This window comes from Gossypium hirsutum, chromosome D05, assembly GCF_007990345.1.
Source record: "Gossypium hirsutum isolate 1008001.06 chromosome D05, Gossypium_hirsutum_v2.1, whole genome shotgun sequence".
NCBI classification, from domain to species: Eukaryota; Viridiplantae; Streptophyta; class Magnoliopsida; order Malvales; family Malvaceae; genus Gossypium; species Gossypium hirsutum.
Window position 1 is genome coordinate 21,488,112 of NC_053441.1, and position 70,845 is coordinate 21,558,956.

Genomic DNA, 70,845 nt, shown 5'->3' on the forward strand with positions numbered 1-70,845 from the left:
AGGAATCAAATCCCCGGAACTCAACATAATTTTACGTAAAACAGAATCTATGTTTTCTATTTCAGTTCCGCACATTGTACGCTTCACCCACACCAGCAGCGCAAGTTAGCAATCACCAAAAATAAAAAATAAAAATAGAAACCTAAAAAGAACCAACCCTTACTTGAGGCGAAAAAGCAAGAGCTTGAAACGTAGAGGAGGCGAGTAGGGTGAGTACGGTTCCCCACCACGCACGCATTAGCAAACCATGGTTAAACTTAACCATCAATTCGCCATAACCTTCTTCGGTCTCCATTTGTACGGCACAAGGGAAGAAAAAATTAAACCTAGGGACAAAAAACAATAACATCAATCAACCATAGCACCGTTAGATCTGATACCTGTCATCTCAGCCGTCAGATCTACAGAGTTTGGTTCGAAATTATGAAAGAAAAAATACAATAAGACAAGAGATAGAGGATAGCATATTAAACAGTTAACGTTAGTTAAAAGAAAACGACCAAAAAAAAAAAAACAAGCTGCATACCTGAGAAATTCTAGGGAGCTCGGAAAAATTTTCCGGGAAATGGGAGGAAAATGTAAGAAAGAAAACAAGACAAAGTTTAGAGTGGGAAGGGGCGGTTGAAAGTATAGGAAAGGAAAAGTTTCTAAAAAGAGAAAGACAAAGGGGACGATGTTTGTTTAGATCCAACACTTGTTTTTTGCTACAAAAACATTAGTGGTTTTTGAGTCAATGTTTAAGGGTGATGAAACACATGGGAGAAAAAAGAAGAAGAAAAAAATACCTTCAAAATTCAAAACAGGAGAAATGAACAAGTTTTTGTTTATTTATTACTATTTTCTTTGGGTGGTTCGGATTTTGGAATCGGATTCCATTAATAGTCTATTATTGATGCCTTTTTCATCCTATCTGGGGCTGCTTCTTTTTTTTCTTTTTTGAGAATATTGAAGTAATAGTTAGGTTTTTCATTCATTTATTTTAAGTAATTTATGAAGAAAAGGTAAATTAATTATTATATAAATTCATTTATTTGTTTCTCATGATGGAGAATTGATTCAAGTTGTGGTGGCTGATTTGAAGAACAAGTCGAAATCCTCGTGAAGAGCTGCGGCATCCGTTTTAATTCCCCTAACACAAAATGCTGAGCTTCTCCATGTGACACACAGGCAGCGCAAAATTACGGTACTTTCATTGCGCAGTTAACATAGGCCGGTGCAGAATTGAAATGTGGTACGGGTGCCGTTGGGCTGGGCCCAATAGCTAAGTTGGCGGACCAGAATTATGATTTACGGAATGCCATCGAGGGTGCTTTCGACCATGTTTTAGTTTTTACTACTAACATTGGCCGACAAGTCTGCTCCATACTCTCTCTTTAAAACTGAAGTACCATATGAAATAAATGATCCGTATTATCATATTAAAATTTATTTTAATAAAATAAACAAGAAATAAGAAACGAAATCATACTAATTATCACCCAAAAATGGACCTTAAATCCATAAAGTTTGATCACATCAATACAGCATGAGATATTCAAAATCACTGAACATGATTACATGCAGCTTTGAACTACAATGGCCGCCCCCCTAAGCTTCCCCTAACCCTGCTGTTAGACCACCAAGTCGCAATGCTTTCCAACAATCCCATACTATCTTTTCTTCCTTATTGGCTCCAATCTATAGCTTTGCATTTGTAATTCTGCACAAGTTTTTAACTGTAAAGATCACCCTACCCCCTAAGCCAATAAAAATTATTCTCTAGCCTTTCTTTTCTTTGCTTTGCTTCCCCTCCCCCCCCCCCTTCAATGATAAAAGCTTTTAATTGTAAAGATCACCCTACCCCACTTTTCTTGGTTATTGATGGAATTTCAGCTTAGAATTCATGGCTTTACAGCCTTTGCCGGACCATGGCAGGTGGGCAATGGCACCATAACTCCCCAAACCATAAAATCTTGGACAATGGTCCCTCTCCAACTTAGACCATAATCAATATTCAGACAAGTGTTAAACCGTAATCAACATTAAATACAATAAAAAGAATCAAAACACATCCTTATAGTTTAATTAATGCCACTAATTTTTTTCCCTTCCTTTAATTGTGTGTACCTAAAACAGCTGGCGAACTTTGAAGGGGATTGTCAAGCATGAAAGAATATTCATGGAGGCCATTATCACATAACAGCTCAAGAAAAGGACAATATCCAAATAAAGATAATATAAATGAAAATGGGTGTCCATTAAAGTCAATGGGCTGTTTCAATGATCTAACCGTTCCCATTTCATGATCTGTAGAAGAATGGCTTTGCCTGACAAAGGGTTTACTTTTCCACAAAATGGACTCAGTTGAGTTGGTGAATTGCATGCATTCAACATACTTTAAACATCAAAACGAAGATTGCAGCTATACTATAGCTGTGTCTATCAATTAGTTATCTATCAATGCACATGATTCACTCCAATTGGATTAAATTTGAATCAATTTATTTAACAAAATAAACTTTCAAAATTGGTATTGTTTGAAATTAGTTCAACTTGATTCATAGTATTATTAGATTTACAACATGTGGCATGCTCCCATTTAGCACATGATGAGTAAGGTCCTTAATCAATTTGGCACTGCAAAGAAGGAAAGAAAAAGAAAAGAAATTCTACTAAATCAAAACCATAATCATGAAAAGAGAGAGTATGCCCCCTAAATAGCTTTCAATTGATTCCTTTATTTTTATTTTTATCATTCTAAAGCCTAAGGCCTACAAAGCACTAGTACTAGCATTGCATTACTATAAATGCTAAGTTGATGTGGTTTTGAGGAAGATAGTAAGTTTATTTATTTATAGAACTTTAAAATGCTCGCTCTTTTAGGGGATGAGAAGGGGCTAAAAGCCACTCTATAGTGGGAAGGAATCCCAAAGTGGAGTTTTTTATTTATTAAAATAATTAAATTTGGATAGCAATCTCTTCCCTAGTTTTTCTCACCATCAATGTTAGTCAAAGAGGGTAAGTAGGCTATAGGATCTATCTCCCTAAAGGAATTTGAGCCTCAGTTGTCCTTAAAAATAATATATATACTTCGGGTCCACGTTGATAAGGGAGAATGGGGAGGGAAGAGTGAAATCTATATATTCTCAGTTTTGAGTTGATGGAATGGTTAGATATTAATTTAAATTTAGTTACCAATATTAAATTAGGATTTTAGTGTGATTTTATTCAAGATTATTTCATTGTTAAATCTATTTAATAGCTTGGAAATTTGAATAAAGTTTTTTGGTGACCAAGGAATGGTTTAGCACTTTAGAATAAAGTGGTATTTTATTGTTTTGAGATTGCGTATCTGTAATTCCATTTCGTTTACCATATTTTTTACTTCATTTTAAGTAAAATGTTTATACATGGACCCTAATTTCCACGTTTATTAACATTAAAAAAGTTTTTTAACCACAAATCATTCTTTCTAAAAGAAAACTAATACGACCTTTCAACCTTCCAATTTAGAATATGGTAAGCAGAGATTAACTAATATTTTTTAACATTAAATTATTTTTTTCTTTTTATTTACCTCATAACTCAAAAACTAACCATGTAAAACACAATTCAATCGAAACCCCTACATGTTTACTTCGGAAACTATTTTTTTAAAACTCGTCTTTTGATTTCACCATTTCTTTTCAAAAATTTTAATTTTTGGTCGAGATTTCTCATTTTAGCTTTCACGTAAAACCAACAATAATAGTGTTAGAGAGATTTATGGTATCAACCACATTGAATATTGCAATGGTTAAATTAAAATTAATTGTAAGATATGTGTTCGAATTCAAATACAATTGTACTAATGTACAGAGGGATAATGAAAAAAATAAAACTATCACCTTGATCTAAACATAGACCGTAAAAGAAACATTTATCAAATGAATAAATAACTATAATTGTTGTAGTTATATTTATGTCAAATAGTAGTTTTATTAATAAATAATTCGTGTTCAAGCTCTGTTGATATAATTCCCTCTTAATTTATAATTCGGTTCACTAAAAAAATATTATAATATATCAAATAATATTTTATTTTTATTTATTACTCTAATAGTTATTAAAATCTTTTATTTAAATGAAAAATTAAGCCATCAATATGTTTTTCATCTATATCAATTTTCTTATAAATTTAAAAAAATTAGTTCACAACAATATTGAACCATTATGTTATTTAAAATAATTACATGAATTTACTTTTTAAATATTATTTTTATTAGAAAAATACAAATGATATAACTATAAATGAAAGGAAACGGACCCGCATACACCAGTGTAAAATTAAAGTGGTGTTACATCATTTTGTAATTTTTTATACGATTAATATTTTAACAATTTGACCGTTGAATTTATCAATATATATTCACTCTTCATGCATGTAATTTTTTTAATCGATCCAATATCTTTATCATATTAATTTAGAATATTGCCTATATTAATATATATATTAACGGTTGAAACTTTTTTACATAACACGAATAGTTAAACATTTTTATTTTTTCTTCAAACTTAACATACATGATTTACATGAATGAAGTATGAAATGTAATGAACATATTATTAAAATATTAATCGCAAAAAAAATTACAAAAGAATATAAAACTACTTTAATTTTACATCAGTATAAAAAAATTCTCCCCTAAATAAAACATATTTTTTAAATCTGCTGAAAAACATTGTATAAAAAATCATTTTAAACCTAAAAAGAATTAAGATAAAAAGCACAATCGAATATCTTTAAAAAAAAAAGTAACAGTGTTGCGGTGAGGTCACTACACATTCCCTTCTATGTGAAAAGTTTTTTACGTAGCTTTTATTACATTATATATTTTTTGAATATTAATTTTATTATAAAATTTTATCATATTTATTTTTTGATAAACTATTCATAATCGATCTGTAACCCTTAAATAGAAGGATAATGCGCTTCAGCGCACTTGAACTCACCTACACTAACAACAATCCAATTCCGATCAAACTAAAACTCAATCAATTACAATATTACATTATATATATATATATAACGCATTAGAAACAATCAGTGATCATTTTCATTAAATTGTTTAGAGGGCATTGGACCATCCAGTTGTATCCATCTAACATCATTAAGAAGAAAATGAAACATTCCCTCCCTATTTATTACGCCATTTCTTGGCTATTTTTAATACCCCTTTTATTTTCATATCTATAATTCTAAATTTAAAACACTTTTTCTATTTTCATTTCCCATTATAGGATTAGCCAATGCATGTAACAATGATAATATTTTCAATCATATTGGTTTTTGTTTATAAATTTACGTTGAATGTAATAATTAATAATTTTATTCATCCAGGTAAATAACATGGTACATGTAACAAGTACAACACAAAAAAAAGAAAAAAGAAAAGGCAACATATAATACGAAAAACGTAAATAGACCATAAAAAAGGGGGGGAAACCATGAAATATGAGAACTAAAAGAGATATAAAAAAGACCAACATCCTTCGAACAAGTGAACATGTCCCATTCCCCAAAAACCCACGACCAACCTTCCCTCAATCCCCAATTTCTTTTTATTTATTAATTAAAACATAGCCCGAATAAAAAGCAAGAGTGCTGGTCCCACCAACAAATTAAAAATTAGAAGACAACATTCATATCATTAAGAAAATTAAGTATGGATTGTAAAGAAAATTATGATAAGGGAATATGTATATATAAATATCATCCACTTCAACATTCTGTTGCCTTTGATTAACAAATAGGAAGGGTTTGATCATTAGGGATTTGCTTGGTCAAATGTAACCACAAATTTGGGTCCCAAAACATTGTATAATCCATAATCAATGTAAACAATTCCACATCCTTTTTTCCCCTTTTGTTGTTTAAGATCCGCCGTTTGATGGGTCCTTAAGCTCGTGAAAGCAACGGTTTTAATTAATTTAAGACAAATCGAATTGAAAATTGATAATGTCATCCATTTTGTATGAAAATTATTGCTGGCGGGCAAAGGAAGAGTACTGATTCAAGCATCTGGAATTCTAAAATGAAGGAAGAAATAATTACAAGTTAGCTGAATCTCAGTTGTTAATGCCTAACTTAATTAATTCTAAGCAAAGCATTTTCTTTAAAAAAATTTATTCTTTAAATTACAAAAAAAGCTAACTTGTCATCTTCTCTCTCATTCTCTTTATTTATAAATAAAAATATATAAACTTTAGCTACACAGAATCTGGGGGTGAAAACAAAGGGAAGAAATCAGAAGTTCACGAAAATTTCATTTCTTTAAGAAAGGCGTTAAGCCCCATCTTTTCTTTCTTTCTTTTTTCTTGAACTGTTTTCCAGATTGGTAATTTTCTTTTTCTTTTTTAAATATATTTTTTTTCCTTTCTGCCAATTAAACAATGAAAATGGCATATTACCAATCATCCTTTCCCCTCTATAGGAAACACCCATCATTGCTGCCAACAATCCTTTTCATTTCAACCTTAGAAACCTGAGCTTCTAAGATATTCCTTCCCCTTCCTTTCCTTTCTATTTCTTCTTCTCTCCCTCTCTTTCAACCTTCTTCTCCACTTTCCTTTGTTGCTTTTTCAACAATGGATGCATCTTCTACAAGCTCAGTCAATGGGTTCTATACCTTCTTGACTCGTGGCATAGATGATCTTGAACGTGTTTATCTCTCTAATAACTTCATGTCCATACAATTCCTTCAAAGGGTTCTTTCCCTTCTCCGATCTTTCCACTCCCAGCTACTCCTCCTCGTCCAAAAACTCCACCTTCCCGTCGGTGATAAGTGGCTCGATGAATACATGGATGAAAGTTCTAAGCTCTGGGAAGCTTGTCATGTTATTAAATCAGGCATCTCCGGCATCGAAAATTATTACTCGGCTGGCTTTAACATCATTTCTTCTTTTGATAATCATCGCCATCTTACTCACCAGCTTTCTAGACAGGTCCTTGCTTAAATTCCCAAACCTTACAACAATTTCGTTATATGTATATTCTTTTTCGAGTTTTTAGCATTGAATTCATGATCTGATATGGCTTTCTCTTTTTTTTCTAAAAAAACTATATGGAAACAGGTAATCCGGGCAATTTCGGCGTGCCGCAGGGAAGCTGTGGGATTGGAAGAAGAAAACAGGGCGTTGATGGAAACGAGAATCCAACCGCTTTCGTTAAGGTTTGACGAGAAAGTTTCGATCGAATCAAAGCTGAACGGGTTCAATGGTTTCCGAGGAGTTTTATACGCAATGAGGAATGTAAGCTCGTTGCTCCTAATGATCTTGCTGTACGGACTAGTTTATTGTCGAACGGAATCCAGTTTCCTACGAGGAGGATATGAAGGGTGTCTAATTTTCGGATCAGCTTTCATGATCTCAACAGGGAGATTGCAGCAAAGAGTGGCCGCAGAGATCAACCAAATGAATGGGAGGCCGGGGATATTGCTTTATGAGTTCAGGAGATCGAAGTTGGCAATGGAGGAGCTGAGAGGGGAGCTGGAGCGGAGGGGCGGCGGAGGGGTGGAGGAGTGGGAAACGGAGGTAGGGGGGATAAGGGAAAGGGTTGAGAACTTGAAAGGGTGGTTTGGGGTGTTGAGATCTGGTGCTGACAACATTGTTGTGCAACTTGATGATTTCTTTGATGAGATTGTTGAAGGGAGGAAGAAGCTTTTGGACTTTTGCAGTCATAGGTAGAGAAGAAAAGAAGATTAAATTATAAAAAAAATGTAGGATGGTTGAAAAAAAAAAGTTACAAAAATACTTGATAGAAGAAGGTTGTTGTTGTACCTTTTGACCCTTCTCTTCTTTTCTTTTTCTTTTTTCAAAAAAAAAAGATTCTCTTTTTATTTTTCATTTCATGCATTTGTTGTTGTTTCTACCGCAGTTGAAACATGGAAATAGTGGTTTGTTTTCCCCAAAAATCCAGAAGGAAAATATATGCAGGGGAAGGGGAAACAGAGTAATTCAGGGGTCTCAACTATCTTAACAATGTAAACAGTTAAAATAAAAAATAAAATAAAATAAAATAATGGTTAGGACTATTTTTCATGCAGGGAAGGGGATGGAATCTTCTATATATATAATAACTAGAAAGTGTCTATGTTAGAGCTATATATATAAATATTTAGTGGGTTATTAATTAATTTATATATGTGTTTTTGAAAGTGACTTCCCTCTTGACCTGTTAATTTATACATACAGTTGTCAATTTTAGAGATGAAAAGAGAGAGGAAAAATCAGGGGTAGAGGGTGCTTTAAGATGATATATTAGAGGGGGAGGGAGTGCAAGAGAGAGGTTTTCCTGGGTAGCTTTAAGTGTTTAAAGCACAAGTAATGGGTTCGTTGCTGCTGGGGGTGCGTCTGATCTAGGGTTTTTCAACTTCGGAAGCAATGGAGTTTTTAATGATGAAAGCTTCAAAGTTCTAATCACTATCACCCCCTTTCTTCCTGACATGTCCCCATCTATGGCTAGCAGAAAGTTTTTGCAGAACATTATGAAATCCGACCCTGCTCTATGCATAGGCTACCGTTGCCTGTTCACCAACAGATCCAGCTAAGCCCGCTCAATTATCAACCCAAATCATTTTCTTCATTTGCTTTATTTGTTATTTAAAAGAGAAAAAGAAATGGGGTTTCCAGCTTTTGTTTCCTCTTTACGCACTAGTTACTGAAATTAGACAACAATTATTATATATGATTCCAAGAACAGAAGCTATTGCAAGTAAAATGCAGAGACAATTTAATGGCAGGCTATAAGAACAAACATCAAAAGCAACAGGTAGGTATAATGCATGTCTGAGGTAGTATATATATACTAGAGATCAAACATCTCTCGAATATCACATATTCAAATTCGACGAAGTAGCATAAATATTAACTTAAATAAATGGAGCTCCGTAATCTACCAAGGAACATAGTAGTACTATGCTCTGTCAACTAATTCAATAGGCTGCTGCATATAAATGTAGGAGTCGTTGCCAAGGTTTCTTCACATGTGGATATATGTATAGTTCTATAAACCATGATTGTATCAAAAATATTTTAATACCGTTTTGAAAGAACTGACTATAACTTTTTACAAACAACACATGTGGAAGACAACAGATTCAGCAAAGTGATTTTGAGGAAAAAGAACCAGAAGCGTATACCTATGCTATATAATTTACAAGAGTAGAATGGGAAAAACATGGACGGCCAAAAATATACTTAAATTACCAGGAAAAAGTGAGGGTATTGCTAGAGATATAACAAAATGATGTCAAGTAATATGCAGGCCATCTTTTATAACTGTTCAATCATCGAATCCCGGCATTGCAAACTGAGCAGCAAATGCTTCAACTCGATTCCGAAGATCAATGATATCTTTGTTATTCTGAAGACCCTTGAGAAACTCTTTCTGCAATTTTCCGTGATCTCTCTGTACAGCACTTGTAATCTGAGCTGCTCTGTAAAGAAAGTCAGCCATTGTCTCAAAATCAGACTCTAAACAACCTCTTGATGTCATAGCAGGCGTACCTGAGAGAAAATTAGGGAAGTTAAAAACATTAATGGAAAAAGATGGGTTGTAAGCCAATACTTAGGTGACGAAGAAGCACAAACCAAAAACACAAGATGTGCTCTTTTTAACACCTTCGTATCCTCAAATGATCTTTGGTTGCTATAATACTCTCTAGCTATAACACGAATTAGTCACTTCTAAATATGTTATTAGTGTAACAAAACATATTAATGCACTCGAAAGAACTGATTAATAGTAGTCCATAACATTATTTTACCAGTTGGCTAATTTCAACGACTCAAAAACAATCTGCAAACAAACCTAGAAAATGTGCTTGCCTAACAATAATAAAGGCACGATCTACTTTGACCTTTAATGAAGCTCTATTTATTCCCGCAACACCCCCCCCCCAAAAAAAATGGAAAACAAGAATACTGCTTACCAATTCTAACTCCTCCAGGAGAAATAGCACCATTTTCACCAAATATAGCGGTTTTATTCAGGGTGATGTGGCACATCTCACACACTTTCTCATAACATTTACCTGGGGAACAGAATAAGAGAGTTATTTATTGAAGGAAGCGTTCAAGGAAGCATATGTTATGATATGAAGGAAATGCACTGTGTATGACTAATTGCGCATGTAGGTCATTTTTCATAGTAATAAATTTCTAGAATTATCAAACAGGTTAAACTCCAAATTCCCATCGACAAATAGATGGGCTGGGATGTAGACAGAAGAAAAACTTGTAGAGAATATAGTTTAGAAGCAATTCTTCCTTCTCTTAAGATTCTCAGGAAAATAGGCAGTGTCTAAACTGAACTATAAACGTTTATTTTCACTTCTCAGAATATTTTATTTCAGTTGTATTAGCTTTTCCAGACTGAATTTATAAAAACTAACCTATCCATACTCCTTGGAGTAAAACACGGTCATAAGCTTTCCCCTTTTAAAACATAGCCAAGAAATGGCTATCAAAAGAAAAAAAAGCCTTGAACAAGACTAGTAAGATTTATTACAATGAATTGCAAGTTGATCTTCACAAGGGGCTTATGATAAATCCAAGAATCTATGTCATGTTCTCCAACAAGGATGAAGAAAAGAACAGAAAAAATTTATTCATAAAGCCATTAAAAAGTTTTAAGTGAAAACTGGTCGCAAAAATCTACAATGCTTACATAATCAAAGGAAACTACATGGAGAAATAACTTAATTCCAACCAGAAACAAATTCAATATATTAGCATATATATGCTCAGCATGTAAATGCACCAAAAATCTATCATATTGAGCAGGCAAGATCAAAGAACCTGTCAAGCCTAGAGTAGTGAGATCCCAAAGCAACAAATGGTTGTCAGTGCCCCCAGTAACCAACTTGCATTTTCTTCTCAGCAGAGCAGATGCTAATGCCTGAGCATTTTTCTTCACCTGTTGCATATATGCTTTGTACTCTGGTGTTGCCACTTGCTTCAAGGTTATGGCAAGAGCAGCAATATGATTATTATGAGGCCCCCCTTGTAATGATGGAAAAACAGCAAAGTTTATCTTTTCCTCAAAATCATACTGGCCACTACAATCACCACTGTTACCGAGACACATGCCTTGCTTTCTTGATTTTGCACCCCTCCTATAAAAAATTATACCTCCCCTTGGGCCACGTAGACTTTTGTGAGTTGTTGAAGTAACAATATCACAGTAGTCAAATGGACTGGAACATTCCTGCAATGGAAAAAAGTGAACATGCTGGTAAGGGGAAAGAAGAACACAAATTTGCCTTGCATGAAAGGAAACACTGATTTCATCAAAATGAAGTAACATTACAAATACCGATTCCATTCAACTTTAATAAGCTATAAGTTCCAAATATTGCTAGGAATTACAGATTAAAAGGGTGATATTTGGTTTCTGCCAAATAAAGTTTAACCTTTCTCTCTAAATGGTAAGTATAGTATGGGGCATTTTTGGTCTTCCTTAAATGCAAATGTTAGCATGAATGTTTAAGTTGAGTTCAGTAGCAAGAACTGCATGCATATTCAGCAGTCAAACAGTAATTCTAATTGACAATTTACCAAGAGCAATGCTACTTGTAAGTTAACCTAAGTGATACCAAGGAAATGGACACTTTTATGGTTTAGATAACTAACTTAACTCGGGCCTATTACTATCCAAATGAATTGCAAGACACCTCAACTCAGGGCACAAAAAACTTTATAATAAAATCAGAACATCAAACCAATAATTACTCAAAACAAGAAAATTTCGAACCTTAGCTGCCACAAGACCACTAATTTGAGCCATATCACACATCAACACCGCTCCACACCTATCTGCAATCTGCCTAAACCTGGCATAGTCCCACTCTCTAGGATAGGAACTCCCGCCACAAATAAGAATCTTGGGCCGGTAATCAAGCGCCTTTTCCTCAAGCTTATCATAATCGATATACCCTGTTTGAGGATTCAACTTATAAGGAAAACTCTCAAAAAATATAGAAGCAGCAGATACTTTCTTCCCACCCGGCATATGCCATCCATGACTCATATGCCCTCCAGACGGCGGATCCAACCCCATTATCCTATCGCCTGGCAACAAAAGTCCGGTATAAACAGCGAAATTAGCGGAAGTACACGAATAAGGCTGCACGTTAACACCCCATTTCTCGGAATCAAGATTAAAAGCTGTCAATGCACGCTCGTGGCATAGGGTTTCAATTTGATCTATAAAGTGGTTGCCCGTATAGTACCTGGCGCCAGGCATCCCTTCGGAGTACTTGTTCGTTAAATGGCTGCCCAATGCTTCCATCGCAGCTCGGCACACAAAGTTTTCGGAAGCAATAAGCTCAATTCCCAAGAACTGCCTTTGTTTTTCCTTATTCATGATTTCATTCAATTCTGGATCCGCCTCTTTTAGCGGTTGGTTTCCCCATGACCGGACAGCGGCTCGTCTTTGGTCAAAACTTGGCTCGGAACATAACAGTTTACAAGGGTTCGAAACAGGTTTAGTATCCCTTTGTCTTTTCACGCACATAGATCGCCCTAGAATCCTAATTTCTTCATCTTCGTAGTTGTGGTCTTTGTGCTTGCCGTTCTCCAAACGAGGGGCACCGTCGTCTTTTTCCTCGAAGAACTGTAAAGGAACAGACCGCACCGGGTTCGACGAGCAGCGAAAGCTGGTATCGATTTGAAGCGAAATCGAATCGTCTGCAATGGAATTTTTAGCAAAACCCAAAGGCAAACCCGATTGAGCCTGAGATAAATCCATTCAAACCCTAAAAAAGGCAACTATTGAAATTAAAATAGAAAAATGAAGTGTTTGGGAGAAACTCTTTGAGGGAGTAGGGAGTAGGGGAATAACAGCTTACGGCCCTTAAGGGTAAGCGCAAAAGCAACAAAAACAATGGCTGCACTTCCTAAAGCAATTACAACGGAAATAACGAAGCATTGCCTGATTCTTTGAAGCAAAAACAGAGCAAAAATTTGAAAAAGGTGTAAATTTTTTTTTTTCAATTCATGTATCTGAGCCTTGAAAATGGAATTATTAATACATATAGATATAATGTTGAAAGGGAAAGGTTCTATTGTAGACGGAATCACGGCTAGGTTCAAGCTTGTCAGAGGGCAAAAAAATTTGAAGCCCGGCCCAGAACCAGAATAAAAGGGGGAAAAATGGAAAAGGTGTGATCTTTTTTTCTTTTCAATTCATATATTATAATGCAGTATGGGAAAAGTTAACTCATGCAGACTGAATCACCGCTAGGTTCAAGCTTGTCAGAGGCCCAAAATAATTTGAAGCCCGGCCCAGATCCAGAATAAAAGAGGGTTCGTGGATTCTAATACAATGTTTCTTTTCAACCTTTTTTGTCGTCGTCGCGTCGTCCATGGAGTCGTCTTCATCGTCGACTTCCTTGAATTTTCTTTCGTACTGGAATTATCTTAATTTTCTACTATTCCGTCCGGTTCTCGCTGTGCTTTTCGTTCTCTCCTTCATTATTCTCTGTAATTCTTATTTTTTTCCTTTCAAAACTTATCCTTTACCTTTTCGTAATTTAAGGGTTTTGCTGGCTGATAATTCTCTTCTCTTCTCTTTGTTTTTTGCTTGAACGGATTAATAAAAATTTTAAATTTATAGGGTGGCTGTTGGCGTGGAAGTTGGTTCTGGTTCATGTTCCACTGGTTCAAGAAATTTTCGGTCTGAGGAAAAAACCGGTTAAGCCAAAGCCGCCGACTCGTCGATTATCAAGATATTATAACAGCATCAACTCTCATAGTTCTACTTCTCAATAGGTAATTTATTTATTTATTTTTAATTTGTTGCATTATGTTGTGTTGGCATGAAAAAGAGATTGAATTTTTAGTTATAGCTTGGGTGTGTGCTAGTTTATTAATGAAAGCACATAATTTGATTAGAGAATGTTAATTAAGGTGAAATTGAAGTGATAAATTGCATCAATTAGCACTGAGAACCCTTAATGTAGTAGCTGCTAAGATATTGATTCAGTGATGGTGATATGCTACATCACTTGAACTGGACCTAGTGAGTGTTTAATACGAGTATGTGTCTAGACATGAGTTTACTTATTCTAAGTTTTTTGGTATATTTTGAGGATATTATTTCGTACTCATGTCCGAAGATATTTTGAATGAAGAGTCCAGAATCCAAATGACTTCTTATTCCCCGCCAAACCAAGGTCAGGTTAGCTCATGATTTGGCCTTAGACCTTGGAAGATGCAATTTGGTGAATGGGGTTTATTACTATACACTATTCACCTGCCTTTGGGATTTGCATTAGAAAAGAAATATTCTCAAAAGAAAGGGCAATTAACCAATGTTTAATTTATGAAGGGAAGAATCAGTGTTCAATATTCTTGTATGTGTTCATATGTGGATCCTTCGACGTTGGTTAGTTAAAAAAATCTTGTATAACGATTGGAATTGTGTTCCCTTGCATTAGCCATTAGGTTGTTTTTTAATGGTTTTCTTGCTGTTCGTTGGGTTGTTTTACGATTCTTAGTTTCAGTATTTCCCTTGGATACTCTCTATCCATGTTATCTGAACTTTTTATTTAACTTCAAGTATGTATTAGATACCTGTGTGGAACATATTCAGGCGTGTTGGACATTTACCCGTATTTGACACCAAATTTATGGTTATATTTGTCAAATTAACCTGCAGTTCAGTCTGTTCTTCTTTCTTATTTTATTCGCCTATAATTTAGCAGTGCCAGTGGCATATCTAAACTGTATGGTTGGTGTTGAAAACAGAAAAAAAAATGAAAGAAAAAAAGAGGCTTTATTGATAGCTTGTAAAATACAATGTTTTATACACTTTTCATCCCCAATCTGAGTGCAACTTTGTGTGGATGATAGCAGCCATAAAGCTCTGTTTCCAGATGGTGGAAACCTAAAGCAGTGCTGGCAGCTTGAAATACATTGGAGAAGATTGAGATGATTCAATTTGTTTCATACTTTTCTGGACAGAAAGTTGTCAAACAGCAAAAGGTAAACTTGTTCATTATTTGATCTAAATGAAGGAAATGACATTCGAGATGACTAGAGAATGTGGTGTTTTGTTTATCACTTCTGTAAATATATTTTCAGCAGTTGTAAAAAACTCCATTACTGAAAATATATGATGATCATTAAAAGTTTACCATTTCTTGTTCCATTAGAATTGGAGTCATGAGTACTTCCAATTATACTGTAGGTGTCATTAAAATTATCTTAACCGTGCAAGTGAATAATAAGTGATTTGGCAACCAGAAGTGGCCTTATTATGAAAGTACATTACTGATGAAAATTTTAATCCGAATTTGTAAGTGAATGTCAAATGTAAGTGGGCTTACTATGAAGAGATGACAGAAATGTAAATGTGAGTATATACTGTTGTACATTTATCCTACACAGGTGTGGATATATATACATCTCTCTCCAAATTACTGTACGAGGAGTTTATGTAAATAAATATTTTAAAATTTTTAATCATTGTTTATATATTTTTTATAATTCTTAATTTATTTTATTTTATTTTTTAGTTATTTAAGAAATAATGAACTTGGTAAACTATTTGCCCTAAATCATTCTAGATGCCTTTAGTAATTTTAAAAAACTATGCTTTTTTCTGTACTTAATAATTTTAAATAATACTCAATATTTTTATAATGTTCTAAAAAATATATGTCCGAGATGAAATGAATCAGTACAATCATTTGTCCATGTTCATTATGATGTTATTTTTTAAATAATTATAAAAAATTATTTATTTTTAAGAATTTTTAAAAATATTATCACCTTAGCATGAGGTACACATCTAATTCCTCCATCGGCTACATCAACATTCAACAGTAGAAATGGATGTAATTTAAACAAAATAATCAATTTGTTTTTTATCTAACATATAAGATTTAATTTATCTATTTTTAATTAAAAATAGATATAATTTTAAACAAAATTATCAGTTTTTTTATTAATCTTACATAGAGAATTAATTTGTCCAATTTTTGAATAAAAATGGATGTGATTTTAAATAAAATGACAAGTTTACCTTTTGATCTTACACGCAGAGATTAATTTAATCGAATGTCTGCATGTACTCTTACCTAATCTTACTCGTTCTTTAATTTCACATTTTATAAAAAAAATTGAAAAAGTCAAATTATTACTTAATAACAACACAAATAAAATTTTAACGAAAAGATTAATTTGTATATTTTTTAATAATATATATAGACTAATTTATCTATTTTCTAAATAAAAGAGGCAAAAAACTAACATATACTCTTACCAACTCCATTATTTGAAAGATCACATTCCTGATCGCATATGCTAGACATGGGTTTTAACAATGTGCTCAAATGTAGCGATGAGAACGTTACTATTAGGGACGTCCGAAGGATTATGGACGGAAGAAATATTCAGAATGGAAATTTACACAAATCTGCCGGTTGAGTTGCATGGTGAAAAACGATGGTTGCTTTTCAGCTAATAATGAGTTGATATTCACCAAAACCAAAGCCCATCCAAGCTCAGGCAGCTATCAACAAAAGAAAAGGAATGGGAAAATATGTTGCTTTGAGAAATAAATAAATCTGAATAATCTTTAGTTGTACAAGTGTTTGCCCCCTTTCCGAAAAAAGAAACATTTAATAAAATGTGGCCCATGAAAACCAAAATGTGATAATGTTACATAGGCAAAAATAGCAAATGAAATATGAAAAAGAGAAAAAGCCTTCACGTACTAATGAGATTTGTCAGAGGACCAATTGCATGTAGCAGCAATGCCCACTTAGATTTACTGATCATCTCCCGAAGATTCATGAGTAACCACAGTTGCTTTCTTACTACTACCTGGCCCTGAAGAAACTTTAACCATCGCTGGTCTTAGTAGCCGATCCCCAAGGAGGAATCCACGACAAAATTCTTGGATGATAATCCCTTCCTTGAACTCTTGCGACTCTTCGCGTGCTATTGCTTCGTGTAGCTGTAACATACAAGTTGGAACCAAGTGAATCAATAACAAAAATAACTAGGAATGTACTGATTCTTGTGACAAGTCACTCCAAAGCCTATACAATTTGTTCAACCAAATTTATGGATGGGTATATTTCTCTTTTGGGCTCAAAACAGGAATATTCAATCAGATATACCCCGAAGAATAAACTTATGTCAACCAGATGAGATGATCTAAACATGAAAACTAAACCGAACAGGTATATGCACCGAGCTTTGTAATCTTCTGTTCAAGATTTAGAATGATCCCTAATATGGACACAAGCTCTCAATCTAAAGAAGCATGGCATTCAACTTTGGAGATCAAAAGCAGATTTTCATCATACGTACCTAGCAGTAGCACAAACTTGCAATATAGTTTCTGAATGGATGTTACTCACTTAACACCCCCATAAAGTGCACACCTCGAAGATAACCAAGCTAGCACATAGAGTTTGAAACTGAAACACAAACTGAACCAAGAGAATCCCTAAACAGACTAAACTAACAATTAAACCAAAGTGTTTACCAGACTGAAGGTTTGGTTCCTACGATACATATTCTAACCTTTTGCAAAAATTTAAGCAGATAGGATACTAACTGAACCATGTGTGTGCCTGTGGGTATAAATGTATCCAAAGTATCCTACACTTGCAATATGTTCTTTAATGTGACTGAACCAAACAAAACCCTATTGAAGGCTAGCAACAAATAAAGTAACAAACAGACATTACTCGTAGCATTTAAAACTTACAGAGGGATCAAAGGGCTTTCCAACTGTAGGGACAACAGCCACTTGCAAGCTCCTCATGATCTCCACAAATTGCTTGTATATACCCTGATAACTCGTATCTATCTTCTTTTCTTTCTCTGTTTCGGGTTTAATTTGTTGCTTGGCTCTCTCAAAACTGTCAACCATGGGCAACAGACTCTCCATCACTTCTCCTTTAGCATCAGACCTTGCCGTAAGTCTCTCCTTCTCCGATCTTTTCCGATAATTATCAAAATCAGCTTGTAAACGGATATACTTCTCTTTCCCAGAGGTTATCTCTGTCGACAATTCCAAAACTTGTTTTTCCAATCCGTCCTTCTCGTTTTCTAAAATGCTAATTCTACTCTCAATTTCAGATACAATCCTATCATCTCCATTGAGAAGCGCCTCCCTGTAAACTCTAATCATGGCCTTTAAACTGGGAAAATCTTCTCCAGCTGATGCTTTTACATTTTCCTGATAAATTTCCTTAATGAAATTAATACTAGTTACAAACAATTAAACAATAATAAGCATCTCTTATCGATTGATTTGATTCAATTTTCATCTTCAGCCAGTTTTTTTCCTACTGTGATATAATAAAGGAGGGAAATTCTACAAATCCTTTTCTCAATCTAATGCTACAACTTATAATAGATACAAGAAAAGAAAATAAAGAACCCAGGAGGGAGGGAGAAAAAAATAACTTACAGTGCGAGCAGATTCCTGGGCTGAAAGAGAAGCCTTGAAAGTCCACCTTTGTGGACAGTTTTTGCTGTTCAGAGGGAAGGAAAGGTTAGATGGAGAAAACCCAGAAAAGGGTTTTGAAAAGCGAGGTCTTTGGTAAAGAAATTGGACCGGCGATGAAGCTATATGGGTGTGTTTTGAGGGTTTTAAAGAAGCAGAGAAGTGAGGAGGCAAGAGAGAGTGGTTAGAGAATGAAGCAGCCATCTAGAATGGTGAATGATGAACCTGGTATTAGTAGGTTGTGCAATAGATTGGAGTGTAAAAATTTAACCAAATTAAAGCCTGGTAAAAGAGTCCTTGGCGGCAGCCACGAGCAAGCCCGCCCTTTGGCCTTCTTGCCTTTGCCGGACACCGTGACTGAGTGAAGGATTTCTCTGGAGAAAGGAGATTGAATTGAAGCGATTTCGCTTACTAACTTACTCTTTGGGCTGTGCTTATGGGCCTGGCTTTGTTTTGGACAAAACCCCCCAAAAAACCCAATTGGAATGCCCTCTTCTCCAATATTCTCAACTTTTCTTGTTTTCTCAGAAGTGAATAATCAATAATAATATCTTCCAAAAATAATAATAACAAATATATAATACAGTTGAATAAAAGAATGAGAATGGATTTTTTATAATTTTTTATAAATAATAATTAATATTAATAATAAAATATTTTAATTTTTTTAAGACTATGAGTATAATTTTAAGATACTAAATTAATAAATTATTTTTTAATTACCACTTTAAATAATTAACAAATTTCATTCAAACATTTTTTTAGTATGATCAACATTACAATCCAACCAACAAGTGTTAAATGTAGTATCAAAACACATTGCACTCTCAAGAGAAGAACGAACAGGGTTTAAATCTTGGAGATAACATTGTGAGGAGGGACAATCATGAACCCTGAGTATGAACCGTACAATAAACATGAAAAGTAAAAAAAAAAAAATCTTACAATCAATAAAAATTTCAAAACTCCTAATAGTATACCTTACCATTCAACACTTCTTGTTGTCGATTATGCAAACACAATGTGTTATTACTTCTAACTAATTTAACCACTTTTTTGGATTTTTCAGGACTTGAAAACTTCTAAAGAAAGAAATTTCCAGTTCTCTCATGCATCTCTGGATTCTCTTTGTTTTTGTAAGAAGCAAAAGCTAGATCTCATTACCATGCCATTCATTATAGGTTCATTTACTTTTGCATTGTGTCACTTAAGCTAGTCATCTTTTTAGCTTATTATCTAGCTTTATATATACTTGCAATTCTGGCATTGGTAATCCTGAAAGCCCATAAATAAGTATTTGCATTGTTAGACAATAGGTTTTAACAAATTAGTATAAAGAGTTTTAGCATTGTTAAACAGACATATTCGGCCTCTAGCAATCAACAACGGCCCCATCAAGGGACCATGATAAGCATGTCCCACTCATCATCAAAATGAAAGAATATAGAAGTTACCTGCGCTACCAATGATGGCCACTTGTCCTCCTCTTCTTCGTGCTCTTTACTTTGCATGTGTCGGACTCGAGTCGAGAATTTACATATGTTACGAAGAAACCCGACAACGCAATTACGTCAAAACAAACCACTAATCTCCAATTCATCCGTGTGGAAAGAGATAATAAGCCCTTTTCTTGTTCTTGTTTTGCGGAATTGTGGTTGGTAAGTAGATATTTTAGTTTTGAAAAAAATTTCATTAGGCGAGTGATAATTTTTCAAAATAGTACCAACTTCAGGTTTGGAGTTAAAATTAAAAATAAAGAGAATAAATCTCAAATTTGATAAAAGAATAAAATTTTCTAAATTCATAATTTCAATAAAATCAGCCTCATAGTTGGCTAAATTTTTAACACTATTTTCGATTTAAACTATAATTAATTCCTCACATTAAGAGAACAAAAAAATTGTCAATATCAAAATTAAATTTCAAATTTGGTGATAGTCAAAAGACCAAAATCAAAATTTGACCATAATCATATTAGCAAGAAAAAAAGCCCAGAAAAGATAATGTAACACGGAAATGGCAGAGTCAACTAATTTGCTCTAACTCCAATTCCAATCTAAGCATCCGTCCACACACACAAAAAAATTTCCACTGTCGTTTAGTACCAAGAAGAAAAAGGGGAAAAAAACCGAGATTGTGTCAAATATCAACATCTTTTAACAGACTAGAATCAAAACCTAAGCACGTATTTATATGAGCAAGTAAACAACTAGAGATAAAATCATATTAGGTGTCAACCTCCTGACTGCCTGCCTGCCTGCCTAAAATTACCTGCAAAACAAAATATTTTAGCGAACAACATACCAATATATGGGTCAGACAGAAAACAATAGCACCTCAAGCCAGTATTGAAATGCTTCTGTGCGGGTAAGCATATGAAGCTATGCATCAGAATATAACAGTACGATACTATTTCACACCAAAATTATGGAGCTCATATTCAATAAATGATGTTTAGGAATTAATATATACATGTGTGTGTGTGTGTTTAACAGGTATAACTAGGCTTAGACCAAAATAGATCACCATTATGCATTTTCTTACATACCCTTTGATTTTGTTTTCTTATTATTAAGCCAACCCTATTCCAACCCCAGAAAAACACTCACAAAGCAAACTGGTTTTCTCAAAATCCTGAACGCAAGTCTTTTTGGACCAGACCCCTTGGAGACCAAGGCTTTTGGGTGTACCACAAAACCATGAGCATTTTGACAAACTGTTTTATGACTCTAAGCAAAGCCTGCTTCAAGTCTTCAACCATTTCCCGGATCAACTCTTCTATTTCCTTTTAATACTGTTGCTCAAAGAAAATTAATGGCAGGCAAATACATCCTTTGGTAATAGGGAAATTATTAGTTTGGATCCACGCTCATTCTTGACAAGCAGTCAGCTCCGGCCAGCAACAACTAAAATATTTATGTATTCCAGCGTTCTTTTTGAGAAATGTAGGTACAACTCTCTAGACGACATTGGTCACAACTTTTTCCCCAACCTTCCTAATACTAAAATACACAAGCAAGCAGATGAAAATGGAAAAGGAAAACAGATCGTTTCTAGAAGAACAGGATGAAAAATAGATAAAGCTTTATAACATCCAGGCCTCATGTAAGCATCAAATAGCAGTAGCAGCGTGATAAAATTGTAAAATCCAATAACAGAAACCATACCTAAACAGTTACTCATCTGCATGATCTGGACAACAATTCATTCACAAGGAGAAGCCTTCAAAAGTTGAGGCTCGTTGGCATTGGACATCTAGCCTGTCAAGCAGCTTCGAACAGCCATAAGTCAATGACAGATCTAAGGAGTTCTTTTCACTCACCGCTTCATCATGCCTTTTACCTCCAACATCATCCATGCAACCAACATCATCAAATCTGCTTCTGACAGGCTCTTTCAAAGCAATTATCTTGCCAAACAATCGAAACGAACCAACACGTACTTTGCTTGAGTTGCAACCCGCATGTTCGATAAGTTCCGTGCCAAAGGAAACCATGCTGCTCTGACTATCAGGTGACAAGTTGTCAGACTGTGAACTGCCAATATTGAGCTCAGTGGATATCCTAGTTGGCTTGGGTACCACATAGTTGCCAGAGAAGTTATCAGTGGACATCATTGGGGTATTCTCACTCATATCATTGGTTAAACTTTGCAAGTGAAAATGATATTGCCTGGCTCCCTGCATGCCAGCAGGAAAAGAATTGTAATTCAACAGTGATGGATTCAAATACCCCATTGTTGAATTAGTTAACCCTGATATAGGAAAGATTTCACCCTCTGCATCAGCCAGCCCTGAATCCTGAGAAAACTTCAGCCTCTTTTCCGAGGGGAACGAGGAATGAAGCGGTGAGGAGGAAGAAATTTGAACTTGCCATGGGTTCACTTTCCTTGCATTCTGGAGAACTTCAGGTTCATCCCAAGCAACCTAATGATATAAATATAATGCAATAGTGAGTCACAAAAGATAGAGGAGAAAAAAAATTCTACAAGTAGCAACATTGATGAAATTAAAAAGTTAGACTCAATTACCATCAAAAACTTAAATAAAGATTAAGCAAACACCATCCTACCACAAACCCACCCCCAAAATGCTGCCTTGGAAATATTTCAAAATATGAATAAACTTTTCTATCATCAGTACCAGTCATAGAACATGAATAAGGAAAAGAAAGAGAGAGAGAGAGAGAGAGAGAGAGAGAGAGAGAGATTAAACCAAGCCTTGATCATAGAACCAAAAGCTTACCTATTATATGTTATGAAGATAGTATGGCATATGAATATCACAAGATACATCTCACCTAAGCATCAAATTTAAAACTTAGGAAAGCATGATTTGATGGGGCTGAAGTTAACTCAACATGACTAAACTCATTTTCTTTGTTAGTCAAGTGGCTCAAAATTGAATGAATCCTTTATTCTTTTCATAAATATAAAGTTATAGAAATTCAGATTTACCTACAATCAATATCAAGTCAAATATTTAATGATTTTACAAATACCTTGCCAAAATGCAATAAACAGAAAAAATAAGAACACCCATCTTACTTTGAGTGAGAAAACACTACCTAACAAGGCACACAAAATCCAAACACAACCTAGAAGAAAAGAAAAGAAACTGGTACAAAATCATTTCTGATCTGAATGAGATTCTAAGGAAATTCTACAAGTCTAATCTGATTGGCACCACCCATCCTTGGCCAAATTCCTAAGGAGAGTAACTCTCAAATTTGTTGACGTTTTTCCACTTTCTGTTTCTTAAGTCTCATTAAAATGTTAATAATGATTCGAAGCCTAATATAGGGCACTGATTTTTATTCTTTATTTTTTTTTTGGAGGAAGGGGGGGGTGTGATGCAAAAACAGATATACAAGAAGTAAAATGTAGCCTACTCGTAAAGCTTTAGAATCTCATTCCAACCTCAATTCCTAAGTAAAACACCATAACTTACGTTATATAAGCATTTTGTACTCTTTCACTTTTAAGTGCACTTAATTTAAATACTGTTGAAAATATAGTGCATACTTCTGGATTATTACTGATTAAATTGTTCATTGAAAATAGATCAACAGTAAACCACGTTCAATTTAAACTTCATTTGGATGACCGGTCTACCACCCGCCATATAAATGAAGCTCTAATCACAATGAATAACCACAATTCAAACAATTGAGCCCGAAGCACCTTTACCTGAAGCATTCGCCAAGGCGAGCCAATCCAGGGGCCAGAATCCGGTACAGCAGCAGACATAACTGTCCCTTGAAACCAAGCCAATCGCGAGGAGTCCTCCGTCTCAACTGCCATCTTCACTCTGGTCCCCGCAGCCCAGTAAGTACTGATTCCAGCCTCCACCAACACCGCCCTTGCCACGAAATCAGTCCAACCGGCCCGAGGATAATACACAACCTCGAACGGGAACCCCCTCGCTGCCTTCTCCGCCGCTTCAGCCACTGCCTCCGCCGTCATCCTCCCCCTTCCTTCCCCTTTCATTGCTCCTCCATCACTCGGCTCTCTCCACCTCCCAGAATCCCCTCCGCCTTCTCCCGCCTTCATCGCTCGTCGGACTCCAATAAACATTTTCCAATTACAGTCCCTCATGAAAACAACAGAATCGCCGGCGATAAGCTTCTTTTGATTAACGAACTTGCTCCATCCCGTAGTGAGCAGATGCCTACGTGGCGTCCCTCGATAAATGTGACGAAACTCCCAAACACCGCCGCGAACGTCGGTGACGGAGAGAGTCTGAACTGGCGGATCAGCATTGTAGTCGAGCGGCGGGAAAACAGAATCGGCACAAAACCGCGGGACGGAGAATCCACCGCCGTTGTTGGCATCAGAGGGTGTTAAAACCTTAGCAAACGACACGATCTTATTCCTATCAGAATCCTCAACTTCACCATTCACATTTAGAAATTGATTAGGAAGCCTAGAAGTTTCAACAGGGGTGAGTAAAAGCTTAGCGAAGACCTCATCGGTTCTCGGATCGGCAAGATAATGAACGTCTGAGATAACGCAATTGATGAGAGGCCTAGACAGTACGAGAGAGGACAGTTTGGGAGTGGAACCGCAAACTTGTTCAAGGTGGCCTTGAGGGAAGTAATAAACCCTAGAATTAACGGTGGGGATCTGAACGGAAGAGCCGGCACAAGCTCGCCAGATCCTTGGATCAACATGACGTAGCTCCGGAGGACTAGACCGTGAAGGCGGCATTGGGCCGCTTAGGGTTTAATTCAAAAGGGTTAAAAAGAAAAGGGGCAGCGAGTCTAAGAGTGAGTGATGTTTGTTAGATTTTTACTTGAGAGATTTATATTTTTTAATTTTTTTTGATGTTTTTATAGTATTTTATGGTGTGTCTGACTCTGACGCAGACTCTAAGAGGTGAGGTAGGAAAGAGAGAGAGTTCCGTCTCAAGGTCGGAGAAGCGGGCAGGGACGGGCAGATGGGCAATCACGAAACCCAAATGCTGTTATGTTAGCGTTTGTTTTTTTCTTTACCTTTTCGGGGAGAAAAAAGGGCAGAATATTTGGTCGGTTAGAAATTTACATAACCGTCCCAACGTCGTCGTTGTGGACGCTCTACCTTCCAAAACGTAGAGTACAATCGCTCTGGAAATGAAGGTGAAGTTTGTTTTGGAGTAAAGTACGAAAATAACCTTTTGATGGTATGAGGAAGTCAACCAATCAAATGGTCGTGAGTACTTTACATTTGGAAAAAGGTCGACGGAGACAGATTGAGTGAATCCCTGTTTGGTTGGGGTGGGGATTGTGATTTGTGAGAGAAAAAAACCAGGGAATTTTGCAACGACCGGATTTGGATTCCCTCTCTCTGCCTAGCTGTCGCCATTCACATTCACTACCGACATTGGAATTTTTTTAATTTAATTTTCTCTTCTTTTTTGGGTCGTATTTAAACATAATAATTACTGGCAATAGCCATGACATGGTAATAATCTGGACTCTCAATTTTGTTACAAAAGAGATCAATGGTTTAATCTGACACTGAAATTTTGTTTAATGAAAAATTGAGGATAATTCCAACTTAATTTCCTTCTAATCTAACCAAAATAAATACTATTATTAAACATGAGGAAGTAGATGCTATTTATTAGTGTCCTTATCTATCATTTCATGTTTTTCTTTTATATATTAAATCCAACATTCTCCGTCTTTTCATTCCAATTGCTCCCCCTATGCCTTATAATAGAGGATGGGGTTTAGAGTACATGGTGGACCACCCTATTGGAAGAACTTTGGTTCCCAAAATATCATATTCGAAAAATGTGGGGTCAAACTTAGATTAAACCTTTAGAAGTCTAGTCCAAGGCGAATTTCTAGACATTTACTTATTTATATTTTTTAATTAAAAATTTGATTATAATTATATAGTGATTCTTTATGTATTAATAATACAAATTATAATTAAACAATTAAATAATTTTAAATTCTATAAAATATTAATTATTATAAAAATATACTTAAAATCTCTTAACAAACATTGATTCAAGAAAAATGTATTCTGCAATATCATTACTAATATAGTTAACAAGAAACCTACTATATATTCTATTGTAAAGTTTTTAACTAAAAAGGAAAACATTCAGTTGTGGTATAGTTTTATGCTTGACAAGTGGCACACCTTATTTATTAGCATGTGGACAATAGACATTAAAAAGTCATTTTTATTTGTTAATTAAGTCTTAACTCAATTGCTAGTAATATTGCTGCTAATGCAGAAATACGTAAGTTCAGGTGTGTTAAAATGAATTATTCTCCTATTTAAGAGTTGGAAAAGAGCTATAGATAGTTCTAAACTTTATGTATAAAAAAGAATAGATATAATAATAACCTATAATAAAATTAATGTTAAAAAAATTCATCAATTTATCTCCTATATTAATTATTAAACTTTTTTTTGGAAATATATACTAAATAATAATAATTCTACAAAGCATTCAATTATAATTTCTTTCCTATATTTTAACACCATATATGAAATGATTTTAGTAAAATAACAATTACCATAATTAGAATTCATAGAGAGTACAGGTGCTCATGGGCCGGGTGGCCCGGCCCGCCTAAAATATGGGAGGGTTTGGGTAAAAATATAGGTCCTAAATATGGGTTTGGACAAAAAAAAGAGGCCCGTTTAGAAAACGGGCCGGGCCTCGGGCAACACTTTTCGGCTCGAGCTTGGCCCAGCCCGGCCCGAATATAATAAATATTTTTATTTTTTATTTTTTTATTTTTAAAATAATTTTTTTTAAAAAAATTGGTGTTTATTTAAAAGATGGGCCGGGTCGGGCTCGGACTTATAATTTTTATCCCGGGCCGGGACAAAATTTTGGGCCAGGCTAGGCCCGGGCCTAGGATATGGGCCGAAAAATTTTTATGGACCCGGCCCATGAGCACCTCTAATAGAGATAGCCTATAAATAAATTGTCTGCAATAAACAACACAGAATAAATAATATTTTGAGTCATCGTTCAAGAAAATTTTGAAGGTATCATTTTAAATTTAAACTTTGATTTATATTCTATTATTTAGTTTTTGTAAATTATGTATATTATATGTTTTTATATTTTTAAAGCTTAAGAATGTAAAAAATTCTCAAACTTAAAAAAAAAATTAAGTTACTCTTTTTTTTTGCACTCAATTGAGCACTTAAACTTTCAAAATGTATAAAAAAGACCCTCAAACTTCTCAAAAAAATCAATTAAGCCTCTGCTCCCTTTTTTCACTCATTTGGGTAATTGAACTTTCAAAATGCATCAAAAAGACTCTTTAAAAAAAAGCAATTAAGCTCCTACTCTTATTAAAAATTAGAAAAAAATTATAAATAATAAATTTTAGAAAAATTATTAAATTTTAATAAAAATTTAAATTTTACTAAAAAATAGAATTTTTTTTATAAAAACGTAAAAAAATAAAAAATTGTAAAATTTTATAAAAATCATAAAAAAATTAACGACCCCTAGTTTATTTCAATTAAAGTCATCACATGTAGCAACACAACATGGCATATGGTGAAAATTGATAAAAAAATAAAAATTATAGAAAAATTATAAAATGTTTCTTTTGGTACGATAATTTTTATAATTTTTTTTACAAAATTTATATTTTTTTCTACATATTGTATAATTTTCTTACGACTCTATAAAATTTTGCAATTGTTTATATTTTTACGATTTTTATATTTTTAATGGTTGAATTTTTTATTTAAAATTTAATAATATTTATAGCTTTTATTTATTTTAATTTTTTATAATTTTTTTATAATTTTTAATAAAAACATGGGCTTTTTTTTGAAAAAGTTTAAGGGTCTTTTTGATGCATTTTAAACGTTCAAGTACTCAAATAAATGTAAAAAAAAAAAGAGTAAAAACTTAATTACTTTTTTTGAAAAAATTTGAGGACTTTTTCCACCATTAAAACTATGTGTCCTATTTTGAATCTTCTGTTTTTATCGACAATAACTCCCCTATTGTAATCAAATGTGGTGTGTTTTTATTAAGCTGACCCTGGAAGTAGACAAAAACAAATATCGATTGGTTATCAGAAAATTGCATCCCATAAAAGTCAGGTAATAGCTTTTCAATTTATCCTTTTGAATTATTTTACATTACATTCAAATTTTTATTAAGTGTTATTACAATTTTCAATATTGATTTTTTTAAAATAATAATAAATTCCAGGATCGAAGGTTCAAATTCATCAAAAAGAACTAGATTTGAATTCATACAAGAAAAATGATTATGAAGCTATTTGATTTATTTATGTAATCAATTTTCCATCTAATTTAATATGGTTTTCCTTATTCTTTATTGACATATAAATGATGCCAAATTTGTGTAAATTTGAATTTCTTTTTTCAATGACTTGATTATTTGCATTTAGGGTAAACTATACTAATGGTCTCTCAATTATGCCTATGTTTTTGCTTTGGTCACCTAACTTTAAAAAGTTTCAATATATGCATTAACATTTGAATTCGAAAAGTCTTTTTCTAATTGGTATAATAACACATCTAGTCTCCAATACTTATATATTCTATCAATTTGATCCTAATTCTAGATAATTTAATAAATTTAACCCTTCCCCATTTACAGGTTCTTTCAAATTGATCCTCAAACTTCCTAATCAAAGCTTTTAGCTTTTAAAACAGAGACATTCCACATCTATAAATTTGTAAAATCTCAAAAAAAAAAAAAACTTCTTCAACTAACAAGCCATTTTCCAAGCCAATTCCTGATACTAATGAGTTTATCTTGAATCTTTATTTCCTTTTCTTTTTATTTTTTCATTAGTTTTCTTCCAAATATAATATTTTAGAACCCTTTCATTGATAAAATGTTGGCTAAAGAAAATGAAAACAAAACACTTTAGATTTACTCTTATTGTTATCAGCATGATAATTCTTTCAAGGTACATAGAAAAAGTCTTCAAAGTTGGTCATTGAAATTAGAAATTAAATCTAGAGCTAAAAAACATGGCTTTGAAAAATCCAATCGTTCAATCAATAATTATATAAGAAAATATATATATAAACTGATTAAGACATTATTATGTGTTATATTTATTTTTAATTATTAAATCCACAATAAGTAATATGTATAACTAATAATCTAATTTAGTGTCAAATCATTCACCAAGTTAATTAAAAACTAAATTTATGTTAGTTAGAGTGAAAAAAAATATATTTATAAAAATATAAAATTATTTATATAATTTTATTATATATAATTTTTTTAATTTTTTAATTTTTCTATTATTTTTAATAGTGTTTAGTTAATTTCTACCACTAACTTATTAAAAAATAAACAAAAAGGGTTATATATACTAAATTGAATAATTTCAACCATAAATAAAACATTTAATAGGAGTAAAATGCCTCTATTTTAAAAGTTGGAAGCTCTAGTTAGGAAGTTTGAGGGTCAATTTGATAGAATTTATAAATGTGAAGGATTAAATTTATTGAATTATTTAGAATTAGGATCAAATTGACAGAATAAGTAAGTATTGAGGACTAAATATGTTATTATACCAATTAGAAAAAGGCTTTTCGTTATCAATTTAACGGTGCCTAAATTAAATTTTTTTTAAAAGTTAAGTGATCAAAACATGAACGTAAGCATAATTAGGTGACTATTTATATAGTTTACCCTTATATTTAATATGTTGTATCATTAAAAATTATTTTCCAATGCCTTGATTATTTGTACTTAATAGAAATTAATAAAAATGTTACCAGTTGAGATCAAAATAAAATAAAACTTCTGAGATAAAAGCAAATGTAAAAATACAGCAATAGGTCATATCATATTAGCATGAAACTAATGCAAATTTTATTACTATAATTCTAATTTATTAAAATGATATTACTTTGTCAAATTAATTTATTAAATAATTATTTTTAATTATTAAATTAGACATGTAATATGTTTTACGTAATTATATGTTTATTATATAAAATAAGCTAAATAAATATTTAAAAAAAAATCATATAAGTAGAAGCTTTTATTGCTTACTACGCCATCCACTATAATCTTAATTAATATATAACACTCGCTATAATGTTAATATGAGAGTCTTAATTAATATATACTACTTATTTTAATTTAAGATTGAATTTAAATATTTTTAATATTTAGAATCACTTTTAAATTGAAATTTTTTCTATTAAAAAATTATTGTGAGTTATTTTTAACGGAAAATTTATAATTTAAATTAATTCCACTTTTTTAATTAAATAAAAATATATTTATTATAATAATTTAATTTGACATATTATTTTTAAAAATTTTAAATTAAAATATCTTAAATTGAAGTAATTTAATATATTTTAATTATTAAATATAATCAATTCATGTATCGCATGGGACAAAAGCTAATTTTATCTGATTACATTAACATTCCATGTTGATTATTCCTTCTCTAACATTAAATATCAACAATTGGTCATTAATAAAGTATAAATAATTAATAATAAATATTATGTAATTTAGTTATTTTAGTATCAATAATTTATAATAAATTAGTTTACTATTTAGTAGTTCAAAATTATTAAGAAATTATATATAATTATATTTAAAAAAATATGTCCTAAAATTAAAATACCGTTTTTGTATAAAAGTGTTTAAAAAAACATAAATCGAACATTTTTGGAAAGATAATTATATTTGAATTTAATTATTTCTAATTACTTATAAGAATTTAGGAGGGTCCAATTATATTTAATTTAGTAAGATATACTAATTATTGCCGTAGTTATTCAAATACGCCACAAATGTATAATTATAAGTATTTATACATAAATCTGACTTTCTAAACATGATTAAATTTTATTATAGGTATATATATTAAATATTAAATAATTTATTAAAGAAAGCATTAAATAAAGTTTGAACCGAAATGGATATATATGAGATTAAGAGTCTTGTGAGAGATCAAGACATGGAGTTTCAAATGAGATAGAATTTCGAATCAAATAATTATTTTTAATAGAAATTATAGATAATTATTTGATATATTTTTAATAGAATTTATGGAGTTTCAAATAAGATGCATTTCGAATATAAGTTTATGTATATGTTAATTTAATTAAACATTAAATAATGAGTTTTTTTTAATTAGGTAAATAAGGTTAAAAAATTATTATGTATTTTTAATTGATAGTTAAAAAATTAAAAATAATATAAATAATATCTTTTTGGTACATCAATAATTTGAAAATAAATTATTTTTAAGAAAGTGAACACACAATTAATATTTCACAACTTAAAATTCAAATTGAGTTCCATTACTAAAATAAAATTCGTCAACTTGACTAGCTCAAAAAAATTTTACTACCCCTACAACTAGGTACCTTTCTAACAAAGCACTGATTATATCATGTTGATTTGTCCTAAAAACTACAGCAAAAAACGATTTCTCTTGTAAACTGCGATCTTGAGAATGTTTTTAGATGAGCACCGCATGTGATGTTGATATTTTCTTTTGTATATTATCAAAGCTAAAGGTTTTTATGGAGTTGTAAATCATATTTCTGAAGAATTTGATATTTTTATTTATTAAAAACAAAGATTGAGCAAAAAGCTCTAAACTTAAATTACACTTAAAAAGCAGAATGATTTCAAAAAATTATTTTGGACAGTCAATTTTCATCGAATTAAACATACCTAAATGTTGTTTTGTTCAAATTAATACTTCCCATTATACTTGTTTAATAGTCAGATAAAGCCAGGCCAACCCAAATAGGAGTTTTGCTTTAATTCGAGGAAGACAAAGGAAGCGCACAAAACAAAGTGAATTCAAATCATCGTTAAGCACAACCAGAAAAAATTTCAACTCCGGAAACCAGACTCAATACAGACAACAAAAACCATAGAAAGCACAACACAGCAGCGGGCACGTAGGGCGGGCGTAGCTCACTGTGTTTTATTTAAAGAACACGACCAAGTCCCACACACTGAACTATTAGGCCACGGTAGAGAAAATTATTGTACTATAAATAGAACGTCTGCCATAAAAGGCACAATAAACGACTATACCAAGAGCTTCAGAATCACTCCTCTTCTGTCTCAGACTCGGCATTCTGGAGCCACTCGATGAAGGGCTTGGAGTTCTTCCATATCTGAGAACTCTTATTACCACCGGCTACACCCTTCTGGTACCATTCCACGATGAACTCTTCTTCCAAGATGTCATTGTCATATAGCACTTTAAGAACCAGAGCTGCCTCCTTAGCTGCCTCAAGGTTTGCCTTGCCACAGAAAGACTCGATAGAACTGAGGAGCATCATCTGCCATCCCTCTTCTCTGGCTGCTGCTGCAAGGTAGCTCTTCTTTTTAGTTACTTCCTCCGCGAACCCCTTCCCAACATCATGAAAGAGTACAGTAAAAAGGGCGTCCATGATTTCTTGGGACGTTCCAGAGAGTGAACCCAGGAAGGATTTAAGCTGAGCTGCAGATGACCCCGTATTGAGGTATTTCTTTATCTCATCAACAAGTTTCTCATGGGCAGTGACACCATTCTCTAGTGCCTTAACCTCACGCTCTGGAGACTTCTTCACTGACTTCTTTTCTTCATCAGTAGAAAGCATTACCATATCAGCTGTAACAGCACTCAACTGTTCTTGTATACGCTGTTGAGCAGCCTCCAGTGACGTATCTGTTTGCCACTGCACATTATCATCATCATCATCAGCCACCTCTTTGTTCTCATCAGCCTGGCTTTGAGTTGGGGAGTGATCCTCATCAGAATGTTTGCTTTTCTTCTTGGTTACTGCACCTTTGGGAGCAGTAGCCTTTGAAGTAGTAGTGGTAGAGGAACCTTTCTTTTTTGCCTCTTTTTTAATCTTCTTCAGCTCTTCATCAGCGGCCTCACCCTCCTTGAGTCTTTCCTTCTCAGCCCTCCTCATTGCCTTCTTGTCTTTTGAAGACTTCTTAGCCTCAGGTGGGTTTTTAAGAATGAAAGTTGTAAGCTTATCTCTCATGTCAACATCAGAAACAAACCCACACGCAGCACATTTCAGGGTAAGCATCTGTGTCTTAGTAATAACTATCTCAGTTTCAGGGTTCCCACAGCCATAGCACTGAACATACTTCTTAATGAAGTTCTCAAGAAGCCCTGCAAGCTTAGCAGTGTCATGGGCCCCATTGACAAGAGAAGTTCCAGTCTTCTCATCAAACTTGGATTGGGCTCCGAGTTCACAACCAAAATATTTTGTGGTGTAAGAAGCAGGTCTAGCCAAGGCCTTTGCAATTTCAACCATGTTAACCACGTTAGTCTTGATGCCATTTCCTCTCCCTTCAATCTTGGTTATCATTTTAGGCATCTTATACCTATAAAAGGCATCATCACTGTTCGAAGCACCAATATTTTGCAAAGCCATCTTGATCAAACTGAGGGAGACTGTTAATCAGAAAGGAGATATCAAATACTGGTTATCAAAATCGTGGTGAGAAATCTGTTACCAGGCTGCCTCCTTGCACATGGAAGATGTTGCATAAAACGGAAACCCAAACTGTGTCTCTGATTGGCCTCAATATGCATGCAGCTAATTTCAGAATAGGAACTTCTATTCTTTTTTCTGGACGTGGGACAGTACTCTCCAAGCAATCCAATTGATGACAAAAAGAAAGAGGCCCGTTCAGACATAAAAGAAAACTCACAAGTAACAGACTCCACTTTGGCAATCTGCAGCAGAGCAGATTAATCTGCCAACTTCCTGAAAGACAAAGACGGAGTTGATTTAGGCAAAGGTCAGAGCATAGAATATCAATAACTGGCATAAAACCATAACATGAAAATTGCTACATCAGCGAAACTTGAACATTACTAGCAAAACCATAACACTACAATTTTCAAAATTGCATGTATAATTATGCATGAAGAAATACACATACTAAACATCGTCAACTTTTGTAGTCCGATAAAGCATAGCATATTCCAGTATTATAACATCAAAACTTGGGATATCTATCAAAACCAAGATTAAATTATTTCTTCGTAAGTTTCTCTATACCAATAAAAAGTTTAGATTGTAAATAAAATAAAAAATTATTTATTTAGGACTGATTAAAGCAACGAAACTAGACAGATCAAAACTTAAAAGAAAAACCTAAACCCGCAGCTCTAAATCTCCTATAATACAAAAAATATCTATTAGAAAACACTAAAAATAAGGTAATTAAAACGAAAATTTAAGTACTACGATCTTGGTATAAAAAAACCTAAGCCTTCCGTCCAACGTTAAATAATGAAATATTAAGCAAATATATATATGAAAGAATACCTGCATTGCGATAATCTAAATCAGAAAAAAAAAGGAAATAGAAAACAAACCCTCTGGTTTCGATCTGATCATCTAAAATAATACAAATACAAAGCTAAATTAAACAATAAGCTCTTACAACATAAACAGGTCAACAACGATCGAACAAAAGAAAAAAAAAATCTAGCTATCGGTCAAAAAATGAGAGATACAATGAACGATAGACAAAAAAAAAGAAAAAAAGCAAACAGATCAATAGAAAATGAAAATAATAATAAAATTGGAAACAAAAAGAATCAAACCTTTGATGAGATGAGGAAAATGATGGTAGGAGATAAATTGGGAATCTGAGGCAGGAGAATTTGGAAGGTAAATAGATATTAGGGATTTTTCTTGGGGAGAAGAATTGAGAAGCTCTCAACTTTATACACGCCAACGAAGGGAAATGTGAAAAAAAAGCAAACAGATCAATAGAAAATGAAAATAATAATAAAATTGGAAACAAAAAGAATCAAACCTTTGATGAGATGAGGAAAATGATGGTAGGAGATAAATTGGGAATCTGAGGCAGGAGAATTTGGAAGGTAAATAGATATTAGGGATTTTTCTTGGGGAGAAGAATTGAGAAGCTCTCAACTTTATACACGCCAACGAAGGGAAATGTGAAACGCTAGGGCAAACTCAGCATCTTGAATTTTCTAGTATTGATTATTCTCGAATAAACTTATTTTATTATTATTATATTGTCCTTAATTCCCTTTTCTATTGAAGATTCTTTTGGGTTTTTTTAGGTAGATAATAAAAACTTTTAATTACGAAATTAGGCCGATTATTTACGAGAATGATTTATCTTATATAATAAAATTAGGTGTAGTTAATGTTTTAAGTGGCACCAATTTAAAAAATAACCTGTCATTTGACAATCATTCCAGGTGAAAAAAATAAAACATCATTTAAAGTTCGGTTTCATAATGCATTCAAAATAAACTCATATATAAATACAATACAACTCATATATACATGTCACATAACCGAGCTCAAAACATATAAATGACTATCAAATTGAAAGCTGGATAATTAAAGCTCCAAAACGATTCGATCGACGCGTTCCGCAAAATGACTACAATTGAAACAAAAAACGAATCAGAGCAAACATTTCATAAGCTTAGTAAGCTCATATAAAATTGTTTAACTTACCTTGACATTCAAATAATTTAAGCAATGTAAAACATATTGAAACTAAGCATGAAAATCCTTTGACATCCTGTTACTTTTATATGTACATTAACAAATATTCAGAGATTAGTATGTTACTTATCATGAACTTATAACATATCCGTATAGAACATAATAGTTTGTCATATAGCATATACCAATTCAATCACACTCAACTGTAACATGTATAATTCCATTCATGTCAATCTTTCAATCATTTACAACCACATAATGTCATTTCCATTTATGTCCTTCGCTTGAAAGCTACAGTAAATTAAACTCAATTGCACGGAATTGATTTACTTACATATACAGATATATTTGGGTTGCTAACACTAACTTCGGATCAGGATTGCTAACACTAGCTTGGTTCGATGCTACTAACATTAGCTTCAGAGAATTCGCAACATATGTTGGATCTCAAGCCATCAAATTAATTCCTGATCACAACACCCATTTATTCATACAAACTGATATACTCAGGCCGCTAACATTAGCTTCAAATCAAGGTCGCCAACACTAGCTTGGTTCGATGTTGCTAACACTAGCTTTAAAGAATCCGCAACATATGTTGGATGTCAAGCCATCGAATTAATTCTTGATCATAACACCCATTTATTCATACAGACTTATATACTCGGGCCGCTAACATTAGCTTCAGATCAATGTTGCTAACACTAACTTCAAAGAATCCGCAACATATGCAGGATCTCAAGCCATCGAATGACTCTTGATCATGATTAAAGGTGCTCATGAGTCGGGTCAGGTTGGGCCTAAGCATGATATTAACATACTTTATGCTTGCCCAAGCCCGACCCAACCTGAAATATGGGCCTAAAATTTTATCGAAATCCGCCCATATTTGCAAAAGACTAATCCAAGCCCATTTTAGGTCCGCCCATATTATTTTTTAATTTTTTTAAAATATTTATAATATATTATTTTAATATTTAATAAAATTTTATATTTTTCTATCTATTAAAAGTTTTTATATAGTCATCTTAACATTATTTTAATGTTTATATTAAAGTAGTATTATATATTTAGTATAAGTTTATTTTTTAATGTGTTCTAAATTACATAATATATAAAAATAACATAATATAATGTATTATAAACTTAAAAACGGGTTAGGTTGGGCCGGGATCGGGCCTTGAATGTTCAAGCTCGAGCCCGACCCATATTTTAAATGGGCCTAGTTTTTTTGCCTAAGCCAATTTTTTGGGCCTAATATTTTTGCACAAACTTACCCAAATTTCAGGCGGGCCTTCGGGCCTGGATAGGTAACCTGACCCGTGAACAAGTCTAATCACAATGCACGTTTTCTTTTTTTTGGAATTTAATAGCTTGCTGTTTGCGTCTCAATTGTTTACTAAATTCACATGGCTTGTTGTCTAATTTGTATCATTTCTATTTTTGTAACTGTATGCACTTTTCATATTTCAAATAGCAATCCATATACCTTTTAAAAATTATAGCATAATCCTATACATATCATTCATTCATATAATAAGTTCACATCCATTCTATTTTGCATAACTATACGTATTTAGCATGTGTTTTATATCTTTCAATTTAATCCTTTAGATGCCAAAAACGTTATACTCAACAATCCAAACTAAAAAGCAATAAAATATAATACAAACATATACATATCATAAATTAATAAAGCAAATTTCATATGAACTTACCAGACAAAATCTGCAATGAGTGAAAAGTCGAAGACTAATCTGTAATTTTCCCTTTTACTCGATTTCCTATCGGTTGATCTGAATCTCAACCTATACGGTATTTCTTTTCAATTTATCAGTTCTAAATACCTTATAACATCGTATTTCATGTATATCACTTATTACTTTCACTTTTCACAATTACCCTAAAGTTTTGCATTTTATTCAATTTAGATCCTAAAACTGAAACTATAATATCTTTCACATTTAAACTCCATTTTTCAATCCTTTTTCAAATTCATCATTGAATAATCCTAAAGAAACAATATTTACAATATATATATAACAAATTTAATGTAATTATATTTTAGTCCTTATACTCAAAACTATAAATTTTCTTTTACAAACTAGTACCTATTTCATTTCTGAACTTACAAACTAACATATTAACACCAAAAACTTCAAAAATTATCAATGAAAACTTTTACAAACTTTAGCAGTTTTAAAAACGAATATACGGTTTAGCTAAATCGAGTTACAATGATCTAAAAACCATACAATTTATGAAAAAAAATAGACTTTTAATACCCTACATGCAATGGCCGATTCTTGGAAGAATTTTAAAGCTTTTTCTCCCCTCTTCAATGGTTTATATTCTGTGGAGGAAGATGAGAACGAAAATTCTCTTTCCATCCATTTATGTTTAAGTTTTATTTTACAATTCATTAATTTTAATTAAAAGAAAATTAATAAAACCAAACCAAATTCATGCACTAACAGTCTAAGCTAACTTATTATGGTCCAAATACTATTTAAATCCATTCAATAATACCATTTGACCCATTTAGCTATTAAAATTTAATAGTGATTAAACTTTTTACCTCTTTTACAAATTAGTTCTTATACCTTAATTAATCATCCAATCACTAAAATTTTCAGATCAAAATTTAATTCTATATAACATCTCTGTAAATATTTAAATATTTACAATCTTAGTTTACTAAAATGAGATCCCGGTACTTTATTTTCCAAAACTAATGACTTTAGAGTTGAATCACTTGTACTTTAACTAACTGTCTAATTAACAAATTTATCATATCAAGATTCAATATAACTTTATGATAAACTTGTAAATATTCTTAAATAATATTTACTAACTCGATCATCAAAATATAAAATTCTAAAACTCTCGTTTCTAGTGCCACTAAGAAACGAGCTATTATAATTTTCCTAAATGACAACAATTTTAATGTAAGAACTATTAAACTATACCCAAATAATGGATCAACAGTATATATATTTGAAAAGTCAACTAAATTTGTGTTATTTGTTAACCTTGTAAAATGGAGAATAAAGAAACACCCAAATTAAGGATTTTTTTTAAATTGCTTAATAAAATAAAAAGAAAAAGAAAAAGAAAAAAATTGTTTATTGATGTGTTTAGTCAAATTGGAAGGAAAATACTATTATTTGTTTAGTAGATTTGAAAATGAGATAAAAGAAGAAAAAACATTTAAAACTCTATAATTTTGAGTTATCTTAAATCTTTCTAGTTTTCTCTTTTCTTATTATTTAAAGTTGAAATAATCTGTTTTGTATAGATTAGGATGAAAAATGACAACTTCTCTTATCATCTTTATTCTAACTTTTTTCTTTTCTAACAAGCATTCTCAAAATTTATTTTACCTTCACTTTCATATTATCTCATTCCATCATTCTATGTTTTCACTCAATTAAGTACGCTCTTAATGTGTTTGATGAAATAGGCAAGGTTTTATCCATGTTACTTTGGTAGGTTATTTCCACGTTAACATATAAAGTTAAGTGGTTTTAAAAGGGGACAAATTTTAAATTATACGTAAACTTTGATTTAATGTGTAATTTGGTACATTAACTTTAGTTTTGTGTAATTATATGCATGAAACTTTAATTGTGAATCAACTATACACATTTAAAGAAATAAATACATTATTTTCTTTTTATATTAGATAAATATAATTATTTGTATATGCAATATGTAAATGTAAAATAGTGCTATACCGATAATTATTTTAATAATTTCATAAAAATTGAATCAAATCAAAATCTCATTTATAAAATTATATAAAATTGTAATTGATGTATAATATTGCACATTTAACTAAAAATCATATACAATTTTGAGATTTATCTCTTTAGAAATATTAATATTTCAATTAAAATCAAGAGTTTTCATAAAAAAAAATTCATAAAATGGGGTCTTATATGTGAGGGCTTATTTAAGGGTTATTTTTTTAGTATATTATCCTACAATAATATAAAGGTCAAATTTTGGTATTTGTCCTTTTACAATGTTCAAATTTAACATTTAGTTTGTACACTTTAATTTAGCATAATTTGATCATCTACTTTTATAATCTATTTTTATAATATTATTAGTTAGTTCAAATAATTACATCGGTAATTATTTTGATTAAAATGGAGATGTTGGCCTTTTGGTTAAAGTTTACTACAAGTTCCTGTACCAAAATATAAAGTTCATTTGAGTACCTCTACTATTAAAATGAATATTTTAATCCTTATATGATTGAAAAGCTAACATTCTAGTCCTTGCAGACTATAAAAATAAAAGTATCACATTAGAAGAGGTATCAAAATTAGAATTTGATCCAAAATAAAAGAAGAACTAAGCCGGGTAACCAAACGGCCGTATAAGGTGTTTGGTTCATGGTACGAGTCACGACATGACATGCGGCGTAAATGGCGAGGGCGTGAGAGCGAGCCCAAATCAGGACAGAAAAACTCCAAACATTTACACCATGTTTGGTTTGGTGTATTGGCTATGCCAATACACCCCTAATCGGTGGGCCCCACCTAATCCCCCTTTAATCCGCCGTTTGGTTCAATGTATTGCTAATCCCCCTCTAATCCGTTACTTTCCTAATCGGTGAAAACCACCGATTTCTATTCCCCCTCTTTTCCCCAGATTAGGTGACGCTTCAGCAAAGCCTCCCTGTTTTACCCTCCCCGATCCCCTTTGTTTCTCTTCTGTTCCTTCTAGCTTCATCCGATTTGCTTCCTTGTTTCTTTGCTTTTCATTTCTGCCGATTTACCCTCCCAGTTTCTTTTCATCCGATTTTCTTTTCTTTTCTTTTCTGCCGATTTGCTCCCCCCGTTTCTTTTCTTTTCTTTTTCGGCCGATTTGCTCAGTTTCTGTCGATTTGCGTCATCGGTTAGTTTTCCTAACCCGATAGAATAATATCCGTTTCTCAAGTTTGATTGCTATTTTTGCTTGTAGCATTTTTTATTTTTTATTTTTTTTAGTTCTGACCTTTTCTTTAGATAAAATTGCTTTTGTGTTTGATACGTGTGATTTTTTTTTGTTAATTAGCTTGGAGAAGAGCTTGGAGATATTTATGATATAGAATTGCTTCGTGTTTTCCTCCAAGGTTTATCTTGCTACAGACCTGCTTCTTTTTCTGAGTTCATTTGGTTTGATGTTGAGCAATTAGACTATGTATTCCCCTTATTCTAGACTTCGTGTTTACATTTTTGATGAGATATTTTCTTTGATATCCATTTTGCAATTGCATTATGCTCTTGATGGAACAATTTGGTCTTTTGCCTTGAGTTTGCTTTATTGTCATCCCATTATCTTCATATGTAAATATGACCTGCTTTGTATGTTTGAAAACTTGACCCTTTGACTGAGGTCTGGTAAATCCACAGTTTTTTTTTTTGGATGGAGCATATGGGATTGTCTAAGTTCTAATCCTCAATAATTGATTAGTGACCCAGAAAACTTTAGTTCAAGAAAATATACAATGGAGGGTTGAAGCTTTGTCCTCCTAGGCTTGGTTATTCTATTATAAGTTCTGGTTTCATTTTTGTCTGTTTCCTTTAACAAGTTGGCAACTCATGGACAAGATAAAAGGGAAACTGGGCGAAATTTGCAATATAACCAATGTAGAAAAATAGTTTTGATCATATAGCTACCTATTATACAAATTCTTTGAATGAAAGTTTTATAATTTTCAAAGAAGCATACTAAACAGATTAGCTTTGTTTTAGACTTTTAAAGAATATTGTCAACTTTGCTACGGTCACAGTGTGTGGGTAAAGACCATTATATTGAATCTGCATTTCTAACTAGTTTCCTCCGACACACTAGATTTGCTGGAGTGGATTATTAATGATCAAAAACTTTACAGGTTGCCGTAAGCTTGTGGGTTGCTGCTGTTATTGGAAGTCGGTGCAACTTTTTGACTGTTTTGTACATTGGTAAGAAATTTTATTAAATTATCTTGCATTAATAGCATGGTAGTTCCATAGAAGGGGAAAAAAAGCATGGTAATACTCTAATGTTTGGTTGTCTACTATGTTACTCGGACTTCGGTGTGAGTGGCAGATTTGGGTATGTATCTAACACAGATATGTTCAATTCTTTCTTAGTTTTTCCATATATTTGGAGGGTCCTTGGAGGGGGGTATATCCTTGTACCCTTGTCCAAAAATGTGCTGGACACGGGTGGTTCAAGAAAAACGAAAAGTCAGAACAACATAGGTTGTCTGTACCATACTGTCTTATGCCGAAAATATTCTGTTTATGGAACCCACCTTTGGTTCATTAGTCCAATAAATTTAGTATTGCTCAATGCCTGCGAAATGATTATCTAGTTGTATTTACTTATTTATCTTGGTTGACTTGAGCATAGCCATGTTTGTTAGCTTTATGCATTGAACAAACACTTGCCCTTTCTCTTTTTGCATTCGAAATTTTTACCTAAGATAATTGTTGCCTTACGGACATAGGCCATGGCCCCCAACTAAACAAGTAAACCCATTGCAAAAATGATTTTGTTCTGTCAAGTTGGAACCGAGGTTTCCAAGATTTATCAAGTGTAATTGGTGACTGATTTTTCCAAAGTGGGAATCTAGCATTGAACTTTTATTTATTTCAGTCAAGTAATTGGGTGGATTTACCATTAAAGGGACAGCTAGAATAAATTGAACTAGGTATAAGCATGTTGAAGTTCGGTGTTAAACATTTTATTTGCTGATTTTTGGAACTTGGCTTGTTCTCTGTTTTAACTAATGGGATTCTTGCTGCTTGCATAAATTGTTATTTGCTATTTCTGAATTAGGGGATGTTGAGTCAGTTTTAAAATTGCACTATTTGATCTGCACTAACTCCTAAGTGATAAAGGAAGTTGAAATTTAAGCTTATGCTTTGTGCCTCTATGCACTTATTCTGTGGTGGTTATATAGACTTCTTAACAAATAGGCAATTATTGTGGTGTTTTTAAAGTCCCAAAATGGCAATTAGCCTAATTGCAATTATACTATGTAAACCTAGAATCTAATTTTAAAAAATAAAAATAAACATGCAAGTTTCTTAACAAAAATATGATAAGCCGACAATTGTAGAAACCCCTTATATCATAGGCTTAGTATGATTTGATTTTCCTAAAAGAAGTAATAATTCCTCGTTGCAACTACTTAAATCATTATATCATATAGATTGGGATAAGAGTATGATTTCAAGAGCATGTGTTTTGAACAAAGGCCATGATAATACAAAGGAAAAAGTCAGCCATTAAAATCAAACAAGTAATTAATTTCATCAAAGAGCATTCAAAAAAAGCATTCAAATTGGCTTTCAAAAAAATTGTAAAAGCATTCGAGAAAACTTGTAAAAGCAAGTAATTAATTTCATTAAAATACCTTTCCTTTAATTAATTTTCATGCCCTTCATGATGTTTTAGGGTGAAAGAGTTTGTAATCTATTTCTAAAGCTAAATTATCATTATATTTTTCTTTATATGACATTTCACCGACCAAAGTAAGCCAATTGACTGATATATATATATATATCTAAATCTAGATCAAAATAAATCATATATAATAAAACTAAATTAAAATAAGACCTAAATGAATGAAAGTCAAAAAAAATAATGTTGCTTAGACAATCTTTGATTAAACTAATCATAAATAAATATTTATTAATCAATGTTCAAACTTTGAACATGCTTTATTAAACTAATCAATGCTAAAACTTTGAACATGCTTTAATGAACTAATCAATATATTTATACTTAACAAAATGTTATAAAAGTTTTAAAACTTGAATTATACATATACCAACAATTAATTTTAGGTCAATTATACATACACCAACAATTAATTTTAGGTCAATTATACATGCTTTATAATTTCTTTATTGTTTGGATGATTCATAAAGAAATGAAATTAAAGTTGCAACGATATCATTTAGTATCAACTATTTTGCTTCGTGTGTTCTAAATTTGTATTGTTTATTTTTATTTTATAATGTGTAATTGCAACTTCAATTCATTGATAGTGTGTGTTATAATTTTAATATGTTGCAGTAATGGCTCGTCTGCCTTTAATTGCACAAAGTGTGAGGCGTAAAAGAATTGGTCTTGCTTTGACATTATGGTTGGAAATCTGTAGAATTGCGATTTGGTTCTTGTTTAGAATGGGTGCCAGCCTTAGCCTACAGACTTATCAACCAAGGATTAGGTCCTACACCTTAGATTTTTATGCAAAACGGGATTATGTGAAGAGGCTTGTCTATGCTAGTGACGAGACTTGTATTGAACAAGTTAGGATGAATAGAACTGCCTTTTGTAAACTATGTGAGATGTTAGAATCGATAGGGGGATTGAAGTCGTCAAGGTTCATGCTTGTTGATGAGCAAGTAGCAATGTTTTTACATATCATCTCCCATCACCTGAAAAATCGAGTTATCAAGCATCACTTTAGAAGGTCCGGGGAAACTGTAAGCAGAGCATTTCATAGTGTTTTAGATGCTGTCATACGCTTACAAGATGTCTTATTTAAAAAGCCAGAGCCAATTACAGCCGACTCTTCTGACACAAGGTGGAAATGGTTTAAGGTAGTAGACTGAGTTTTAGATATAGCTTGTACAACATTTTTAGTTGACTTAGATTTAAATTAGTATTCTAACACAAGGTTTTATATCATGTGATATAGAATTGCTTAGGTGCTCTTGATGGAACCCACATAAAGATTAGGGTGCCAACAGCTGATAAACCTAGATATCGAACTCGAAAAGGTGACATAGCAACAAATATGCTAGGTGTTTGTACACCTGATATGCAATTTGTTTATGTTCTTCCTGGTTGGGAAGGTTCAGTTGCCGATGGACGGGTGCTCCGAGATGCCATCAGTAGAAGACATGGACTTAAAGTTCCTCATGGTACAGTGTATACTTAGAGGAATTTGAATTACTCATTAAGATCAAACTTTTTTTGCTGAATTAATCATTTTTTAGCAAATTTATTTTATAGGTTGTTATTATCTAGTTGATGCTGGATACACAAATTGTGAGGGATTTCTTGCACCATTTAGAGGACAGCGATATCATCTGAACGAGTGGCGTCAGGGTTATCAGCCAAGTTCTCCGCAAGAGTTTTTTAATATGAAACATGCCTCAGCACGTAATGTCATTGAAAGATGCTTTGGCTTATTAAAACTTAGATGGGGAATACTTAGGAGTCCATCGTTTTATCCTGTAAAGGTGCACAATAGAATTATTATTGCATGTTGTTTGCTCCATAATTTTATTCGAACCCATATGAGTATTGATCCCATTGAAGCGGAGGTGGGAGAAGGATTACCTACTAATGTGGTGGATGACGATGAACCGAATATCACAAATATTCATCCATCGGATGCTTGGGCAACTTAGAGGATGGAACTAGCCAACCAAATGTTCGATGAATGGCAAGCATCTAGAAATTAGTTAGGTTTAGGGACAAATTCAGTTTGAATTGATTTGTTGATGTTTTTTTATGTATAAACTTTGTGAAACTTTGGTGGTCTTTATGAAACTTTATGAAACTTTGTTGAATTATAATGTAATTATCTTTTCATTAAGCATGTGTTATAAATTTAAATTTAGTATTGAACTACCGATATAATATTATAAACTGTTCACCCAACAATTAAATGATATTCAAAATAGTAAATAATGTTAATTTGTTTTTTTTTTAAGAACAATATGTCAGGTGTTCCACCAACGGGTGCTTCTTCTCAAGCTTCTCGAGGAAGCAAAAGAAAATGGGTTCCAGAGGAGGATGCAGCCTTGGTTTCTTGCATGGTGGATTTGCACAATGTAGGAACATTTAATGCTGATACCGGGTTCAAAGTCGGTTATTTGAACGAGCTAGAGAAAATGCTAGAAAAGGCTTTACCAAGAGCAATGTTGAAGGCGAAACCAAATATTGAATCTCGGATTAGGTGCCTAAAAAGGGAATGGTCAGTCGTCTACGACATGCTTAATGGCCAAAACAACAGTGGTTTTGGTTGGGACGAGCATAGGCAGCTCGTTGTTGCTGAAGATGGAGTTTGGGAATCCTATGTAAAGGTAAAATGTATTTCAAGTATTTATTTGTTTTTTTACAAAACTTATAACTAATATGATTTCCTCATTTTTTTTAGAGTCACAAAGAAGCCTCTCAGTTCAGACATCGTTCTTTCCCTTACTACAACCAGCTTACTGCCATATACGCAAGAGATCGGGCGACTGGGAAAGACGCTCAAACAGCTGCTGATGTTCTTGAAGAAATACATGCTGAGGATGATCGTACTACAGATATGAATGAAGAGAGAAACACATTCTATGACTGCGAAGCTGACGTCTCTTTAGACGACATGGATGTTTCCGGTATGGATCCGCGAGGAGATAGAGATCAAGGGGGTTCCTCATCTTCAAACAAGAGAAAAAAGAAATATGATCCTCGTGATAATGTGTATGCTTCATTTGAGGAGGCTGCCACCTTGTTGGGGGAAAAAATCCAGGCCGTTGGCGATCAAATCAGTAGGACTATGGCCTCCGAGGTGGTAGTTCAGCAGAAGTCTGAAGAAAAGATGGAAGAGAAAGCTTCAAATTTATATTCAGCCTTATGGTCAATTGAAGGTTTAACCGACGATCAGCGGTATGATGCTTTGAGTAAAATTCCCGATCATCCAACTCAAATGATCGTTTTCTTCAGTTTACCTTCTGTTGCCCGATTGGAATGGGTCAGAAGATTTCTTTCTCACCATTAAATATCAATGTTCAAACTTTTTGATGTTGTAAAACTTTTGAACATATTGATTATGATGTACAATTTCATTTTCATCTAACTTTTTCTTAGTATAAGTTAATTAAGTTTATGCAGAATATAATTTTCAAGTTATATATTTAATAATAATTATGTTAATTTATATTTTACAGTATCATATATTATGATTTGAGTAAATTAATATAAGAATATTAATTATTAAGAATTTTTTTAAATTATATAGTTTAATTAAAATATATTTAATAATAATTATGTTAATTTATATTTTACAGTATCATATATTATGATTTGAGTAAATTAATATAAGAATATTAATTATTAAGAATTTTTTTAAATTATATAGTTTAATTAAAATATATTTAATAATAATTATGTTAATTTATATTTTACAGTATCATATATTATGATTTCAGTAAATTAATATAAGAATATTATCCAATTAAGAATTTCATTAAATTATATATTTTAATTAAAATATATTTAATAATAATTATGTTAATTTATATTTTACAGTATCATATATTATGATTTCAGTAAATTAATATAAGAATATTATCCAATTAAGAATTTCATTAAATTATATATTTTAATTAAAATATATTTAATAATAATTATGTTAATTTATATTTTACAGTATCATATATTATGATTTGAGTAAATTAATATAAAAATATTAATTATTAAGAATTTTTTTAAATTATATAGTTTAATTAAAATATATTTAATAATAATTATGTTAATTTATATTTTACAGTATCATATATTATGATTTCAGTAAATTAATATAAGAATATTAATTATTAAGAATTTTATTAAATTATATATTTTAATTAAAATATATTTAATAATAATTATGTTAATTTATATTTTACAGTATCATATATTATGATTTCAGTAAATTAATATAAGAATATTATCCAATTAAGAATTTTATTAAATTATATAGTTTAATTAAAATATATTTAATAATAATTATGTTAATTTATATTTTACAGTATCATATATTATGATTTCAGTAAATTAATATAAGAATATTAATTATTAAGAATTTTATTAAATTATATATTTTAATTAAAATATATTTAATAATAATTATGTTAATTTATATTTTACAGTATCATATATTATGATTTCAGTAAATTAATATAAGAATATTATCCAATTAAGAATTTCATTAAATTATATATTTTAATTAAAATATATTTAATAATAATTATGTTAATTTATATTTTACAGTATCATATATTATGATTTCAGTAAATTAATATAAGAATATTAATTATTAAGAGTTTTATTAAATTATATATTTTAATTAAAATATATTCAATAATAATTATGTTTAAATATGATTAAATTATTTATTATTGATAATAAAAATATTATTATAATTTAAATAACAATAACAATAATCATTTACCAAAACAAATTTATGCTAAGGGTATTCTAGTCATTTTAGTTTTTTTTTCTATTATGCTATTACACCTCTATTCCATTCAACCAAACACAAGATTACTATTACGCCTCTATTCCATTACATTCAACCAAACAGTGGATTAGCTATTACACCTCTAATCCAATACACCTCTAATTCCAATACGCCTCTAATCCAATACAGCGAACCAAAGGTGCCCCTAATGCGGCAATCCCTTTGTTGCGTAACTGTTCTCATTTTCTGTTATTTCGTCGCTCCCGCTCCTGCGCGCCTAATGTTTCATCCAAAATTACCACAACAATTCCAATACTCTTTGTTCACAATCTCCACCTCCGCCTCGCTCCTCCTCTTCTCTCGCCCATGAAGCAACGTAGTTCGACGAAAATCTCCCTTAAATGGATCCCATTTCTCTGCATCTCCTTCTTCGTCCTCGGAACTGTCTTCTCTAACAGGTCTCCCTTTCTATTTGTTCTTTCTTTATTTAATTTATGAAATGGTGTCAATGCCTTTCCTTTTCCTTTTTCTTTTTTTTTTTGGGTTCGGGTCTTTAATTGTTGGGGTGGAGTTTTTTTTTTTTTGATAGATATTGGATTTTGGTTACAGGCTATGGATTCCAACTATATTCAACGATTGTGACACTAAGAAAGTATGTTCCTATTATGTTCACAATGACAGTTTTTTTAACTTTAGTTTTTGGTTTTCTTCAGCTTTTTCTTTTAAAAACAAAGCTTTATTGTGTTTTTGCAGAAGCCTGCAACAGATAATTATGAAAAGGGCGAAGTTTTGAAAACCCACGAAGCAATTGAGTGAGTGCGAAACTGGGTTCTTATTCTTTTAGGTGAAGTTCATGTTTTTGCTTTGGGAAGTCTTCACTCTTCACTATTAATTTCTTTGCAATTTTTTATTTTTGGTGAGGGCCTAACTAGATCTCTAGACAAGTCATTTGCAACGCTCCAGATTAAGTGGCTCCCCCAGGTAGTTCTCAGAAAATGAAGAACTCGGATGCCACCGGTGCTGTCTCGACCTTGGCTGGTATCGACTCGCCGAGGAAGAAAGCATTCATGGTCATTGGGATTAACACTGCTTTTAGTAGTAGGAGACGGCGTGATTCCATCAGAGAAACTTGGATGCCACAAGGTATTTTATAGAGCATTTGAGTCGTTTCTTCTTTGTATTTCATTATCCGAAATGATTTCTTATGTTTATGTTTGAGCAGGGGAAAAGCTTGTTCGGTTGGAGCGTGAAAAGGGGATTATTATCCGTTTCATAATCGGCCATAGGTAAAATCGTTTTTCAGTTCCTTTTTCAAGTGCAGGCATATGGAGATCAAATCTTGAGCGTGAATGGTAATGTTTAAAGTGTGATGAATATGGGAGAAATGTACTTGCTTCAGTATGAAATTCAAACTGACTTACGTTTATATCTGCATTATTAACTCCAGTGCAACATCCGACAGCATTTTAGATAGAGCCATTGATTCAGAGGATGCTCAACATAAGGACTTCCTTAGACTGGTTAGACAAGTGTTTCCGTGATAATGTTGAAAACTCTTACTGACATATTATCCCCATTTCATACCTTTAAACTGTTACCAACCTTCTAATACAGGAGCATGTTGAAGGATATCATGAATTATCTGCAAAAACAAAAACTTATATTTGTACTGCCGTTGCAAATTGGGATGCCGAGTTCTACGTCAAGGTGGACGATGATGTCCATGTTAATCTTGGTGGGTTTGCCATCTCTAATGTTAGAAACATATAGTAGAACTTAACAAAAGCTTTTGATTGTTTCATTAGTGAATTTGTTTATGCATATTTTTTTCTGATAGGTAAGCTAGCCGCACTTCTTGGCCGTCACCGTTCCAAGCCCATGGCCTATATAGGGTGCATGAAATCCGGACCGGTTCTTTCTAAAAAGTAATTAGTTCTGGTATTTTTTTGTCAATGATAATACTAATCTCCAATTTGCTTTGCTCTGTCCTGCAAAGTTTGTTATATACCTTTTCTTGAATTCCTCTATGTACTTAAGGTCTGTCAAGTACCATGAACCGGAGTACTGGAAATTTGGAGAAGAGGGGAATAAGTACTTTCGACATGCAACTGGTCAGATATATGCAATTTCAAAGGATCTCGCAAGCTACATTGCCGCAAACCAGTGAGATCATTGATTTTTATATGAAAGTCACTTTTTTTTTTGGCTTTGCCTAATTGAGGATCTTGGTTTCATCTTTATTATGTGTGTGCATTTGGCAGTGTGACCTTCATCCCGTTCCTTCCCCTTGGTTTTCGCTTTTTTTACCAGTTAGATCATGTAGCAGTTTCTTTTTACATAAAGCATGTCCTCAAAACATTGAAGATCGGTTATTACCCTGCATAAATTCTGTTATATTTTATGTCGTTGAGCTAAATGGCTGTCTCAGACTGTTGAATTTGCATATTGTTTTGATGTAGTGACTTTGCACCTTTGATCCTCTGCACTGATAATATTCTGCCTTAAAAAGACAGGCATGGTTGACAACATTCAGAGTGATTCTGACTGAATTGCAGGCATATATTGCACAAGTATGCTAACGAAGATGTGTCCCTCGGTTCATGGTTTCTCGGCCTTGAGGTTCAGCACTTGAATATTAAGAGCATGTGCTGTGGTACTCCACCAGGTAAAGTTCTTCAAGAACACAAGTAGTTTGATCAAAGGAAGGTTGAAACAAGGATGGATTCATGTGAAACGCACGCAAACCATAACCATAGGCATTCTAAATTAGAATGAGGCGGGTAAACTAGTGTTTGCTTAATGGAGATTCTGTTTTGGAAATGCATGGTGCAGATTGTGAGCTGAAGGCAAAAGCAGGTAATGCGTGTGCCGCATCATTTGATTGGAGCTGCAGTGGAATCTGCAGATCAGTGGAGAAGATCAAAATCGTTCATCAAAGGTGCGGGGAAGGGGATGCTGTAGTTTGGAGTGCCTTATTCTAAACCGATATAAGGTTTTTTTTTTTGGGGGGGGGGTGGGGTTCGTGGTTGATCAATGGTGGAGGAAACTTCTGCTTTCAATGCATATCCTCGACCGTTTACTTTCAGAAATGGAAGGCAAAAGAAAGGCGGCGTTGAGTTGTTAGATAGTATGTACTTATACACACAAAATTTTGTTTTTTTTTCTCATAGAAATTATATTTTCATTCAAGAATGAGCGGAATTTTAATTGGTTCTCAAAAGTATAATACTCAACTCAAATTACAAGCTATATTCAGTCTGAGCCCAGAAAATTGTCAAATAATCTGTTGGTTATTAGCCAAAATGGATAATCCCGACGTTTTCTTAAGATTGCAAGATTTTCTAGAACGTAATGCGCCAGCCTTCCTCTACTGATTTCGTTAAATCCATCAAAAGTTCCCTCTATCTTCAATTATTTACCTCTTTTTTCTTTTCATTATAGTTCTCATGTTTAAGTGTATATAAAAGCTTAAGATAGAACGTGATTTGTGCTTAACCAGAATTGATTAATGATTGTTTATTTGGTAATAATCAACAATTTCTTTTTGGTAATGAGGCTGCTAAAATTCAAAATTTTGGAGGAACTAGGTTTTAATTGTTTATTGCTTCGAATTCAAGTAAAATTCTCGACACGCGAGCTCTTCTGTTTGTAAATCCATTGCCAAACAGAACTTAATTTCACTATGAGAAGGATCGGGATGTTTCATTCTAGAAAATCATTTCTGGGTTTTTGACCGTCGCTATATTGCAGCTTCGTAGTTTTGTTCTCCAACAATGCTCCTCATCCCGCGCAGGCGTTCTTCGCCAACATGGAAGCTGCTGTTCGAGCTCATCCGCTTTGGGGCGGATGCCCAGAGGAGGACCTCCACAGTGCTGGTGAAGTAAGCCATCGATACTTACATATGTCATGGGATTTGGGTCTACATTACTTGCTTTTATTATTTTTAAGCAATTTGGATATTAAGTCGACCTTTCAAAATGAGACATCATGGCTAGTAAGTGGTTGGATTTTTGTTTCTGGTGATTTCCTTTTTGCTATATGCAGTAAAATTAAAGAGATTGCTGCATCAATCTTTTCGCATAAGGCCACTGATCTGTTTTATGCTCTATTGAACATATTCTGATTTAGATTTTAGATATTTTACAGAAACAATAGCATGACCATTGATGCATATATGTAGCCATTTTGCTTCATGCCATTTAATATATTCCCTTTTGGCGGGCTTGATGCCTCATTAATTTTCAGTTCTATAAGCTCTATATCTGATGAAGGATAGTCTTAATGACAGTAAACCTATTTGATCATGTAGCTTACTTTGAGACAGTACGGAGCTCCGGCAGGTTGTTATGGCTAATATTTTGTTGTACCGAGAAGTTACTGAACCCAGACAAAGAGAACTTTGCGATCTGAACCAAATCTTCTGAAATAAAACCTTTAAGTAAAGAAGATCTGTCATCAATTACTAAAGTTCCATAAATCTCAAAGCTGGTGAATTAAGGGGCAACCATGCTTCTGAAGGAGGATCAGACAAGGAAAGTGTTTCGAGAGTGCCCATATATGTTTGTTCATTTTAGTGACCTGAAAATCAATGATGTTGAAGACCTGAATAACTATAAACAACTTGTCTTCAAGTATGTTTGCTTTTGAAAGGACTGGGTAGCGTTTCTGCAACTATTCTTTCTTCCAGTTCACGAGCTCTAGCTCAAGAACATGTTGGAACAGTGAAGGAATCTGAAGATAATAGAGTGATGGAACTAAATATTGGACTGCAAAAAGATACTGACAGGGTGGATGATATCCCAAATTCAGTCTCTAAACTAGAAAATACAGTATCCAATTTCCCAAGGATGAGGCAGTTGCACCCCCAGGAGACAACCATGATGACACCTCTGAACAATAGCTGACTGGGAAGATGCTTATTTTTTTGGAATATCATGGCCTTTCATTGTTCTGGTAACCTTGCCACTAGGACTTTTTTCTTCCCTCTTTTATGCAGCGAATGACTACTGCTTCAGCTGCAAACGAAAAGACAATGTAAGACCATGTTCTTAATTTGAACTTTGAAATGATTTGGTTTGGAAATTCATAATGCCCTGTAGATGCAAGTTTTGCTGTAACACTGTGGGTTCAACTCAGCAAAGCCCTTATTTCAGCACATATAGGTACAATTCTTTGCTTCATCCTCGTACACAGTATCGTGGTTCGTTACGAATAGTAGGAAAGCTGTAAACTTGGAACTTCATGTTTTGAATTAAGGTGTGGCAACCTTTTGGATCATAAACCAATATTGACATGCCAGGTTAAACATGTAGATACCTTGATCATTATTGAATTATTGGATTGATTTATTTATTTTCAAACGTTTTTGTGTGGATGGAGTAGCTTTCTTGTTCCTTCATACGCATCATCATCCCATCCCCAAGATTGAGAGATGGTGCATTATGTCATGCCATAGATATTTTGTCCAAATAAAATATCGTATTATGCCTGATATATCTTCTTTTTTTCCCTGGGGAAGTGAATATCCGACCAATAGGCCACAACTTGGGGTTTGCTTGATATTTCTTTTTAGATCTTAGGCTAAATGCACCCTGAATTTGATTCAATAATAGATGCATAGATCTTCTCTCAAAGGCATGCTCCAATCACTTGATGGAGAATATGAAGGCAACTGATTTTCCCAGTAAGTGAGTGATACAACCAAATAGATATGACAAAACAAGTAATAGTTTATGTAAAATTTAGACATAAATTTTCTCGGTATTTTGACAGTATTTTATTTATAATTGTATACAGGTTGGAGGGTAAGGAGAGAGAAAAGGCAACAGTGACAGATAAGCATGTCTTTGATTTTCTAGGCAATCTCTGGCAATGCAATATTGATGACACTGATCAGGTACTAACATAAAAAGTAAAACAGTTGCTTGTATTTAATCCTTTCTCCATCCTACTCTTTACTCTTTAAATTAGACTTCTCCATGTGCTTGGACCGGCCAACGACTCATTTTATTATTTAAAACATAACATTATTTTGTATTAATTTCATATGTTTTATACTTATATTTAATGCTTTGACATGACTTGGATTGAAGAAATCAAATCAATTTGATTATATGAATAATCCGATTTTTGGACAGATCTCGTTGTTTACATAAAAAGCATATTTTATACTTATAGTACCCCTTGAAAAAGCCTTCATCTTCCTCCTTAACTCCTAATCTCTTTCTTTCCTTTATTCCTTTGTTTTCTTTTCAGATTTGTTAAAAGAAAAGCAAAGGAGGGGCCAACACAACATGGGAAATAGATATAATTGCCATCAGAATCTACATTTGAATCATACAAAGAGAAGCATCTTTTTGCCGATGTTGTGTTCGGAGGTATCCATTAATAAAGATGTGATTAAGCTTCCCAAATGGAAAGACAAGTTATCGGATGACGACCCTTTGTCGCCAAAGATCGGTTGCATGGGACAAGTGAAGAGGAACAACAGGATTGTTGGCTTCCCTGCACTCGATATCACCACCAAGATCAACAACAGCTGCAATGCTAATAATAATACCAATGATAATGGCATCAAGTATTTCAAGCTCAAGAAGTTGTTTTCTGGCAAAAGAAAACAAGGGTTGGTAGAACATGGTGGGAAAGAGAACAGTGGTTCGCGTTCAATCAACATCGAAAACATGGATCCCCCTTTGCCTGTGATCAAGAGAGTGCCGAAACAAGGTGATAAAGGAGAAGGAGACACTCTTTGGCAGAGGAGATCTCGTGGGGGTTCATTGGAAAGCTTACAGCTTCAACAGATTCAACTTAGCAGACGTCGAGAACCGACCACTGTTTAATAACTAGGTGGAACACTACAAGGTTAGATAATGTGTATATGATTTGTTCTTAAAATTTCCATGTTTTTTTATGATTGTGGTGTTGGAGGCATCGAATTGTGGTGATGCTAGTTAAGAGAAGTATATGAATTACTCATCAAAGATTTAGGAATTTTTATCTCTCAAAATTATTGATGGAAACACCATCATTATATTTTCTTGATGATTGTTATGTCAATGTGGAAATCAAGTGAGTATGCATTGTGGTGTTAGATCAAGTGTCTATTTCAAATCATTTTCACATCTGTGATAAGCTCCCATCTTGGTTAGTAAGTACCGAAAGTTGAACTTTAAACTAAACAAAGGGTTTAAAACTTATGATAAATGTAATTTTTTTTTGTATTATATTATATAGCTACTAACCAGATCATGTCATAAAGATAAAAAAAGGATGGGATAAAAAATTTCATTCTTGTTTTTTGATGAATGGATTAATTTACACCGGTCTTATAACTAGACAAACAATAATAAACATTGACCAAATGCCAAAAGATATGAATAAGTTTATGGTCGGCAGCACGGCAAACAGGATCCACTTTAAAGTTTAAATAGGTCAAATAATTTCAGCATTCAACTCCTACGAGTGCAAGGAGTGTTTAGTCTTCAATTCAGAATCTAGATAGTTTGATAGGTTTAGGATGCCTAACTTCGATAATTGATGGTGGATATTGAAGTTTGCTTAAACCCCAAATGATTTTTTTTTCTAGACAAATAATGTTGCCTTTTGTATAAGATTTGATAATTCACCAAAAACATATACTGCTTTCTTTCACATCCATTGTCAAATTAAGGGACAATACATCAACAATTTATATAATTTAAAGACTTGAGTTTCGAATGTCAAACCAAATCTAAAGGGTGGGTACAAGCTGAATATTTCAATCGATGCCATTTCTTCAATAAGTTTAATACCTGATTTTTAAAATGGTAAATTTTGCTTATTTTTCAACGTCTAAACCACGCACTTTGAGATGTCATTCAGTTTCAGCATAGTTTTTTGTCTGTAGCTAGAAGCGGTCATAAAGACTAATTCTTGTTATTTTATTATCTACAAAATAAAATCCATCCGCGTGAGATGAAACATGCTTGAACATGGAAACATGATAGATATCCTCTCTATAAAATCCAAATAAGCGTATGATGTCGCACAAGAGTGTCATTACGTTGTATCTCATGGTTAAATAAGGGAATTTACAGGTTAGCTTGTGAAATGATGATAGGAGGATCTAATTCAATCTTTTTAAGTTTCTTATTCTCTCCTATTTTTTATACAAACATAAGTTACAATTTCCTAGTAAAACAGCTACTAACTAAACAAACTGGTTAGTGTTAAACCTCTTCTTTATACAAGAAGCTATGTAGCATTAACTCTGTTCTTTATATGGTGTCCAGATTAACTTGCTAACATCAACCTCAAGCCCACCACGCCCAGCGGCTTTTAGATGACGATCCAACACCTTGGGATCCGCACATATAACATGCTGCCCCTTCCTGTATTGAATCAGCTCTAGACTCTGCAGAGTGGTCAATATATCCTCCGCCTTTATAGCTGTCATGTCACTGAGCTCCTGGACAGAATAGGTTCACGTACCAAACAGTAATAACAATTCAGTGACCATTGAACCAAATTTCTCAGAGAAAGGTAAATACAGCTATTCAGCAGTACCTACTAAACTAAAAAACAATAATAATAATTTATCACACAAGCTGCATCAAATCTATCATTTCAGGAATGTTTTTAACTTGTTTTCATTTTTTCAAAATGGGAAGATGAACCGAACCTCGAGTGTTATTTTACTATTCTGGGATGCTCATTTATATTTCCTAGGCGAGGATACTCTTGCTCACCATTCTAAAATAAAAGCCACCATGACTACAAGCTTGACTGGAAACATACCCAGATTAGATCTGTTGCCCACAGGACAAACTGAAGAGGTTCAAGTAATCTCAGAAAACTTTAATTTTCAACTCCAATATCCCAAGAACCCATTCAAATCTTTTCTCTGTATTTGTTATTTAATAGGTAATTAAGTCTGTCTAATCAAATTTGAATTTAACTTTATGATAGATGGGTCCAGTTTAGTTGAACTTGAGCGTTGTCACAATGTAGGCTTGAATCCAGTAAATTACCCTCAAATGCAGGCACAAATTCTCATGGAAAGGTTACCTTACCAAATGCTAACCAAGTTTCTAAAGTCCAATATCGGGTTTACCAGGTCACACAAGCAGATGGAATTGCATAAATCACACCCCCCCCCTAGGACTTAAAATATTCAGGTAATGATACCTTGATGGAAATATTTCCTTTATGCTTTTTCAGGATGTCTAAAAGAACCCTTGTCCAGTACCCTCTGTAGCTCAACAGCCCTAGGTCGGAAAGTGGTCTTTCAGGTGTGCCAACTTTACCTTCTTTCTTCGAGAGTTCATATGCTGGTCCACAACGAAGACAAAATAAGCAATAAAGCTCAATTAATAAATAACAAATAGGATGAAATGCAAAAGACAATATACAGAGGGGCATTTATATTCAATATCTAGAAGGCTCTAGCATCTAGCTATTTATTTTAAGACATAAGAGGGGAAGTCTTTTTTTCTGAACCATTGATAAAGTAAGGCAAAAAAATTATAAAATAAAATAGCAGGCACAGAGCTTACAAAAGGCAATTAAAAACTTCCCATAGCCTTTCCTTTGATATGGAGGAAGGGTGAGGATACATGCCAAATTATAGGATTCCTCTGAATGCTTTTCCTGCATGATCAGATGCAAAATGCTAAGATAATTGTTGTGACGGGTAAGACAGTCTAAAAGACTAAGAAACGGTGCAGATAACAATGAAATAATAATAAGGATTGGCAACATTCTAAGCATTCCAGGTGTAATGACTACAAAAAGTTTTACCGAACATGCTATGGGGTTGAATAAGAAACTTAAAGTCCCAAAATACACAGAGAATAAATTTTACTACTTGAAAACTTCTAATATGATGACAATAAGGTCAAGAAATGCTGTATGCACTCCATGCCAACTGAGTTGGTACATTGCAACTACAAAATATTAGAACAGCCTTAGACATAAAAAGATTTGTTATAACCCCCACACAGTGTCAAATTATAAGCAACAAAAATGCAGTAGAAATTAATTACCTTGGAAAAGTATCCAACCATGTGGCAACCTCGATCATCACATTCACACAAAACATAGAATAGAAACAGGTCAACATCGTAATAAAGGGTCTTGTGGTCAAGGAACAACTTCGCCAAATAACAAAGATTCTGCCCATAAACTTTGTTCTTTTTGCCATCAACCTGTCTCAAAATATTTGAACAAAGGAAGATGAATGTCAACAAAGGCTAAAGATCTGCAGCATTCTACAACATGACATTTTGTAGCAGGAGCTAGAAAAAAAGAAAAATGGTGAAAATTATTTCTACACTAGTAAGCCAAAGTTGAAAAATAATTGTCTCAGCACAACATTTTTCAAAGTATCATTTAAGAAGATCTCAAGATTATTGGATTTTACATACAAATAAAGATATGTGAAAATTGAATTTACAAAAGCAAAAACAATAGGGTAGGGTTGAAGAAAGCCACAACAATATAGATTTTACTTAACTAGGTCAAGGAAAGGCTATTTCCTTTTTTTTTCTTTTTGTGAACTTTTTTTTTCTTTTTGTGAACTTTGGCACAGAAAATAGTAGCAGTAAAAGCTATTCAAGAATATACCTCAAACATTGACAGGGTACCACTTCGATATATTTCGTCCCCAGGGGGATGCTTCAAATCACACTTCCTCTACAGAGTAGCATGAAAACAGAGAGTTAATATTGATTCTGCTCCATCTGTAACTTGAGGCAATCGGATGAAGAGGCAAAACTCAAAGACAATTTTTTCACTATAAAAATCCAAAAGCAATTTTTTAAGGCAGCAATATCCTACATCTGTACCACATTCCATCCTATCCCTGGCATGATAAAGAAAGTACATAAAAAAATAAATGAAGGCATAAGATAGGAAATTACACTAGGGAATGCAATTTAAGATGAGTTTAACATCAAGGGAAAATATTACTGCTGCAATACCTTGGTCTTAAAACACAATGGCCATAAAACCATTGATAATCAATCATGCATAATAACAGATACTTGCAGCTTGGCAAGCAAATTACATATCCCATAATTGTTTTATCTTAATCAATTAGGTCAAGAATGAAGGGAAAAAAATGATAAGAGGAAAACCTAAACCTCAACTTACAGGTCTACATCTACATAATCTGCATAGTACTAGATGATGAATAGAAGAATAATTCTTATCAAACCAAGGTTACACAAAGGAAAAAAAAATGTCAGGTGTCACTTAACAAAACCAAAGGTCACTTAAATTACTTTCAACCAAAGCATGCAAGGAAAACATGTGGCAAGCAAAACTTATATTCATGACAAATGAAGCAAACTTGCATTACAATGTTCAAAGTTGCTATGGTTCACACAAGGTTCTTACAATGCTAGAAAAAAAAAACTAAAACATAGAGAACATTTAAAATACTATAAAGTAATGCAACAAGTATTGCAGAGGGGAAAAGACTATTGCTACATCGAGGCAAAGCTCACCATATGCCTTTGAAGTTGCTCTTTCCTTTTCATGAAGTTGAGGCAAAACTCACAAAAGTACAACTTCAACGAATCATTATATTCTGGTGGAAAGGGTGAGAAGTACCAAGTCTCAATTTCATATCTTCCAAGTTCTATAGTCGCAATATTTTTCACCTTTGTGAATTCTTCATGTTCACGCAAGCTGGCAGCATCCAGCTCCTCATGACCCTAAAGAAAGTAAAATGATAGACGATTACAAATAATATAATTTCACAAAAGCTACATGCAGAAATTTCAAATGATCCTCTGATATTTACACATCACCGAGCAAAAGGTCTACGTTTACTTACAACCTCAACGTGTGTCTCATCAATCTTACGTTTCTGGTGGCGTGTCATTTTTAAGCTTGCTACCTGAGAAGCCCATGAGCAAAATTGTTCAAATCAGAACACCCTCAAATGATAAACAAAGAGAAAACATAAGTGCAAGGTTCTACATTGTAAAAGAATGTTTACCTTATCTTCGACCTTTTCATCAACCACCGTTTCGACAGAATCAAGATCAAGTTGTTCAAGCTTCACCCATTCATCAAGCCTCCTATTAACTATCATTTTAATATCATTATTATAAAAAAAAGATACATCAATTTCCAAAATTTTCTAACATAATAATTCTAAAATTCTCAATTGAATCACAAAAAAAGAACCTGGCATAATTAAATTATAGTAAAAAACCCTAGGGAGAACAGAAATCTTACACTCGGTGTAATGAACGTAATATTCATAATCACTGGGCTCAGTGGACTGCAGCTTACGGCGTTCGATGACTTTGACAGGATGATACTTGCCGTCTCTCCAGCGGCACATGACGCGAGTACCCACCTCTAGGGGGAGTATACCAGACCTCCTCTTTTTCGTTGCCTCAGACTCCGGCGCTCCGTTTGAGGAGGCCAACGGCCGCTGGTTGTCGTCGGCCGGAGCAGCGGCGGCCTGGGATTGTGTTGAACCATTCTGCGTAATCGTCGGCGTGTCTATGGAACCCATGGGGTGGTGTCGGTCTGAGAGGGTTTCAGACTTCGAGTGGGCTCGACAATACAAAAGAGGGGGTAGAAGAAAATATTTTTGGGGCTTCAGCCCATCGAGTTCCTTCTCGAGTAAATTAATATCTTCGTCTTTGGGTCCTACAAACTTACTCACATCCACAAAAATATTTTTATAAAGTATTTAATATATAAAATTTTATATTGATAATATTTTTATATACATTTTATATTTTAAGAAATAATAATTTTTAAAATTAGAAAAAAATGTAGAATAATATCATTGATATTTTAATTTTTCAAAAAATTAAAAATTAGTTCACGTAGTCTAATTTTATCTATTTTAATTTTTATACTTTCAAATTGAGATAAATATCAAAGAACTTTTGGTTCAATATGCAATTTGATACATAAATTTTAATTTGATGTAATTATAACATGAAACTTGACTTGTGGTTTATACGTATACATGAAATTTTTATTTTGATTCAATTGTACGCATTTAAAGAAATGAAAATGGTTCTAATTCAATAATATTATTAGTGATTTGTGAAATTTAAAACTTTTATGCATTAAACCACACAAAATCAGAGTTTATGTATGATATTGCACATTGGACTATAGTTCATGCATATTTTTTATATTTTATCCTTGTCAAATTTTGAAATTTCATTCTTAACTTATATGATAGCAGTTAAATTTGTTAAGTCAAACTCTAGTATTAGTTATATACTATACATAACTTGTAGAGTTTAGTTTATGTTCACTAATTTGATTATTTTTTATCTGTTTATTTTTTCAATTTCAAGATTTAAGTTTTAAGCTTAACTTAAACAATAGTCATTAAATTTATTAACTAAAATGTCCTGGGGTTTTTTGTAAGTATTATAATATGTTTGCCACGTGAGATTTTGGTAAAAGTAGAGTTTAACTTAACAAATTTAATGGCTACTACTTAGTAAGGATTAGAATTTCAAAATTAAAAAAAAAATTATAGAGGCTAAAGATGATCAAATTAGAGGTTTAAATTAAGTCAAATTAAAATAGTTCTGGATATTAACTATTTAAATTAATTAATGTCATTATAAAATTAGAGGTCTAAATTATGTAAAATTAAAATATAAAAACTAAATCTCGAATGTGAGTATAGTATAAGGATCAAAAGTGATTTTGGTCATTTTCTTTTATTTACAAATATTCTTAGAGATGCTCTTTTATATATAATGGTTTCTAATGTGATATGCGCGGCATATAATTTTATGTGTTTAATTTATTTTATTAATTATTTAAATAATATATTTTTAATTACTATAATTAATGTAAAATATTTTTTATTATTTGAATCACTGCACAAAATTAAAATATACTAACTTAATTAACAATTCAAATATAATAATAATCTAAATTATAATTAAAGCATTTTTACAATATTCAGTATATAATATAGTTTTACTTTATATAATTAATACAAAGAAATATTATTCAAAATAATAACTAATCAACATAATTACTATATATCAATTATTTTGATATTTCGAACATAATGCTAATAAAAAATTTCCTAATCATTATTAAATCATTTGTATAAACTATAAAGAAATTGATATATTGTAAATTAAACTTTTAACTATTCAATTTTTTCTTAATAGTCAATAAATTAATCATAATAATTCATAATTAATATATAATTAACATAACCATAACATAGAATTTTTTATTTTGGCCCATTAAAATTTTTAAAATTTTAAATTAGTAAAGGAAAAATTACACTTTGACCCCTTAAAAATGATAAAATTTTATTTTAATCCTTTAAAATTTACATTTTTACTATTGTAAAAATTACAATTTAATTTTGCCCCCCTAAAAAATTTTTCTAGCTTCGCCCTTGTGTATAAATATATTAATTACAATTTTTATATTTGAATTATATAAATAATTAAATTTTGATATTTAAAACTAAAGTAATCTCTTTTTTTTTTACTTTTTTTTAATTGAAACATAATGGTTTAAATATCTATATTACGTATGAAGTAATTTAATATAAATTTTATTTTAATTTATTATTATATAAATTCATTTAGTAAAAACTTTTAATAGAATCAAAATTTTTATTTGTAAATTCGATAACTTTTCTTATCAAGTAAATTTGTTGAATTAAATATTTAGTAAAATTAATATTTTTATTTATAAATATGATAAATCTTATAAAAAATAAAAAAATATTTAAAATGAAAAACATTGTACAAAGGCTATATAAGAAGTTCAAAAGTTTCTTCGACCCTGTACTCTAATAGAGATTATAGATAGATTATAGAACTATTCATAGTTTCTCTTAACCTTTAAATAAGAATTTTAGTGTACTCAAACTTACATATTTTTATATTGATAATAATGTCAATACCAGCCGAGTTAAGATTCACTCGACATTAATGTTGAAAATTTTTAATAAAAGAAAATGTTGATAAGTTAATTAGAACACAAGCAAGCACAAATTTAAGTGGTAAGTAAGGTCCTTGACCCTAATGGAAAAATTGTTATGTTGATTAAATTATAAATTAATTTAAGGTAAAATTATATTTTGACCTAAAAAAATGAAAAAAATATATCTAGTTTCTTCGAAAATGAAAAGAAAATAATAAATTGATACATTATAAAATTTATGGCATTTCTAAAAAAATTCTGAATTTGATGAAATTATAATAAAAAAAAGTTTAAAAACATATAGATTTCAAGAATAGTGGGAAAATTATATTTGAACAACACTGAAGAAATCCAAAGCATTAGCAGAAAATGGATCACCAAATCACAAACAATCAGTGAAAAGTAATGATAATTAATTGAAAGTGAGCATTTAAATTTGATAGCCATATACTTCCTGCTGAATTTATAGGTTCTCATTAATGCAATTAAATTATATTTGTCACTTTTTGAATGAAATAAATGACACAGTTCATCTATTTTTTTTCTTTCAATCGCCCATCAAAATACCGAAAATGTAACTACATTAAAAAAGATCGAAAAATATTCATATTTTGATATTTTAATAGATTGTGTGTTCAAGGCGTAATGTACTAAAAAATTATGATGGTGTTGTCGCTGTATGTCCATAAAATTCAATGTATTCGCATGTATCAAATGTAAATTTTGACACAAGTTATTCTAATAATAATCAAGTTATTTTTATACATGAGATACATCTCAAAATTATTTTTATATATCCGAAAAATCATAACGTACAATCAAACTAGAAAGAGGAAGTGTCAAAACCTATTCATTATATGCAAATATGATGGGACACGATACCCTCATGCATTGATATCTCATATTGTCCAAAAACTCAGAATCCTTTTTGAAAAAAAAAATTCCAGAGAGAGTGTATAAATCCAGCAGTGTGCACAAGAAACGAGCACCAGTTATTGACATTCCTTTGTAAAAAAAAAAAAGAAGCTGAGATCAAGAAATATAGTGAAATATGGGTCCAACATTTTCTGGGTTTTTAATCTCAGCAATGGTGTTTTTAACTCAACTCCTCTCTCTAACAGGTAAAACAAACTTCTCTACAGTGATTTTACGGTAAGTATGGCTTTGAAAAATATACAACAAAACATTTATACTGATCTACCATATATGTTGCAGATGGCCGTGATATTGGTGTTTGCTATGGTTTGAACGGCAACAATCTTCCATCTCCAGGAGATGTTATTAATCTTTACAAAACTAGTGGCATAAACAATATCAGGCTCTACCAGCCTTACCCTGAAGTGCTCGAAGCAGCAAGGGGATCGGGAATATCCCTCTCGATGGGTCCGAGAAACGAGGACATACAAAGCCTCGCAAAAGATCAAAGTGCAGCCGATGCATGGGTTAACACCAACATCGTCCCTTATAAGGACGATGTTCAGTTCAAGTTGATCACTATTGGGAATGAAGCCATTTCAGGACAATCAAGCTCTTACATTCCTGATGCCATGAACAACATAATGAACTCGCTCGCCTTATTTGGGTTAGGCACGACGAAGGTTACGACCGTGGTCCCGATGAATGCCCTAAGTACCTCGTACCCTCCTTCAGACGGCGCTTTTGGAAGCGATATAACATCGATCATGACTAGTATCATGGCCATTCTGGCTGTACAGGATTCGCCCCTCCTGATCAATGTGTACCCTTATTTTGCCTATGCCTCAGACCCCACTCATATTTCCCTCGATTACGCCTTGTTCACCTCGACCGCACCGGTGGTGGTCGACCAAGGCTTGGAATACTACAACCTCTTTGACGGCATGGTCGATGCTTTCAATGCCGCCCTAGATAAGATCGGCTTCGGCCAAATTACTCTCATTGTAGCCGAAACTGGATGGCCGACCGCCGGTAACGAGCCTTACACGAGTGTCGCGAACGCTCAAACTTATAACAAGAACTTGTTAAATCATGTGACGCAGAAGGGGACTCCGAAAAGACCTGAATATATAATGCCGACGTTTTTCTTCGAGATGTTCAACGAGGATTTGAAGCAACCCACAGTTGAGCAGAATTTCGGATTCTTCTTCCCCAATATGAACCCTGTTTATCCATTTTGGTGAAGTTGAAATGTTGTTGGCTATTTAAATCTTTTGCCAGAGACGCTTCATATAGTTTCTGCATATTTTGAAAGTGGAAAATCAATCTAAATATTAATAAGTTTTATGTGTTGTTTTTTAATTAAATAAAATTTTAAATATTTTAAAAATATCTTTATTGGTAATTAAATATTAAATAAAAAGTTTAATATTCAAATTTTATCAATTCAAAAATAAAATAAAAATATATTAAATTTATTTTTACGAATAAATTGATTTTCTATTAATACAGATTTTGAATAATTTGATATAAATTTTAAATTCAACAATAGTAATTTTGATCACATCAAAGGAGAAAGGGAAAGATTTAACTTTAATTGGTGACCTAATATAACACGTTGAAAACGGAGCTCCCAGTAAGGCAAAATGACTTGTAATGACGAAAGAGATGTCCAAGTAGAATCTGCATTAAAGTGAATGTACAAGCCCAATCTGAACTCACCAGCCCAAACCCAAGACCCATTACAAGACAGCCCACTAGCCTAACCCAATCGGCCCAATAAGCCTAACCGGCCCCAAACCCAGTCAGACTAGGGCAGAAACCCTAGCCCCCTGTTGTGCCGCACCTGCTCCTGGCCGCCTCACCTGCCCTCTGTTCACAGCCGTCACCACCCACTCCACTGCGCCACCTGCTCCAAGTCAATCACCTGCAAGGAGAGAAACAAACACGCAACAAGGAAAAAAAGAAGCAGACAACACAAAACAAGAAAATATTAAATCTTTTTCTTTCTTTTTGTTCTTTCGCTATAAAAGCCGAACATAAAGAGAAAAGAAAGGAGGTTTTTTTTTCGGGAACAGTGGGCTTTTCTTTTCCTTTTGGTAGCATTTACAGAAATAAAAAGCAAAAAGTTTAAAGGTGATAAGAGGGTTCTCTTTTATTTTCGATTTTTTTTCTTAGATATATATTTTTCTCTTTTGTTTATTTACTTATATACATATATAATATAAAGAGGAAAATGTAAAAAATATATATACCTTTTTGAAGTTTTCCGGCCACCGTGTACGGTGGCCGGCGCGACGCCGTCAATGTCGGAAGATCGCCGGAACCCATGGCCGGACTTGGGCCTGAGAGAGAAGGAGAGAGCTCTCTCTCTCTGTTTTTTTAAAAGATGAAACTGATTTGATTTTTTTTTTGGTTTTTCTTATTATTTATACTAAACACAAAACGGCGCCGTTTTAGCAAAGGGGGATCCGCGCGTCGACCCGACCCGACCCGACCCGAAGGATCCGCGTGTTTTAGTTTTTGGGGCAATTTATGCGCGCAGTCCCTCTGATTCGCGGCGTGTTTCAATCTGGTCCTATTTTGTTGTTTTATTTTATTTTGATTTAGCCCTAACATTTTACTTTTGTTTTATTTTAGTCCATTGAGGTGCTGCGTTTTGGGATTTTGGGTTTATTTTCTGTTTCGGTCCTTCCCTTTTTTACGCGCGTCGCAATTGGATCCCTTTCGTTTTCCTTTATTTCGAATTGGCCCTATATGTTTTATTTCATTTCGATTTAAGGCCCCTTTTTAGCATATTTTATTATTTAGTCAATTTTTGTTAACTTTATTATTATTATTATTATTATTATTATTATCATCTTTATTATTATTAGTATTGGTATTATTGTTGTTACTTTTATATCTCTATTCATATATATACTTATGTATTTTTAAATATACATGTCTTATTATTATCATATAAGTACTTGTATATGTACATGTACATATTTTACATATAATTTGTTTAATATATATACGTATACTCATATTTCTTTTTATATATATCTATATACATATACATATTTTTATTTTTATAAGTATATATATTTATATGTATGTATTTATATGTTTTTGTATATCTTAATTTGCATAGACATATACATACACATTTTCAATATATTTTAAACATATATATATAAATTAACGTATTTATTTGTATACGTAGGTATATTTTCATTATTTTTAAACTTTAATTTGTACATACATATTTTCATGCGCCTACTTTATATATGCATTTCATTATTTTCATATTCCATAATTTTATACACCTATATATATGTGTACATATTTTTATCTATATGCATATTTTTTTTATATTTTAAAGTATACTTTACACATATATTGTAATTTATGAATACACACATATTTTATTATTTTTTTTGTCTATACATATAAATATATATATATCCCTTTAAATTTTGATTGTATTCACTATTTATTTATTTCATTTTCATTATTATTTTGAACGAATGTTTAATTTATTTGTTTATATATATTGTTATTTTATATGATTGTAGGTTTGACTTTTATTTATTTTATATTGTTGCTATCGCTCGTATCATTTTTACACTTTTGTATTCATTATGATTTTGTCATGTATAATAATGTAATTTGCTTTCACATTTTTTACTACGACTTCATGTTTTTATCTCACTCGATAATAAAATTTGTTTAAAAAAATGATTTTTGTTTAGATTCGAGAGGATCGTACCCTAACTTACTGGGTTTCGATTTCCACAATAAATCTAAACACACTAATTTTTCAAACTCAAGTTTTGAAACGATCTCGGGAATCAAGAAAAGATCGTGTCCTAACTTACTGGGCATGATCCCTTTCCTAAACCCGAGATAATAAAATATCTTTTAAATAAGTAAAATTCTGGCATTCATTCACGTATTGGGAATTTGAGACATTGTATTCTAACTTACTGGATATGATTCTCTTTCTCGAATAATGTGAAATATGCCCATTTTCCTGAAAATTTTCAACGTTTTAATACAAGGATCGTATTTTTTTAATTCTTCTAAGTTTTCAATTTTCGACATTAAGACATTAAGTAATCAACTAAGGTACCAATTTTGGGCGTATCGAGGGTGCTAATCCTTCCTCGTGCGTAACCGACTCCCGAACCCGTTTTCTGAATTTCGCGGACCAAACTTGTTGTTTTAATAAAATCAAACCGTTTATTAAAAACGACCGCTTTTCGAGGTGATCCAATCACACCTTATAAAAAGGATTGGTGGCGACTCCTGTTTCATTTTTTTCAAAACCCAAGTCGACCCCGTTTTATCAAAAAAAAGGTGTCAACAGCTTGGCGACTCCACTGGGGAATTAAAATAAGAGAGTCAAGCCACGAGTTGATTATTTTTTGTCTTTTTGTCGAAAGTTAAAATTTTGGTTTAAATCTACGATCCTCTCATTGCATTTCATTTGTTTTGAGTTATAGTTTTCATCAGGTTTTGTATTTTAAATTTTTATATCTTTCTGCATTGCATTGCATGACCGTTGGTCACACCCTTTTAAGTGGGAGTGAGAAACTACGCCTTCGTGAGGTTTTCACCTCCGCATGGGATAGTGAATCGCTTCCGGGATACATCCGTACCTATGTCTTCGTGAGATTTTCATCTCCGCATGGCCATAGGGAAATGTATCCCCTGAATCGAACTTGGTCCGTATGAGCCTATAATGGGTGAGGATCGAGGAATCTGCTGGTTCAGGTACCCTACTTTAGAGCCAAACCACATGTAATGAGCCATAGGAACTGACCTAAGTAGAGCTACTCCAAATTTTTAGTGCTTACCTAAATGAATGTTGTATTTATTGTCGCTTATTTTAAATCTTATTCTGTGTTTAATGCTAATTTACTTTGTTTGTGATTGCATGGCATCTTCATTCTAAAAGAGGTGTCGATTCGCGTTCAGTTTCTTGGTAGAAAGCTTATCATGGAAAAGGGGTTTGTTGATAAAGTAGAGGATAATGCGGCTGTGCGAATATGGGCTGAAACGACACAACGGGAGAAAGGCGATAGTCTTACCGAAGGGTACGTGTCAGAATTGTGGGATTTTACCCGTATTAGTGTAATCCAGAATGACCTTCGAGAAATGAAAGAAGTCTGGGATCAATGGGATGTCGAGGCCAAGCAGCTGTTCTATTGTAACTACGGTGACCTACCTTATCTGCTTAGTGTCAAAGTGGACAAGTATTTATTCCGAGCCCTTGCTCAGTTTTGGAATCCTGCCTACAGTTGTTTCACTTTTGGGAAGGTAGATTTGACGCCTACTGTGGAGGAGTATACGACCTTGCTTCGGTACCCAAAGATTCAAGTCGACAAGGCTTATTCCAGAGCTGCTTGTGTCCCTCCGTTGTTAAAGAAATTAATGAACATGACTGGGATGAGCGAGCAGTGGGTCGCTGCCCGGATCCAACAGAAAGGCGACAGTAAATGTGTTCCTTGGAAAAGTTTGCGAGATTTGGTGCTTGTACATCCTGACTTAAAGAAAAGGGTCGATGTCTTCGCTTTAGGTATCTATGGACTAGTGGTTTTCCCCAAAGCTTTAGGACACATAGACGAGGCTGTATCTGATTTGTTTGATCGGCTTAGTAAAGGGGTGACACCGGTTCCGGCAATACTCGCTGAAACTTTTAGATCCCTGAATGCGTGTCGAAAAGCAGGGGAGGGAAGGTTTATTGGATGCGCGCAGCTCTTATTGGCATGGTTCCATAGCCACTTCTGGAAGGTCGAAAAGGTCTCCTATCGGGTATTCTCTGATAACTACTCCCCTCTAGGAGAATTGGTGGCCACGCCAAGACGGGATGATATTTCAGAAGAAAAATGGATAGAAATACTCCAGAATCTCCAGGATGAAGATATTGAATGGAGGGCTCCTTGGTTAATTCCTGATGAGATATTGTACCGATGTGGAGATTTTGACTGGGTTCCGCTGCTCGGGATATGGGGAGCTATCGGATATGCTCCTCTACTCGTATCAAGACAGTATAGATCACGACAATTCATACCAGCAACGCAGGGGTTGGCTTATAGTGATTTTTCCTATAGGGAGGACAATTACAAGAAGAAGGTTCGAGAAATATCTAGTGCCTGGAACCAGACTCGTCGAATGAAGATCTTAGCCGTGGGTCCGACAATTACCCCCGAGTATGGTCAGTGGCGTGATCAAAGGATCAACGACAACATCCCGGCGTCAAATTCAGAAACTGCTCGATCTTTAGAGGAACACTTACAAGTTTTGCCTTCTGAGATAGAAATCATCAAACAAGAATTCGAAAAAAGGAGTTTAGAATTGGGGAAGAAGATAGAACAACTAGAGGAAGAAAAAATGCAGTTAGGACTGGATGTGGACATTCAAAGATTAGAGGCCAACAATTGAGAAAAGGAAAGAACAAAGCAGAAGAAGATTTGGACAGCCTGAAGACAGATTACAAGAAGTTGCGTAGGTCGGTAAGAGCTGCTGGCTTGGGTAAAACGCCAGAACAATGGCGACAAGAAATTCAGGAGGAAAAGACGAAAGCTAATCAATGGGAAAAGAAATTTCAGGATACTCGGGCTCGAGAAGTCGCCTTGGGAAAGAGTCTACTAGTTTGCCAAGACGAGAAGACGGAGTTGAAGGTCCGGATAACTGAATTAGAAAGATCGCTTCACCAGTACTGTAATCGTAATGCTACGGTTGAATTAAGGGCGAGCTTAGACAAAATCGAAGAATTGAAGAGACAAATAGGAGGGCTAGAGAATGCATTGCAAGATAGTGAAATCAAGATAGAGCTTCTGGAAGAAAGTAATGAGCAGTGGCAAAGACAATTCCGTCGGTCTCAAGAGCAGATTGGAGAAAGAGATTATATTATGGGAGAGGCGGTGACTCAAGTGCGCGAAGTAGCTGATCATCTGCAAACTCTAGCGGTTCAGGCTGATCTATTAAGTTTGAAGTATGAGTCAGAGTCCGACAGGGGCCAAGAATTAGCTTGGCTTCTTAGAAAGGTTAAGGCTTTAAGTGTAAGGGCAAAGCCATATATGTAGTCTATTTTATGTAAAGAAACTCTTTATCTAGTAAAGTTTTCTAATGAAGTTGAATTAGAATCAGTGCCTCTTTTTCTTTGCATTCTTTTCATGCATTGCATCACATCATATGCATTAATGACTATTAAAAACACCTAATTGAATAAAATCATTTCAGTTAACCTGGAAAACCAACAAAGTTACGGTACCCGAGCTAAGACAAAAATTATGGACCAAAGATTGGAGAAGCTAGAGCGACTTCAAAGAGAAATGCAGGACCAGTTGCA

General features: G+C 32.9%; 8 protein-coding genes and 1 pseudogene across 12 annotated transcripts; 4 read left to right on the top strand and 5 right to left on the bottom strand.

Moving 5' to 3' along the window:
* The first annotated feature begins 6,195 nt into the window (after nt 1–6,195).
* LOC107905032 (uncharacterized) lies at nt 6,196–7,863 on the top strand. Its single transcript, XM_016831581.2, has 2 exons — nt 6,196–6,963; nt 7,093–7,863. Exons 1-2 carry the CDS (start codon nt 6,607–6,609, stop codon nt 7,702–7,704), a joined length of 969 nt encoding a protein of 322 aa, XP_016687070.1. The 5' UTR covers nt 6,196–6,606; the 3' UTR covers nt 7,705–7,863.
* A 1,120-nt stretch (nt 7,864–8,983) lies between these two features.
* Nucleotides 8,984–13,162, bottom strand: LOC107905031 (serine hydroxymethyltransferase 7). Its single transcript, XM_016831580.2, has 4 exons — nt 11,774–13,162; nt 10,819–11,227; nt 9,951–10,052; nt 8,984–9,525 (listed from the first exon to the last, which is right to left on the bottom strand). The coding sequence occupies exons 1-4, from the start codon at nt 12,767–12,769 to the stop codon at nt 9,302–9,304; spliced, it is 1,731 nt and encodes a 576-aa protein (XP_016687069.1). The 5' UTR covers nt 12,770–13,162; the 3' UTR covers nt 8,984–9,301.
* A 179-nt stretch (nt 13,163–13,341) lies between these two features.
* LOC107905030 (uncharacterized) lies at nt 13,342–15,157 on the top strand. Of its 2 annotated transcripts, none has more exons than XM_041094305.1 (3): nt 13,342–13,503; nt 13,637–13,791; nt 14,875–15,157. In XM_041094305.1, the coding sequence occupies exons 1-2, from the start codon at nt 13,386–13,388 to the stop codon at nt 13,789–13,791; spliced, it is 273 nt and encodes a 90-aa protein (XP_040950239.1). In that variant the 5' UTR covers nt 13,342–13,385; the 3' UTR covers nt 14,875–15,157. The 2 variants fall into 2 exon arrangements, with proteins under 2 accessions (XP_040950239.1, XP_040950238.1); XM_041094304.1 differs by having other exon boundaries at nt 14,878–15,157.
* A 1,401-nt stretch (nt 15,158–16,558) lies between these two features.
* LOC107905029 (protein GrpE) lies at nt 16,559–18,955 on the bottom strand. Its single transcript, XM_016831579.2, has 3 exons — nt 18,455–18,955; nt 17,747–18,220; nt 16,559–16,984 (listed from the first exon to the last, which is right to left on the bottom strand). The coding sequence occupies exons 1-3, from the start codon at nt 18,692–18,694 to the stop codon at nt 16,796–16,798; spliced, it is 903 nt and encodes a 300-aa protein (XP_016687068.1). The 5' UTR covers nt 18,695–18,955; the 3' UTR covers nt 16,559–16,795.
* Nucleotides 18,956–20,507: 1,552 nt separating this feature from the next.
* Nucleotides 20,508–24,946, bottom strand: LOC107905028 (auxin response factor 17). Its single transcript, XM_016831578.2, has 3 exons — nt 23,678–24,946; nt 21,658–22,415; nt 20,508–20,761 (listed from the first exon to the last, which is right to left on the bottom strand). Exons 1-2 carry the CDS (start codon nt 24,695–24,697, stop codon nt 21,699–21,701), a joined length of 1,737 nt encoding a protein of 578 aa, XP_016687067.1. The 5' UTR covers nt 24,698–24,946; the 3' UTR covers nt 20,508–20,761; nt 21,658–21,698.
* Nucleotides 24,947–31,788: 6,842 nt separating this feature from the next.
* Nucleotides 31,789–35,016, bottom strand: LOC107905027 (probable eukaryotic translation initiation factor 5-1). Of its 3 annotated transcripts, XM_041094307.1 has the most exons (3): nt 34,776–35,016; nt 34,561–34,605; nt 31,789–33,712 (listed from the first exon to the last, which is right to left on the bottom strand). In XM_041094307.1, exon 3 carries the CDS (start codon nt 33,374–33,376, stop codon nt 32,048–32,050), a length of 1,329 nt encoding a protein of 442 aa, XP_040950241.1. In that variant the 5' UTR covers nt 33,377–33,712; nt 34,561–34,605; nt 34,776–35,016; the 3' UTR covers nt 31,789–32,047. The 3 variants fall into 3 exon arrangements, with proteins under 3 accessions (XP_040950241.1, XP_040950240.1, XP_016687066.2); XM_041094306.1 differs by having other exon boundaries at nt 34,561–34,969; XM_016831577.2 differs by lacking the exon at nt 34,561–34,605 and having other exon boundaries at nt 34,776–34,963.
* Nucleotides 35,017–47,885: 12,869 nt separating this feature from the next.
* Nucleotides 47,886–54,692, top strand: LOC107923309 (beta-1,3-galactosyltransferase 7-like; annotated as a pseudogene).
* Nucleotides 54,693–55,681: 989 nt separating this feature from the next.
* LOC107905024 (histone acetyltransferase of the MYST family 1) lies at nt 55,682–60,298 on the bottom strand. Of its 2 annotated transcripts, none has more exons than XM_016831573.2 (9): nt 59,886–60,298; nt 59,644–59,732; nt 59,479–59,541; nt 59,147–59,356; nt 58,263–58,331; nt 57,683–57,844; nt 57,194–57,287; nt 56,826–56,968; nt 55,682–56,106 (listed from the first exon to the last, which is right to left on the bottom strand). In XM_016831573.2, the coding sequence occupies exons 1-9, from the start codon at nt 60,169–60,171 to the stop codon at nt 55,903–55,905; spliced, it is 1,320 nt and encodes a 439-aa protein (XP_016687062.1). In that variant the 5' UTR covers nt 60,172–60,298; the 3' UTR covers nt 55,682–55,902. The 2 variants fall into 2 exon arrangements, with proteins under 2 accessions (XP_016687062.1, XP_016687063.1); XM_016831574.2 differs by having other exon boundaries at nt 59,482–59,541; nt 59,886–60,263.
* Nucleotides 60,299–63,557: 3,259 nt separating this feature from the next.
* Nucleotides 63,558–64,895, top strand: LOC107905023 (glucan endo-1,3-beta-glucosidase). Its single transcript, XM_016831572.2, has 2 exons — nt 63,558–63,709; nt 63,804–64,895. The coding sequence occupies exons 1-2, from the start codon at nt 63,640–63,642 to the stop codon at nt 64,745–64,747; spliced, it is 1,014 nt and encodes a 337-aa protein (XP_016687061.1). The 5' UTR covers nt 63,558–63,639; the 3' UTR covers nt 64,748–64,895.
* Nucleotides 64,896–70,845: the final 5,950 nt, after the last annotated feature.

Coding starts and splice junctions, on each gene's coding strand:
- LOC107905028 (XM_016831578.2), bottom strand. CDS start 24,697: ATGCCGCCTTCACGGTCTAGTCCTCCGGAGCTACGTCATGTTGATCCA. Junction 22,416..23,677: donor CGCCTTGGCGAATGCTTCAG/GTAAAGGTGCTT, acceptor TTATATCATTAG/GTTGCTTGGGATGAACCTGA.
- LOC107905027 (XM_041094307.1), bottom strand. CDS start 33,376: ATGGCTTTGCAAAATATTGGTGCTTCGAACAGTGATGATGCCTTTTAT.
- LOC107905030 (XM_041094305.1), top strand. CDS start 13,386: ATGGAGTCGTCTTCATCGTCGACTTCCTTGAATTTTCTTTCGTACTGG. Junction 13,504..13,636: donor TCTCTCCTTCATTATTCTCT/GTAATTCTTATT, acceptor TTAAATTTATAG/GGTGGCTGTTGGCGTGGAAG.
- LOC107905031 (XM_016831580.2), bottom strand. CDS start 12,769: ATGGATTTATCTCAGGCTCAATCGGGTTTGCCTTTGGGTTTTGCTAAA. Junction 10,053..10,818: donor CACTACTCTAGGCTTGACAG/GTTCTTTGATCT, acceptor TCTGTTCCCCAG/GTAAATGTTATGAGAAAGTG. Junction 9,526..9,950: donor TCCTGGAGGAGTTAGAATTG/GTAAGCAGTATT, acceptor ATTTTCTCTCAG/GTACGCCTGCTATGACATCA.
- LOC107905029 (XM_016831579.2), bottom strand. CDS start 18,694: ATGGCTGCTTCATTCTCTAACCACTCTCTCTTGCCTCCTCACTTCTCT. Junction 18,221..18,454: donor CCCAGGAATCTGCTCGCACT/GTAAGTTATTTT, acceptor GAAATTTATCAG/GAAAATGTAAAAGCATCAGC. Junction 16,985..17,746: donor GAAAGCCCTTTGATCCCTCT/GTAAGTTTTAAA, acceptor TGTATGTTACAG/CTACACGAAGCAATAGCACG.
- LOC107905024 (XM_016831573.2), bottom strand. CDS start 60,171: ATGGGTTCCATAGACACGCCGACGATTACGCAGAATGGTTCAACACAA. Junction 58,332..59,146: donor AGCAACTTCAAAGGCATATG/GTGAGCTTTGCC, acceptor GCTACTCTGTAG/AGGAAGTGTGATTTGAAGCA. Junction 56,969..57,193: donor GAAGTTTTTAATTGCCTTTT/GTAAGCTCTGTG, acceptor GTTGTGGACCAG/CATATGAACTCTCGAAGAAA.
- LOC107905032 (XM_016831581.2), top strand. CDS start 6,607: ATGGATGCATCTTCTACAAGCTCAGTCAATGGGTTCTATACCTTCTTG. Junction 6,964..7,092: donor CTCACCAGCTTTCTAGACAG/GTCCTTGCTTAA, acceptor ATATGGAAACAG/GTAATCCGGGCAATTTCGGC.
- LOC107905023 (XM_016831572.2), top strand. CDS start 63,640: ATGGGTCCAACATTTTCTGGGTTTTTAATCTCAGCAATGGTGTTTTTA. Junction 63,710..63,803: donor TCAACTCCTCTCTCTAACAG/GTAAAACAAACT, acceptor TATATGTTGCAG/ATGGCCGTGATATTGGTGTT.